Source organism: Conger conger, chromosome 8 (genome assembly GCF_963514075.1).
Source record: "Conger conger chromosome 8, fConCon1.1, whole genome shotgun sequence".
NCBI classification, from domain to species: Eukaryota; Metazoa; Chordata; class Actinopteri; order Anguilliformes; family Congridae; genus Conger; species Conger conger.
The window spans coordinates 62,494,815-62,566,903 of record NC_083767.1 but is presented as its reverse complement, the minus strand read 5'-3'; the positions used below and the strand labels follow the sequence as shown (position 1 = coordinate 62,566,903).

Genomic DNA, 72,089 nt, shown 5'->3' with positions numbered 1-72,089 from the left:
AGTGACCGATTGACCAACTCACTCGCAAAATGGGTTGCAATGGACTGCAGGCCAGTTTCGGTGGTCGAGGACAGGGGGTTAAGGGAGGCGTTGCAGATTGCGTCCTCCAACACAACTTACAAGCCGCCATCGAGAGGCACAAATATAGGCCGAATATATTGCCCTGACAGGGGATCATTGGACCTCGGTGAGCAATCAGAATTACCTCGGCGTGACTGCACACATTAGTGACAGTAAGTGGAAGCTTCAGTCATTTGCTTTAACCATGTGACCAAGACGGTCACCAGGCACACTGCGGATGCTTGCGCCGAACAGTTTCTGACTGTGGCAGACGATGGAAAGTTCAACATAAAGTAACCACAGTTGGAAGTGACAGCGCTCGGAACATGATCGCTGCGGCGAGACAGCTCCCATTCGAGCACATGCCCTATAATGCACATATGGTACAGAGAACAATCACTGTTTGCCTTGGCGACAGCGGGTTTGGTGACGCATTAGCCAAGTGTCGCAAGATAGTAGGGCATTTTAAACATAGCCCTGCCAATACGGAGGAGCTACACCAGCAGCAAGCAAAACTTGGAGAACAGCGAGAGCAATTAATACAGGATGTTTCTACAAGATGGAACTTGTCACTCGCCATGATCTCTCGTATCCTGAAGAACCAAGAGGCTGTGAAGGCTACTCTGGCCAGCCAGAAGCACAAGTTGGTCCTGTTGACAACATCCGAGTGGGACAAACTGCAGAGGCTGGGGACCATCCTTGAACCATGCAGGTAAAAGCACCCACACACCCGCACGTTTTATTATCATAACGAGGTCGTATCTTTTTTGCAAAGATATTTTAATTTGCTATCAAATTTAAATTAGACCTGAACAATTAATTGAAATACTATCAAAATCACAATAAGCCTAAGTGCAATATCCAACTTTCAGAAGCTTACATAGCATTATAAATAAAGAATTGCGGTGCATTTTATATAATCTTTTTGAGTTAAAATGAATTGCATAATTTATAATTTCCCCTAAAATCAAGCGCAATATCTGTCATAATGATTGCAAAGTTTATTTTCTGAATATGGTTTAGTCAAAAGTAATTTCAAAAGCTTTTCTTGATTTAAATGTACTGATTTACAGATATCACCTGAATATAGTAAACTTGTATGCACCTCTTATCATCCACTGCAGATATGTGACTGAGCTTCTGGGGGGTGAGACCTATGTCTCCTGCTCTGTGGTGTTGCCTGCTCTCTGCCACCTGTGCCACTCTATGGAGGATTCGGAGGAGGACCCAGCCTATGTGGAGCGGTTCAAGACTGTCTTTAAAAGGGACCTATCTGAACGGTAAGCTCACATCAACAATGGATGGTTCAAGATTGCTTCAGCACTTGACCCCCGTTTTAAAGACTTAAAGTATCTCCCAAGAGGAGAGAGAGAAGAGGTGTGGACCAGCCTCGAGTCCCTGCTGCAAGAGGAAACCAGCACAGCTACTCCAGAGACCTCAGAGGAACCAGCCAAGAAAAAGAGGAGCCTCCTGCTGTTGGCTTCAGACTCAGACTCAGATGATGACATGGGGCCTAACAGAGCACTGAGCCTCTATAAAGCAGAGCCCAGCATCGGCATGGAGGAGTGCCCACTGCAGTGGTGGTCCACTCATGCAGGGGCCCATCCACAGCTGTCTGCCCTGGCTCACAAATACCTGGCCACCCCTGCTACTTCTGTCCCCTGTGAGAGACTTTTCTCACTTGCAGGTAACATAATTCAAAAGAAGAGGGCAGCCCTGAGCTCCGAGAATGTGAACAAGCTAGTCTGTCTCAGTGACTGGCTGAAAGAAAAGTAAGAGGTATCATGAGGCCAATGTGTCTGTTACTGTTCAGTTGCACTACATGTTGATAAACTGTAAACAAGCCTATGTCGCAACAGAAAGTGTTCCTTAGTTTGATTTATATTGTCTATATTATCTAAGAAAATGGGAGATATTGAGTCCAATGGGGCTGTTATTTTGTTAAGGTCTATGTGTTCAATTAAATTAATGTTATGCCCTGGATATATATTGCTCTTTATGTTAAGTGAAATTAAAATGTTATGCTGTCGAAGGAATGATAGTTCCTTTAAGGACAGCAATTTAAGGACCTACCTCATTGTGTTCTGAAACAGGTCTGATTTCTTTGTTCCTCAATAGACTGTTCCCCTTATCGCAATGCATCCTGGGTCCTGTATGCAGGAAGCAACGGGACTTTTGACAACAAATTATGGAAAATCAAGTTACATCTTGCAAAAATCTTTATGTCTTTCAACTCAACCTGACTCATCCATGAGGTCCGGGTCTAGTTTTGAAGTGTTGCAGAGGCAAGAAATCGCTGCAGAAGTTGAATTTGGCGGGGCCGAGAGAGGATGCTCTTCCCCGGGCACTGGGTCTTGTAGCTACGAGAGGGTCTGCGGCAGAGGAGGAACGTGCGGGGTCCTCCTCTGCCGCCGACCCTCTTATAGCGAGCTCCGGTGGAGCCCCATAAGACCCGCTGCCTGGGTAAGGGCGTCCTCCCCCGGCCCCGCCTGCCGCCGGCGGGGATGCGTGCATTTATCTGCAACTTCTGCAGCGATTTCTTGCCTCTGCAACACTTCAAAACTAGACCCGGACCTCATGGATGAGTCTTGGGGTCAGGTTGAGTTGAAAGACGTAAAGATTTTTCACAAGATGTAATTTGATTTTCCATAATTTGTCGTCAAACTCCCATATAACCCAATGGGTTTTCTTGCTTCCTGGATACAGGACCCAGGATGCATTGCGATAAGGGGAACGGTCTATTGCATATGCATTAGGTCATATCTTAGATTCAATATTATGGCCGTTTGTGAAATAAAAGATGTGAAATAAAATATGTTGATCTTTTAAAGTAAATAATGTCTATTATGTTCATTTATTCACTCATCTACTAAAATCCATTTGCATTCAAACATTTTTACAACTTTTTTGCTGCTTCTCACCTCAAATATCATTATGTGCGATTAATTTGATTAATTAATTACAAAGCCTGTAATTAATTCGATTAATTTTTTTAATCGATTGACAGCACTAATTTTTATACTATGCTTACATATTAGCCATATATCAATCGCAGGTAGAATTATGTTTGTATTAGTAAAACACCATTGAGATAAGACAAATGGCAGCGACTGCCTCCATCTCTTCAGTTCATGCTTGTCCACCTTGTGTGTGTAGGTACTGGACTCTTTCTGCAGAAAAATAAACCCTCTTCCTTCTTGAATATACCTGGTTGTGGATGGTCATTATACATAAGGAGATCATTTCCTCTGTTCAACAATTCCAAGACAAAGTCCAGGATATGTATGCAATGTTTTAATCATTTACTTGTAAATGTATAATAGGACAAAATCTAAAGACAACACTCATTTTTACAAGTCAGTATTTTATATCACATATTACTTACGATCACAATTACTAATGTGAGGGCCACAGGCCCATTGTTATTAAGCTCCTTCAGGTTGGACTTTTCTGGAATCAGCCATATTTCAAACTGCTTTCACAATGAGGACACATAATATTCATGGAGGGAGCGCTGGCATATTAATAAGCGGTAACAGACTAAGGGGTCCTGAAAATATATTCTCATTAAGAATCGGGCAAGGTCGGTGGTTCTAATCCCGATGTAGCCACAATAAGATCCGGACAGCCATTGGGCCTTGAGCGAGGCCCTTAACCCTGCATTGCTCCAGGGGAGGATTGTCTCCTGCTTAGTCTAATCAACTGTATGTCGCTCTGGATAAGAGAATCCGCCAAATGCCAATAATGTAATGTAATGTAATGTAATCTCATGGGCACAAAAAGCACTGCTGCTACAGCACTAGACCCTGACCCCCACCAGGTAGGTCATCGGAGAACTCAGGGTTCTTCTACTATAACAACCTGGGCAATTATAGTCTTCAGAAAATGTCAGGTATTGTGTACTGATCATTATAGCAGTATGCAAAAGTTTGGGCTCTACTCACCTGTATATACGCTTACTGAGCTGGTCTTGCTGCAGCTGCCATTTGGAAGAACTGCAGTGATGTTGAAAATATATTCCACCCCAGGTCTCAGATCAGAAAGGACAGCTGTGCTGGTGTTGGGGGCACATTTCTGTAATCTGGGCTCTTCTCCCTCACAGCTGTACTTGATGTGGATCTCATAAGAAACTCCCTCCATGCGGACCGGTCGTCCCCAGCACAGGCTCACTGAGCTGCTCTTCACATCAGTGGCTTCCACCCTCCCAGGGGCACAGGGCTCTATTGGAGAGAACAGAGATGGAGGTTTCAATCTGAGCCGTCATTTCTCTTAATCTGCCAACGTTCTGATTCCAGTATTTTGTTTTTTATACTCATTGTAGGATCAGACTAATTCAAACTGACATAAACTAAATTCTCAAAGTGCCAAGTGATCCCATGCTTTCCAGGCCAGGAATTCAAGGCCCTCCCAATCTATCTCTCTTGCTCCGTCTCCCAATGCCAACAAGGAGTCAAAATATAGCCTGTGTGGGTGCCGGTTTCTGTGTGTGTGTTTGTCTTTCTCGTCCTCTCTCCCTCTTTCTCTCCCTCTGTCAAAAATACAGGCCTGTGGTCTTTAACCGACTTTCATCCCAGGCTTGAGGAGATACGGCTCATCTTATCACTAGAGTGTCTGAGAAGACACTTCATCTTGAATCCTGAAAAACATGAGGCTCTGGCAGGCCAAATAATGGTTTCTGATTCATTACGTTTCTGTGATGTTGACGGCTAGGGCTCACTGTGTGCTCATCCAGTATGCATGCTATATCATAAGGCATAACCAATAATCTACCCTGATATATTTTGCTTCTATGCTTACATATTAGCCATGCACCAATCACAGGTAGAATTATGTTTGTACAAGTAAAACACCATTTAGATCAAAAAATGGCAGAGACTGCCTCCATCTCTTCAGTTCATGCTTGTCCACCTTGTGTGTGTAGGTACTGGATTCTTTCTGCAGAAAAATAAACCCTCTTCCTTCTTGAATATACCTGGTTGTGGATGGTCATTTTACATAAGGAGATCATTTCCTCTGTTCAACAATTCCTTTTTGCAAGAAAAAGTCCTGGATATGTATGCAATGTTTTAATCATTTACTTGTAAATGTATAATAGGACAAAATCTAAAGACAACACTCATATGGACTCATTGTGTATATTTAACAAAGATCACACTTAGAATAAATGCTGCTGGTCTCTATTTTATTCACGTATACGGAGGCAAACCACCTCTGTCGCAAGATGATGGTAATACTCCCAGAACAGGAAGTCTCCCAGACAGACACAGGAGTAAAAGGGGGAGGAGTCTACAAGGGAAGTGGTATTGTGATCCAGCGACACCTGCAGGACAGGAGGCATACAGCATGACATGAAAAGTTCTTCTACATAATGCAGGGGAATAAAACAGCAGGATCACATAATATTCATGGAGGAAGCTCCGCATGCAACGCTAACAGTTTACAACCCGTCTTGAATCCTGAAAAACATATGACACTGGCAGGCCAAATAATGGTTTCTGATTCATTATGTTTCTGTAATGTTGAGGGCTAGGGGTCACTGTGTGCTCATTCAGTACGCATGCTATATAATAAGGCATAACCAATCATTTACCCTGATATATTTTTATTAGGGCTGTCAAAATAACGCGTTAATTTCGATTAATTAATTATAGCGCAGTGATGCCCTTGACCCCGTACGTCACTGGCCAGTAGCTTTGCAAACAAGATGGAGGCTGATGAGAACACGTTGCTTGGCGTATTGAATGGGAAAACGGCCGGATGGAACTGTTGACAGGAGTACGGTTCTTTGCAATTTGTGCAGCAAGGAATTCGCGTACCATCGGAGTAACTCAAGCCTAAAATATCACCTCAAAGCAAAACACATAGCAGTGAGCTTGGTGGTCCGCTCAGCGACTGATGCTAACGTTAGCAACCAGGCTCGTCAAGCCACACTGGAGGAGGTGTTCAGACGCCACCTGAGCAAGTCTAGTAGTGACCGATTGACCAACTCACTCGCAAAATGGATTGCAATGGACTGCAGGCCAGTTTCGGTGGTCGAGGACAGGGGGTTAAGGGAGGCGTTGCAGATTGCGTCCTCCAACACAACTTACAAGCCGCCATCGAGAGGCACAAATATAGGCCGAATATATTGCCCTGACAGGGGATCATTGGACCTCGGTGAGCAATCAGAATTACCTCAGCGTGACTGCACACATTAGTGACAGTAAGTGGAAGCTTCAGTCTTTTGCTTTAACCATGTGACCAAGACGGTCACCAGGCACACTGCGGATGCTTGCGCCGAACAGTTTCTGACTGTGGCAGACGATGGAAAGTTCAACATAAAGTAACCACAGTTGGAAGTGACAGCGCTCGGAACATGATCGCTGCGGCGAGACAGCTCCCATTCGAGCACATGCCCTATAATGCACATATGGTACAGAGAACAATCACTGTTTGCCTTGGCGACAGCGGGTTTGGTGACGCATTAGCCAAGTGTCGCAAGATAGTAGGGCATTTTAAACATAGCCCTGCCAATACGGAGGAGCTACACCAGCAGCAAGCAAAACTTGGAGAACAGCGAGAGCAATTAATACAGGATGTTTCTACAAGATGGAACTCGTCACTCGCCATGATCTCTCGTATCCTGAAGAACCAAGAGGCTGTGAAGGCTACTCTGGCCAGCCAGAAGCACAAGTTGGTCCTGTTGACAACATCCGAGTGGGACAAACTGCAGAGGCTGGGGATGCGTGCATTTATCTGCAACTTCTGCAGCAATTTCTTGCCTCTGCAACACTTCAAAACTAGACCCGGACCTCATGGATGAGTCTTGGGGTCAGGTTGAGTTGAAAGACGTAAAGATTTTTCACAAGATGTAATTTGATTTTCCATAATTTGTCGTCAAACTCCCATATAACCCAATGGGTTTTCTTGCTTCCTGGATACAGGACCCAGGATGCATTGCGATAAGGGGAACGGTCTATTGCATATGCATTAGGTCATATCTTAGATTCAATATTATGGCCGTTTGTGAAATAAAAGATGTGAAATATGTTGATCTTTTAAAGTAAATAATGTCTATTATGTTCATTTATTCACTCATCTACTAAAATCCATTTGCATTCAAACATTTTTACAACATTTTTTTGCTTCTCACCGCAAATATCATTATGTGCGATTAATTTGATTAATTAATTACAAAGCCTGTAATTAATTCGATTAATTTTTTTAATCGATTGACAGCACTCATTTTTATACTATGCTTACGTATTAGCCATGCATCAATCAGAGACAGAATTGGGTTTGTATTAGTAAAACACAATTTAGATTATAAAATGGCAGGGGCTTCCTCCATCTCTTCAGTTCATGCTTGTCCACCTTGTGTGTGTAGGTACTGGACTCTTTCTGCAGAAAAATAAACCCTCTTCCTTCTTGTATATACCTGGTTGTGCGTGGTCATTATACAAAAGGAGATAATTTCCTTTGTCCAACAATTCCATTTTGCAAGAAAAAGTCCAGGATATGCATGACCCCTCCAACTTATCCAGAATGCAGCAGCTCGTCTGGTCTTCAACCTTCCCAAATACTCACACGTCACCCCCCTGCTTACTTCCCTCCACTGGCTGCCTGTCATGGCTCACATCAAATTAAAAACATTGGTGCTAGCCTTCCAAGCAGTTAAGGGGTCTTGCCTAGCTTACCTACAAAAAATCATCAGACCCTACACCCCTGCCAGACCTCTTCGTTCAGCCTCCACAGGCCGCTTGGCACCGCCCCCTCTCCGAACCTCCACCTCACGCTCACGACTACTGTCTGTTCTGGCTCCACGGTGGTGGAACGAACTCCCTGTTGAGGTCAGAACTGTACAATCTCTCCCCACCTTCAAGCGCAAACTGAAGACGCACCTCTTCAAGCAGCACCTCTCCCCATCCCTCCCTACCTCCCTGTGAACCTAAATTGTTGTCTTTGTGATTTACTTTGTGTTTCGGTATTTTTAGTTGGCTAGGTAAGCAGTATTTGGATAGTTAAGTTTGGTCACGTTTGCTTTGTTGTTGTTTGTTTATTTGTTGGTCCTTATCTTTGTTGTACGGGTAGCAATTGAAATTGTACTTCCCTCTAGGGTCTTTCAGCGCACTTACCCCTGGTTGGGTATGCACTTAGTTGTACGTCGCTCTGGATAAGAGCGTCTGCCAAATGCCAATAATGTAATGTAATGTAATGTAATGTATGCAATGTTTTAATCATTTACCTGTAAATGTATAATAGGACAAAATCTAAAGACAACACTCGTTTTACAAGTCAGTATTTAAAGGATCACATATTACTTACATATCACAATTACTAATGTCAGGGCCACAGGCCCATTGTTATTAAGCTCCTTCGGGTTGAACTTTTCTGGAATCAGCCATATTTCAAACTGCTTCCACAATGAGGACACATAATATTCATGGAGGGAGCGCTGGCATTTTAATAAGCGGTAACAGACTAAGGCGTCCCTGAAAACATATTCTCATTAAGATTCTCATGGGCACAAAAAGCACTGCTGCTACAGCACTAGACCCTGACCCCCACCAGGTAGGTCATCAGAGAACTCAGGGTTCTTCTACTCTGACAACCTGGGCAATTATAGTGGTCAGAAAATGTCAGGTATTGTTTAGAGATCATTATAGCAGAATGCAAAAGTTTGGGCTCTACTCACCTGTATATACGCTGACTGAGCTGGTCTTGCTGCAGCTGCCATTTGGAAGGACGGCATTGATATTGAAAATATATTCCACCCCAGGTCTCAGATCAGAAAGGACAGCTGTGGTGGTGTTGGGGGCACATTTCTGTAATCTGGGCTCTTCTCCCTCACAGCTGTACTTGATGTGGATCTCATAAGAAACTCCTTCCATGCTGACCGGTCGTTCCCAGCACAGGCTCACTGAGCTGCTCTTCACATCAGTGGCTTCCACCCTCCCAGGGGCACTGGGCTCTATTGGAGAGAACAGAGACAGAGGTTTCAATCTGAGTCATTTCTCTCACCTGTAAACATTCTGAAGGGAAGAGTATTGTATACTCATTGTATAATCAGACTAATTCAAACTTACATAAACACTCTAAATTCTCAAAGTTCTCACATCCATAGTGATCCCAGGCTTTCAAGGCCCTCCCAATCTATCTCTCTTGCTCCGTCTCCCAATGCCAACACAGAGTTGAAATATAGCCTGTAAGTGTGGGTGCCCGTTTGTGTATGTGTTTGTCTTTCTCGTCCTCTCTCCCTCTTTCTCTCCCTCTGTCAAAAATACAGGCCTGTGGCCTTTGACTGACTTTCATCCCAGGCTTGAGGAAGTACGGCTCATCTTATCACTAGAGTTCTTACGCTGATGACACCCAACTCTTTGTTTCTTTCCCCCCCCGATACCCAGGTCACCACACAGATATCTGCCTGCTTGGCTGATATCTCTGCGTGGATTACCCACCACCTGAAGCTTAACCTTGCCAAAACTGAGCTTCTCTACATCCCTGCTAAGTCCTCTCCGACAATCGACCTCTCACTCACTGTTGAGAACTTTGTAGTTACCTCCTCCCGTACGGCAAAGAATCTTGGGATGACTCTTGATAACTGCCTCACCCTTGCTCCACAAGTATCCTCCACTGCCAGAACCTGCAGGTTCTTTCTCTACAATATACGCCGTATCCGTCATCTCCTATCAGAGAAAGCCACCTAGCTCCTAGTCCAGGCGCTCGTCATTTCCCACCTGGATTACTGCAACTCCCTCCTAGCCGGTCTCCCAGCTTGTGCCATCAAGCCCCTCCAGCTGGTCCAGAATGCTGCAGCCCGCCTGATCACCAATCAGCCCAGGTCGGCTCATGTCACCCCGCTTCTCCTTGGCCTCCACTGGCTTCTTATTGCCGCACGCATCCGATTCAAGGCCCTAGTGTTGGCATTTCAGGCTGCTAAGGGGACTGCCCCACCTTACATACAATCCTTAATCACTCCCTACTTCCTAGCTCGACCACTCTGGTCTGCCAGCTCTGGTCGCCTTATGGTTCCCTCTCTACGTGCACCTGGCGGTCGAGCTGCACGTTCTCGCCTGTTTTCCGTTCTGGTTTCTCAGTGGTGGAATGACCTGCCTACCACTGTCAGGACAGCAGAATCCCTATCCCTATCCCTAAACGTTCGGATTCCAGTATTTTGTTTTTTATACTCATTGTATCATCAGACTAATTCAAACTTACATAAACACTCTAAATTCTCTAAGCTCTCAAGTCCCTAGTGATCCCAGGCTTTCCGGGCCAGGAATTCAAGGCCCTCCCAATCTATCTCTCTTGCTCCGTCTCCCAATGCCAACAAGGAGTCGAAATATAGCCTGTAAGTGTGGGTGCCGGTTTGTGTGTGTGTGTGTGTCTTTCTCGTCCTCTCTCCCTCTTTCTCTCCCTCTGTCAAAAATACAGGCCTGTGGTCTTTGGCCCGACTTTCATCCCAGGCTTGAGGAGATACGGCTCATCTTATCACTAGAGTGTCTGAGAAGACACTTCATCTTGCATCCTGAAAAACATGAGGCTATAGCAGGCCAAATAATGGTTTCTGTAATGTTCCTGTATTTGTCCTGTGTGTATTTATGTTTATTCTTGTTATTTATTCATTTTTCATACATCCTTGGTTATTGTTTTCCATTACAGTTCTCATTTGTCATCCCCTGTTATGTCTGCGTCTGAATGTTTACCAGTCTAGTCACTCCCCTGTCTGCGTGTTCCACTATTCGCGTGTTTACGGTATTTTCGGGTTTTCAAGAAATTCCTTCCCAACTCGCGATTCTTACTTCCTGCTTTTTCTTGGTAGTTAAATGTTGTAAAGCACGATTCTTATTAACTACTACTAATCTAGGTTTTGTACAGTACTAATCCGATTAATACACTTACTGTCTGTCTCACTAACTAACTAACAATCACTTTTATTGGGTAGTTTAAAAATATTCAAGTAACTAACTCACTAACGCAATCTCTTAGTATTTCTGCACTGTTCTGTAACTCCTCCTCCCTATGCTATCCCTGATTACTCGTTTAGTTTCAGCGAAGTGTTCGCACCTGTCTCTAACTATCACTATGTCTTCAAGCTCTGCAAATGTCTACTCCCTAACCTGGAGCCGTATGTTTTACATGTTGGTTACGTGCATCCAGTCCGCGTTTTTCGTCTTCCCTCTATGATCATGTTACTACCCCATTATGTTTCCCCACCTGTTGTCTATTTGTTTAGCCCACCTTTTCCCCAGCCCCGCCTAGATTGTTACCTTCCCTTATGTATTTAAACCTCAGTCTCTGCATTGTTCCTTGTCAGAACGTTGATCAGTATTAGTGCCAAATTCCTCGTAAGCCTAATTCTTGAGATTCTTGATAGACACCCCTTCGCCTTTGATTTCCGAGCCTGCCTTGCCCTCTTGGTTTGTTTGCCATTCTGTCTTTCTGGTTTTGTTTGATATTCTGCTTTGTTTTCTGACTTCGATTTTTGCCTACGTCCTTCTGTACTTTCGCTTTTGATTTTCTGGATTTTTGACCTTCCTGCCTGTTTTTCGACCATTCTTTTGCCTTCTGTTTTTGTCATTGTATTGGATCTCCTGGCTACGATTACGGACGAATAAACTACGATTTTGGATCATCCTGTGGTCTGCGTCTGGGTCCTCAGCGCCGTACATAACAGTTTCTGATTCATTACGTTTCTGTGATGTTGACGGCTAGGTGTCACTGTGTGCTCATCCAGTATGCATACAATATGATAAGGCATAACCAATCATTTACCCTGATATATTTTGCTTCTATGCTTACGTATTAGCCATGCACCAATCACAGGTAGAATTATGTTTGTATTAGTAAAACACCATTGAGATAAGAAAATGGCAGCGACTGCCTCCATCTCTTCAGTTCATGCTTGTCCACCTGGTGTGTGTAGGTACTGGACTCTTTCTGCAGAAAAATAAACCCTTTTCCTTCTTGAATATACCTGGTTGCGGATGGTCATTATACATAAGGAGATCATTTCCTCTGTTCAACAATTCCATTTTGCAAGAAAAAGTCCAGGATATGTATGCAATGTTTTAATCATTTACTTGTAAATGTATAATAGGACAAAATCTAAAGACAACACTCATTTTTACAAGTCAGTATTTTATATCACATATTACTTACGATCACAATTACTAATGTGAGGGCCACAGGCCCATTGTTATTAAGCTCCTTCGGGTTGGACTTTTCTGGAATCAGCCATGTTTCAAACTGCTTCCACAATGAGGACACATAATATTCATGGAGGGAGCGCTAACATATTAATAAGCGGTAACAGACTAAGGGGTCCCTGAAAATATATTCTCATTAAGATTCTCATGGGCACAAAAAGCACTGCTGCTACAGCACTAGACCCTGACCCCCACCAGGTAGGTCATCAGAGAACTCAGGGTTCTTCTACTATAACAACCTGGGCAATTATAGTCTTCAGAAAATGTCAGGTATTGTTTAGAGATCATTATAGCAGTATGCCAAAGTTTGGGCTCAACTCACCTGTATATACGCTTACTGAGCTGGTCTTGCTGCAGCTGCCATTTGGAAGGACTGCAGTGATATTGAAAATATATTCCACCCCAGGTCTCAGATCAGAAAGGACAGCTGTGCTGGTGTTGGGGGCACATTTCTGTAATCTGGGCTCTTCTCCCTCACAGCTGTACTTGATGTGGATCTCATAAGAAACTCCCTCCATGCTGACGGGTCGTTCCCAGCACAGGCTCACTGAGCTGCTCTTCACATCAGTGGCTTCCACCCTCCTAGGGGCACAGGGCTCTATTGGAGAGAACAGAGACGGAGGTTTCAATCTGAGCCGTCATTTCTCTTAGTCAGCAAACATTCTGATTCCAGTATTTTGTTTTTTATACTCATTGTATCATCGGACTAATTCAAACGTGAGTAAACACACTACATTCTCAAAGTTCTCACATCCATAGTGATCCCAGGCTTTCCAGGCCAGGAATTCAAGGCCCTCCCAATCTATCTCTCTTGCTCCGTCTCCCAATGCCAACAAGGAGTCAAAATATAGCCAGTGTGGGTGCCGGTTTGTGTGTGTGCGTTTGTCTCTCGTCCTCTCTCCCTCTGTCAAAAATACAGGCCTGTGGTCTTCAACCGACTTTCATCCCAGGCTTGAGGAGATACGGCTCATCTTATCACTAGAGTGTCTGAGAAGACCCTTCATCTTGAATCCTGAAAAACATGAGGCTCTGGCAGGCCAAATAATGGTTTCAGTAATGTTCCTGCATTTGTCCTGTGTGTATTTATGTTTATTCTTGTTATTTATTCATTTTTCATACATCCTTGGTTATTGTTTTCCATTACAGTTCTCATGCGTCTTCCCCTGTTATGTCTGCCTCTGAATGTTTACCAGTCTAGTCACTCCCCTGTCTGCGTGTCCCACTATTCGGGTGTTTACGGTATTTTCGGGTTTTCAAGAAATTCCTTCCCAACTCGCGATTCTTACTTCCTGCTTTTTCTTGGTAGTTAAATGTTGTAAAGCACGATTCTTACTAACTACTACTAATCTAGGTTTTGCACAGTACTAATCCGATTAATACACTTACTGTCCGTCTAACTAACAATCACTTTTATTGGGTAGTTTAGAAATATTCATGTAATTAACTCACTAACGCAATCTCTTAGTATTTCTGCACTTTTCTGTAACACCGCCTTCCTATGCTATCCCTGATTACTTGTTTAGTTTCAGCGAAGTGTTCGCACCTGTCTCTAACTATCACTACGTCTTCAAGCTCTGCAAATGTCTACTCCCTAACCAGGAGCCGTATGTTTTAAAAGGTTGGTTACGTGCATCCAGTCCGCGTTTTCGTCTTCCCTCTATGATTATGTTACTACCCCATTATGTTCCCCCACCTGTTGTCTATTTCTTTAGCCCACCTTTTCCCCAGCCCCGCCTAGATTGTTACCTTCCCTCATGTATTTAAACCTCAGTCTCTGCATTGTTCCTTGTCAGAACGTTGATCAGTATTAGTGCCGAATTCCTCGTAAGCCTAATTCTTGATAGACACCCCTTCGCCTTTGATTTCTGAGCCTGCCTTGCCCTCTTGGTTTGTTTGCCATTCTGTCTTTCTGGTTTTGTTTGATATTCTGCTTTGTTTTCTGACTTCGATTTTTGCCTACGCCCTTCTGTACTTTCGCCTTTTGATTTTCTGGATTTTTGACCTTCCTGCCTGTTTTTCGACCATTCTTTTGCCTACTGTTTTTGTCATTGTATTGGATCTCCTGGCTACGATTACGGACGAATAAACTACGATTTTGAATCATCCTGTGGTCTGCGTCTGGGTCCTCAGCCCCGTACATAACAGTTTCTGATTCATTACGTTTCTGTGATGTTGACGGCTAGGGGTCACTGTGTGCTCATCCAGTATGCATTTCTTCAGTTCATGCTTGTCCACCTTGTGTGTGTAGGTACTGGACTCTTTCTGCAGAAAAATAAACCCTCTCCCTTCTTGAACATACCTGGTTGTGGATGGTCATTATACATAAGGAGATCATTTCCTCTGTTCAACGATTCCATTTTGCAAGAAAAAGTCCTGGATATGTATGCAATGTTTTAATCATTTACTTGTAAATGTATAATAGGACAAAAACTAAAGACAACACTCATTTTTACAAGTCAGTATTTTATATCACATATTACTTACGATCACAATTACTAATGTGAGGGCCACAGGCCCATTGTTATGAAGCTCCTTCAGGTTGGACTTTTCTGGAATCAGCCATATTTCAAACTGCTTCCACAATGAGAACACATAAAATTCATGGAGGGAGCGCTGGCATTTTAATAAGTGGTAACAGACTAAGGGGTCCCTGAAAATATACTCTCATTAAGATTCTCATGGGCACAAAAAGCACTGCTGCTACAGCACTAGACCCTGACCCCTACCAGGTAGGTCATCGGAGAACTCTACTCTACTTGGGCTCTACTCACCTGTATATACGCTTACTGAGCTGGTCTTGCTGCAGCTGCCATTTGGAAGAACTGCAGTGATATTGAAAATATATTCCACCCCAGGTCTCAGATCAGAAAGCACAGCTGTGGTGGTGTTGGGGGCACATTTCTGTAATCTGGGCTCTTCTCCCTCACAGCTGTACTTGATGTGGATCTCATAAGAAACTCCCTCCATGCTGACCGGTCGTTCCCAGCACAGGCTCACTGAGCTGCTCTTCACATCAGTGGCTTCCACCCTCCCAGGGGCACAGGGCTCTATTGGAGAAAAGTTACAGCCAATTCATTATTTCTCCTTGAATACAAGCTTCCATTTATGGAAAAACTTTCAAAAGTCCAGGATATTTATTCAACACCATCCACCCTGCCCCAACTTGGTTGAGTCATTGACTTCCTAAATTATTGTTGCGTTCATATTTTCAAGATAATAAAAACTCACATAATAAGAAAACTCTACACTAGCGAGAACAGCAGTTTAGATTCTTATCACTTCATTATTTGCAATTGTCGTGGAACTTTAATTAGTTCCCCTTTCTCTGCATTGTGTATATTTAACAAAGATCACACTTAGAATGAATGCTGTTGGTCTCTACTTTATTTATGTATACAGAAGCAAACCACCTCTGTAGTAAGATGATGGTAATACTCCCAGAACAGGAAGTCTCCCAGACAAACATAGCAGTAAAAAGAGGAGGAGTCTACAAGGGAAGTGGTATTGTGATCCAGCAACACCTGCAGGACAGGAGGCATACAGCAGGACATGAAAAGTTCTTCTACATAATGCAGGGCAATAAAACAGCAGGATCACATAATATTCATGGAGGAAGCTCCGCATGCTACGCTAACAGTTTACAACCCGTCTTGAATCCTGAAAAACATCAGGCTCTGGCAGGCCAAATAATGGGTTCTGATTCGTTATGTTTCTGTAACGTTGAGGGCTAGGGGTCAGTGTGCTCATTCAGTACGCATGCTATATAATAAGGCATAACCAATCATTTACCCTGATATATTTTGCTTCTATGCTTACGTATCAGCCATGCACCAATCACAGGTAGAATTATGTTTGTACTAGTAAAACACCATTTAGATTAAAAATGGCAGAGACTGCCTCCATCTCTTCAGTTCATGCTTGTCCACCTTGTGTGTGTAGGTACTGGACTCTTTCTGCAGAAAAATAAACCCTCTTCCTTCTTGAATATACCTGGTTGTGGATGGTCATTTTACATAAGGAGATCATTTCCTCTGTTCAACAATTCCATTTTGCAAGAAAAAGTCCTGGATATGTATGCAATGTTTTAATCATTTACTTGTAAATGTATAATAGGACAAAATCTAAAGACAACACTCATTTTTACAAGTCAGTATTTTATATCACATATTACTTACGATCACAATTACTAATGTGAGGGCCACAGGCCCATTGTTATGAAGCTCCTTCGGGTTGGACTTTTCTGGAATCAGCCATATTTCAAACTGCTTCCACAATGAGGACACATAATATTCATGGAGGGAGCACTGGTATTTTAATAAGCGTTAACAGACTAAGGGGTCCCTGAAAATATACTCTCATTAAGAATCTCCTGGGCACAAAAAGCACTGCTGCTACAGCACTAGACCCTGACCCCCACCAGGTAGGTCATCAGAGAACTCAGGGTTCTTCTACTATAACAACCTGGGCGATTATAGTGATCCAACAATATCAGGTATTGTGTACTGATCATTATAGCAGTATGCAAAAGTTTGGGCTCTACTCACCAGTAGATACGCTTACTGAGCTGGTCTTGCTGCAGCTGCCATTTGGAAGGACTGCAGTGATGTTGAAAATATATTCCACCCCAGGTCTCAGATCAGAAAGGACAGCTGTGGTGGTGTTGGGGGCACATTTCTGTAATCTGGGCTCTTCTCCCTCACAGCTGTACTTGATGTGGATCTCATAAGAAACTCCCTCCATGCTGACCGGTCTTTCCCAGCACAGGCTCACTGAGCTGCTCTTCACATCAGTGGCTTCCACCCTCCCAGGGGCACAGGGCTCTATTGGAGAGAACAGAGACGGAGGTTTCAATCTGAGCCGTCATTTCTCTTAGTCTGCAAACATTCTGATTCCAGTATTTTGTTTTTTATACTCATTGTATAATCAGACTTATTCAAACTTAAATAAACACACTAAATTCTCAAAGTTCTCATGTCCCAAGTGATCACAGGCTTTCCAGGCCAGGAATTCAAGGCCTTCCCAATCTATCTCTCTTGCTCCGTCTCCCAATGCCAACAAGGAGTCGAAATAGAGCCTGTAAGTATGGGTGGCAGTTTGTGTGTGTGTGTTTGTCTTTCTCTTCCTCTCTCCCTCTTTCTCTCCCTCAGTCAAAAATACAGGCCTGTGGTCTTCAACCGACTTTCATCCCAGGCTTGAGGAGATACGGCTCATCTTATCACTAGAGTGTCTGAGAAGACACTTCATCTTGAATCCTGAAAAACATGAGGCTCTGGCAGGCCAAATAATGGTTTCTGTAATGTTCCTGCATTTGTCCTGTGTGTATTTATGTTTATTCTTGTTATTTATTCATTTTTCATACATCCTTGGTTATTGTTTTCCAGTACAGTTCTCATTTGTCAGCCCGTTATGTCTGCCTCTGAATGTTTACCAGTCTAGTCACTCCCCTGTCTGCGTGTTCCACTTTTCGGGTGTTTAAGGTATTTTCGGGTTTTCAAGAAATTCCTTCCCAACTCGCGATTCTTACTTCCTGCTTTTTCTTGGTAGTTAAATGTTGTAAAGCACGATTCTTACTAACTACTTCTAATCAAGGTTTTGTACAGTACTAATCCAATTAATACACTTACTGTCTGTCTAACTAACTAACTCACAATCACTTTTATTGGGTAGTTTAGAAATATTCACGTAACTAACTCACTAACCCAATCTCTTAGTATTTCTGCACTTTTCTGTAACTCCGCCTCCCTATGCTATCCCTGATTACTCGTTTAATTTCAGCGAAGTGTTCGCACCTGTCTCTAACTATCACTACGTCTTCAAGCTCTGCAAATGTCTACTCCCTAACCCGGAGCCGTATGTTTTACAGGTTGGTTACGTGCATCCAGTCCGCGTTTTCGTCTTCCCTCTATGATTATGTTACTACCCCATTATGTTCCCCCACCTGTTGTCTATTTCTTTAGCCCACCTTTTCCCCAGCCCCGCCTAGATTGTTACCTTCCCTCATGTATTTAAACCTCAGTCTCTGCATTGTTCCTTGTCAGAACGTTGATCAGTATTAGTGCCGAATTCCTCGTAAGCCTAATTCTTGATAGACACCCCTTCGCCTTTGATTTCTGAGCCTGCCTTGCCCTCTTGGTTTGTTTTCCATTCTGTCTTTCTGGTTTTGTTTGATATTCTGCTTTGTTTTCTGACTTCGATTTTTGCCTACGCCCTTCTGTACTTTCGCCTTTTGATTTTCTGGATTTTTGACCTTCCTGCCTATTTTTCGACCATTCTTTTGCCTACTGTTTTTGTCATTGTATTGGATCACCTGGCTACGATTACGGACGAATAAACTACGATTTTGAATCATCCTGTGGTCTGCGTCTGGGTCCTCAGCCCCGTACATAACAGTTTCTGATTCATTACGTTTCTGTGATGTTGACGGCTAGGGGTCACTGTGTGCTCATCCAGTATGCATCTCTTCAGTTCATGCTTGTCCACCTTGTGTGTGTAGGTACTGGACTCTTTCTGCAGAAAAATAAACCCTCTTCCTTCTTGAACATACCTGGTTGTGGATGGTCATTATACATAAGGAGATCATTTCCTCTGTTCAACGATTCCATTTTGCAAGAAAAAGTCCTGGATATGTATGCAATGTTTTAATCATTTACTTGTAAATGTATAATAGGACAAAAACTAAAGACAACACTCATTTTTACAAGTCAGTATTTTATATCACATATTACTTACATATCACAATTACTAATGTGAGGGCCACAGGCCCATTGTTATTAAGCTCCTTCAGGTTGGACTTTTCTGGAATCAGCCATATTTCAAACTGCTTCCACAATGAGGACACATAATATTCATGGAGGGAGCGCTGGCATTTTAATAAGTGGTAACAGACTAAGGGGTCCCTGAAAATATATTCTCATTAAGAATCTCATGGGCACAAAAAGCACTGCTGCTACAGCACTAGACCCTGACCCCCACCAGGTAGGTCATCGGAGAACTCAGGGTTCTTCTACTATGACAACCTGGGCAATTATAGTGGTCAGAAAATGTCAGGTATTGTGTACTGATCATTATAGCAGTATGCAAAAGTTTGGGCTCTACTCACCAGTATATACGCTTACTGAGCTGGTCTTGCTGCAGCTGCCATTTGGAAGAACTGCAGTGATGTTGAAAATATATTCCACCCCAGGTCTCAGATCAGAAAGGACAGCTGTGGTGGTGTTGGGGGCACATTTCTGTAATCTGGGCTCTTCTCCCTCACAGCTGTACTTGATGTGGATCTCATAAGAAACTCCCTCCATGCTGACGGGTCGTTCCCAGCACAGGCTCACTGAGCTGCTCTTCACATCAGTGGCTTCCACCCTCCCAGGGGCACTGGGCTCTATTGGAGAGAACAGAGACGGAGGTTTCAATCTGAGCCATCATTTATCTTAGTCTGCAAACGTTCTGATTCCAGTATTTTGTTTTTTATACTCATTGTATCATCAGACTCATTCAAACTTAAATCAACACACTACATTCTCGAAGCTCTCAAGTCCCTAATGATCCCAGGCTTTCCAGGCCAGGAATTCAAGGCCCTCCCAATCTATCTCTCTTGCTCCGTCTCCCAATGCCAACAAGGAGTCGAAATATAGCCTGTAAGTGTGGGTGCCGGTTTGTGTGTGTGTGTTTGTCTTTCTCGTCCTCTCTCCCTCTTTCTCTCCCTCAGTCAAAAATACAGGCCTGTGGTCTTTGACCGACTTTCATCCCAGGCTTGAGGAGATACAGCTCATCTTATCACTAGAGTGTCTGAGAGGACACTGCATCTTGAATCCTGAAAAACATGAGGCTCTGGCAGGCCAAATAATGGTTTCTGATGCATTACATTTCTGTGATGTTGATGGCTAGGGGTTACTGTGTGCTCATCCAGTATGCATGCTATATGATAAGCCATAACCAATCATTTACCCTGACATATTTTGCTTCTATGCTTACATATTGGCCATGCACGAATCACAGGTAGAATTATGTTTCTACTTGTAAAACACCATTTTGATTAAAAATGGCAGAGACTGCCTCCATCTCTTCATTTCATGCTTGTCCACCTTGTGTGTGTGTAGGTACTGGACTCTTTCTGCAGAAAAATAAACCCTCTTCCTTCTTGAATATACCTGGTTGTGCCTGGTCATTATACATAAGGAGATCATTTAATCTGTTCAACAATTCCATTTTGCAAGTAAAAGTCCAGGATATGTATGCAATGTTTTAAACAAGTCAGTATTTTATATCACATATTACTTACATATCACAATTACTAAAGTGAGGGCCACAGGCCCATTGTTATTAAACTCCTTTGGGTTGGACTTTTCTGGAATCAGCCATATTTCAAACTGCTTCCACAATGAGGACACATAATATTCATGGAGGGAGCACTGGCATTTTAATAAGCGGTAACAGACTAAGGGGTCCCTGAAAATATATTCTCATTAAGAATCGGGCAAGGTCGGTGGTTCTAATCCCAGTGTAGCCACAATAAGATCCGCACAGCCGTTGGGCCTTGAGCGAGGCCCTTAACCCTGCATTGCTCCAGGGGAGGATTGTCTCCCGCTTAGTCTAATCAACTGTATGTCGCTCTGGATAAGAGCGTCCGCCAAATGCCAATAATGTAATGTAATGTAATGTAATCTCATGGGCACAAAAAGCACTGCTGCTACAGCACTAGACCCTGACCCCCACCAGGTAGGTCATCAGAGAACTCAGGGTTCTTCTACTATAACAACCTGGGCAATTATAGTCTTCAGAAAATGTCAGGTATTGTGTACTGATCATTATAGCAGTATGCAAAAGTTTGGGCTCTACTCACCTGTATATACGCTTACTGAGCTGGTCTTGCTGCAGCTGCCATTTGGAAGAACTGCAGTGATGTTGAAAATATATTCCACCCCAGGTCTCAGATCAGAAAGGACAGCTGTGGTGGTGTTGGGGGCACATTTCTGTAATCTGGGCTCTTCTCCCTCACAGCTGTACTTGATGTGGATCTCATAAGAAACTCCTTCCATGCTGACCGGTCGTTCCCAGCACAGGCTCACTGAGCTGCTCTTCACATCAGTGGCTTCCACCCTCCCAGGGGCACAGGGCTCTATTGGAGAGAACAGAGACGGAGGTTACAATCTGAGCCGTCATTTCTCTTAGTCTACAAACGTTCTGATTCCAGTATTTTGTTTTTTATACTCATTGTATCATCAGACTAATTCAAACTTACAAAAACACACTAAATTCTCAAAGTGCCAAGTGATCCCATGCTTTCCGGGCCAGGAATTCAAGGCCCTCCCAATCTATCTCTCTTGCTCCATCTCCCAATGCCAACAAGGAGTCGAAATATAGCCTGTAAGTGTGGGTGCCGGTTTGTGTGTGTGTGTTTGTCTTTCTCGTCCTCTCTCCCTCTTTCTCTCCCTCAGTCAAAAATACAGGCCTGTGGTCTTTGACCGACTTTCATCCCAGGCTTGAGGAGATACAGCTCATCTTATCACTAGAGTGTTTGAGAAGACACTTCATCTTGAATCCTGAAAAACATGAGGCTCTGGCAGGCCAAATAATGGTTTCTGATGCATTACATTTCTGTGATGTTGACGGCTAGGGGTCACTGTGTGCTCATCCAGTATGCATGCTATATGATAAGGCATAACCAATCATTAACCCAAATATATTTTGCTTCTATGCTTACATATTGGCCATGCACCAATCACAGGTAAAATTATGTTAGTATTTGTAAAACACCATTTAGATAAAAAATGGCAGAGACTGCCAACATCTCTTCATTTCATGCTTGTCCACCTTGTGTGTGTAGCTACTGGACTCTTTCTGCAGAAAAATAAACCCTCTTCCTTCTTGAATATACCTGGTTGTGCCTGGTCATTATACATAAGGAGATCATTTCCTCTCTTCAACAATTCCATTTTGCAAGAAAAAGTCCAGGATATGTATGCAATGTTTTAAACAAGTCAGTATTTTATATCACATATTACTTACGTATCACAATTACTAATGTGAGGGCCACAGGCCCATTCTTTTTAAGCTCCTTCAGGTTGGACTTTTCTGGAATCAGCCATATTTCAAACTGCTTCCACAATGAGGACACATAATATTCATGGAGGGAGCACTGACATTTTAATAAGCGGTAACAGACTAAGGGGTCCTGAAAATGTATTCTCATTAAGAATCGGGCAAGGTCGGTGGTTCTAATCCCGATGTAGCCACAATAAGATCCGCACAGCCGTCGGGCCCTTGAGCAAGGCCCTTAACCCTGCATTGCTCCAGGGGAGGATTGTCTCCTGCTTAGTCTAATCAACTGTATGTCTCTCTGGATAAGAGCATCCGCCAAATGCCAATAATGTAATGTAATGTAATGTAATCTCATGGGCACAAAAAGCACTGCTGCTACAGCACTAGACCCTGACCCCCACCAGGTAGGTCATCAGAGAACTCAGGGTTCTTATACTATAACAACCTGGGCAATTATAGTCTTCAGAAAATGTCAGGTATTGTATACTGATCATTATAGCAGTATGCAAAAGTTTGGGCTCTACTCACCAGTATATACGCTTACTGAGCTGGTCTTGCTGCAGCTGCCATTTGGAAGGACTGCAGTGATGTTGAAAATATATTCCACCCCAGGTCTCAGATCAGAAAGGACAGCTGTGCTGGTGTTGGGGACACATGTCTGTAATCTGGGCTCTTCTCCCTCACAGCTGTACTTGATGTGGATCTCATAAGAAACTCCCTCCATGCTGACCGGTCGTTCCCAGCACAGGCTCACTGAGCTGCTCTTCACATCAGTGGCTTCCACCCTCCCAGGGGCACTGGGCCCTATTGGAGAGAACAGAGACGGAGGTTTCAATCTGAGCCGTCATTTCTCTTAGTCTGCAAACATTCTGATTCCAGTATTTTGTTTTTTATACTCACTGTATCATCAGACTCATTCAAACTTACATAAACACTCTAAATTCTCTAAGCTCTCAAGTCCCTAGTGATCCCATGCTTTCCGGGCCAGGAATTCAAGGCCCTCCCAATCTATCTCTCTTGCTCCGTCTCCCAATGCCAACAAGGAGTCGAAATATAGCCTGTAAGTGTGGGTGCCGGTTTCTGTGTGTGTGTTGGTCTTTCTCGTCCTCTCTCCCTCTTTCTCTCCCTCTGTCAAAAATACAGGCCTGTGGTCTTTGACCGACTTTGATCCCAGGCTTGAGGAGATACGGCTCATCTTATCACTAGAGTGTCTGAGAAGACACTTCATCTAAAACTTCTGATCATTCATGTGGCAGGAAAAAAAGATATTACATTACATTTATGGCATTTGGCAGACGCTCTTATCCAGAGCGAAGTACAACAAAGTGTAGGGAAGAATATATTTCCGGCTTCATTGTTCTTGGATGGTCACCTCACACCTCAATCGTACTGAATGATCAAGGGGGGTTAAGAAGCCCATATTGAATGATCAAGGGGGGTTCATGGTCTGCTTTGCTGACAATGACCATTTGGTTTCCTTGGTCACATCATATGCATACAAAATAATGTGTATTCATCTGCCTGTCACCCAATCAGGGACAAGTACTGTTATTTTACATCAGGAGGTTTTGGGGCATAAAAGCTCATTCCTTGAATCCATGATGGAATTTGAATGCCTGTAGATATCTTTACCTAATCTTGTACACACATTGAGATCAAGTTTGTACACAAATGTAGAGTAGTTCTGGGTTGGTCCTTGACTTAGAAATTGAGATATTCAGCTAATATGTTATGTTCACTGTATGTACATGCTCTGACATACATTTGTTCCGTCTCAGATGTATGAATTGTACAAGCCTCTACTTTAAGTTAAGACTTCAACCATGTGTGTGGAGTAAATAGTTTTTGGGATATTGACACTTTGAAAGGACTTGTACAAAATAGGCTGACATTGCCTTCTAGGGGGCCAGAGAGGAAAGGATTAAGGCTTTATTATTTTTTAACTCTACAATATAAAATAATATAATATATATAATATCTAATATCTAATATCTTTTTTAAAATATCTAGCACCATATCAAGCCTGGTCTTCAAAGAAAAACTATTCACCCCTTCCTGATTTCCTATGTTACACACTGCCACACTGGGGGGTGGATGTTGGTATGTGACCTTGGAGCTTTCTTGTTGCAAATCTGAAGAGCACCACCAGGATATGGAGAATCCACTGGACCCATCGGACGATAGCAGATGTCTCCACTGGGGACTCCACTGCCAACTTCCCAGGTACAGAAGGCTCTACATAAAAACATATTACCATTAATAAATAAATGATGAGGTGACAAAAGTGTCATTGTTTGTATTACTGTGGTGTTACAACAGCACATCCGTGGAGTCCTCTGTCACCTTCCCAGGTACAGAAGGAGAAAGCTCTATGTGAGAAAATACTCATAATACCATTTATAGCAGATATATTGGGAGTGAGCGATTTTTGTGGTGCCATCAATTCCAACACTTTTCACATCCTGTCACAGCCCCATTCTCCCAAATAGAAGCACACTTAGACTGTACCATGAGTCTTACTGCCCATAAATAACTCGACATAAAACAGCCCTAATGGCCCTGAAAATGAATCCTGTCCCAGTTTCAATCCAAACAGAAACCAGGGAGAAACAGCTTTTTAACAAAATGTGCACATGAAGCATTATGATATTCACCACAATCTTGCAACAAGCAAAGAAACTGAAATGTACTAATTGTCTCCAGGGGTCCCTTGTTTTTCTTCAGATTACAGGATCTGTCTACAGAAGATAAAACACTGGCACTAAATATTTTTCCAAAGACCTGCACAGAGGTTGCAGTAAGCATTTGAGAGTTGTTGTGTATGGCCCTATTACACACACACACATTCAACCTTAACTGTAATAATGGACACCGCGATATTGCTTGTTAACTTGAGCTTGCAGCTCTCTTTACTGAACTCATCAAGGCATGTCACTGTTATTACATATCAATGCGCATGTCTTACATTAACCAATAATATGGATGTGGCGCAACCATACAGTGGTGCTATGACTGAACACAAAAACTAGTGCATGAAATCACATACATAACAAGAGTAATTTTGTCGTCAAGGCAGTAAGAGTATTGCAAGGATTTCCGCAGTAGTTGCGCCTCATCATAAATCAAGGGGCCAGCTTTTCAGCTACTAGTTTCGTCGCTCCGTAATGATACCTATATATTTGCTCAAAAACTCCATTCATGTTTGACAGCAACTTGAAAAATATTACACTAATATACTGATGCATCTATATGAACATTGTATTATTTTTTTTCCAAGGTCCGATTCCCCCCCCCCCCCTTTCACTCATTTAACCTGGGTGACACCAATGCATAGTGTTACGATGACGTCACTTGAATAGCAGGGCACCCTTGTATGGATAGACTAACCTGGTCACGTTTCATGTTTGTCATGTCATGTTTCAAGTTAAGTTATTGTCATTGTTATTTTATTGTCATGTCACGTATTATGTTAGTCTAGTCTCGCCACGTTTTTATGTTTTATTTCTTGTTACATTTCATGTCATGTTACGTTTCATGTTTAGTTGTTACGATTTTATTGTTAGTCTTGTCATGTCACGTTATGTATTAAATTCATGTCACAGTTGCGAACTTGATCTCACAATTTATGTTTGTTTCATGTTTTGTGGTTCTGTTCATTGTTTAGCATACACTTTTTTGTGTCTTTCTGCAAACCTTGCATTCATGCTTTCTCTCTCCCCCCTTTCTGTCACTTGCACTTCCCTAATTATTTCAATTTCCCTTGTCTTTTTACTAATCTACTAACTTTAGATCAGGATTGGGTAATCCTATCTAATCCTAACCATGTGTTCAAATTACCTTACGTTTCTTGTGCATGTCATTTACTAATTTACTAACGCTAGGGCAGGATAGGTTTATTACTAACAATTACTAATTATCTTGTTAACTTGTCAATCATCCACACCTGATTTCCATTCGCATGCTGCTCTCAAGCTAATTGTCTGCACCTGTCTACACCTGCATATAAGATCAGTTCCATGTCATGCCTTTGCAAAATTGTTGCCCCCTGTTTGTCAGTGCACTTTTGAGCGTTTTTATCAAGCCATTGTTAACCTGTTTATTGGCCATTGTTATTGACTTCTGTTTTGTTGACCATTGCCTGCCTGTACCACAAACTTCGCCTGCTGTCTTTGTGCTTTTGCCCCGCGGAGCAGATTTCAGTCTTGACTCTTGCGCCGTCATCGACCCCGAGCCTGCCTACCGTCCGCCTGTACTTCTGCCCCGCTGACAGCTTTCCTGGCTACTGGACTTTTTGCATGGTGTACCGATTACGAGACTGCCTTCTCCCTCGGTACTGTACTTTGGTTTTGGCTGGATTTCACGTGTATGAACTTTGCTTGTTTTTTTTACTACGCCCACTGGACATTCCCAGAATAAAGCCCTGATGGGACTTTATTACTTCCATTTTGTCTGAGTCGTGCATTTTGGGTCCAACCCCCCACGCACCCGTCTCAAATCCATCACTAACACGAAACTGCCCACCACTGTGTTTATCCTTTTTTTTCCTGAATGGTCACAATGGTCACAATATAATTTCCGATGGTGAGAACAGTAGGCTTTTGCATTTGTATAGAATCCCAGCGATGAGAGCGAGTGAGGGTGAGGATACGAGGAGTCAAGCCAGGAGGAATTTACTGCTAGTTGAATTTATGGCTAAATTAACCGCAAATATGTCCTGCCTTCACAAAGCAACAGTGTGTTCTGACCACTTCATTCAAGGTAGAATCTTACCAGATCAAATTGATTAATGCCAGTGTCGACAACTAACTGTTAACGTTAACGCTAGCAAAGCAGGGTAGCATTAACCGTCTACTTAACGTTAGCTGGCTGGTTAATGTTAGCTAATGTTAGCTAGCATTCGCTAATTTACGTAAACATAAGCAGAGAGAGCCTTCGTAAATGAGCACACTGGCCTTTCATCTAGTAATCTTGAATTGTCTTTCATTAGGCTAAACAGCTCTGTGGCTGTAATAAATGTGTTTTATTGCTACATTTAGGATATCTTTGCTATATTTCCAGGCAAACCGGAGTGGCAATTATCAAGTTTTGTTTTGTCCATGTCGAATGGATCTAATCCATTGATAAGATTTCATATTGTCTCTGTGATAGTTTATCTAGTGTCTTTATATTTCATGTTGCTATTGGTTGGTTATAGTTGTCATTTGTGATCTTTTGTCTGCATGCCTTGACAGAGGTTCATATTTTGGCCTGATGGTGCACTGCACAGAGTGTGAAGTTCAGTTCACTGTGCATCTGTACATAATATGGCCGCGTTTTTGAGTGACGTTACTTCAAAGACCAGACCGGCAACGCGTCACAGCCATAACCACGCCCCTTCTCGGGGTAAGTAGGCTATAATATTGCTGGAATGGGATATTTTACCTTAATTAGCTATATCTCCTGAAAATCCCATGATTTTTTTTCATTCTATGTCCGACAAGATGAAGGTATTACCAGCATTTCCATACCAAGTTGACATTTTTGCGATAAGTAGTTTTGGAGAATGAGAGCTTTGTTTGACACCTGCACCTGCTCTATCGCCAAGCCCGGCGGTACACTGGCGTTACGTTAAATCACCAACACATTCTCACCGGATCGATCAATGTTTGTATCAGTTAAACACCATTTATGTATGAACAGTACAGCATGGTTGGGATTTGGAGGGGTCTGCATACACTAGAGACATCTAAATTTCAAAAAGCTAGAGCTTAAAAGTTATAAGAGATAGAGACTTACTGTAAATGAGAGAAATATTAAGGATGACCAAAAGTTTATGTAGGGAGTAAATTTACATATTCATAAAATTTGCATATGATGATGTCATATGATGGCAGCCATTTTGGATTCTAGAATTTTCATGAAATTTCATGTTTTAATGATTAAATGCAGTACTTTTTACTTTTTTTTTTTCAAAATAAAATTGCCCCTCACCATTTATGTGGTATATTGTACAATAATAAATGGTCAGGGAAACAGTAAATAGTAAAACAACAGTGTCAATCATTACTAATAATTGGCAGAAAAACGAAAGCATGCAAGTAGTCGGCTGGTCTTTTGCCTGTAGAGGTCTAATGTATGCCTATCCATCCAGGTGACACTGTTTGTAGTTTTTCATGGTGTGGTACCTCTCATTGCAAGGTACAGCGCAAAGACCCACCTCACACTGCCTACACCTGCAATTTGTCTGACGGCAGCCTTTAGGGCGGGTCCGATCAGAACAAACTGCACAATCTGGGAAATTATCAACCAGAGAAAGTGACGTTCAGTGAGTCCCTGTGGCATTTCTCCCAATGAGCGCTTTCTCCCTTTTTTGCTCTCTTTCCTGGAGTACCCTTCCAGTAAAGCAGTGATGACTTCCTGCACAAAGACCTTCAAGGGCTTGCGAGGAGCAGCAGTGCAGCTGCAGTAAATTATATGAGCATTCACCATGCTTAGACTTAGAATGGCATTGAAAATTCTATTATACCATTTCCTTGACCGGTGGGGAAAGAGGTAGGTTTTCATTCTCTGATTTGCTGTGTCAACACCCCCCATGGATGAATTGTAGTCATCAACAGACACAGGCCTATTTATCTCTCTATACCCACCATCAGTGTGTTTGGTCCTGATGCGTTTCCGGACACATGTGTTTCCATGGAGGGTAGAGAGCATTGTGACACGCTTTGTATCATGCCACGCACAAGCCAACTTTTTTCCATTCCTCAGGAAGACTGGATCATCTCCCTTGCTCAAAGATAACTCATCTCGGGTAAGGCCCTTTGGCATCCCTTTCCTTTTACTGCTGACAGTCCCACACAAACCAGTATCATTGTTTGCCAGCTCATCTGCTATGGCGGGTGAGGTGTAATAACTGTCCATGTACACCTCGTGCCCTTTCCCTGCGTACTGGGCCATCAGCTCACGGACAATAAGGTGTGTGGCACCAAATTCAGTATTCTCACTACTTTGTCCGGTGTACATGGACCACTGTAGCACATAGCCTGACTTGGCTTCACTCAGAACAAATACTTTGTAGCCATATTTGTCTGGTTTGTTGGGATTGTACTGTTTTAGGGTTGACCTTCCTTTGAATGCAATGGTCATTTCATCCAGTGACAGCTGCTTACATGGACCATACACTGCTGAAAACTGTGGGACGATCAAATCAATAATTGGGCATATTTTGAACAGCCTATCATAGCCTGGCTGGCCCCTCCCAACATACGTCTCATTGTTGGCAAAATGAAGGAAAGACAATATCATTTCAAATCTATTCCTGGACATCACCCTGCCAAATCCAGGTGTTGCTGTTGGCCAATATTGTGCCCAATAGTCTTCCAACTCTGATCTTTCAACCAAACCCATGCTCAAATGCAGAGATAGAAAGGCTTTCATTTCACTAACTGTTACATCATACCACTGGTGAAATCTGGAGTGTGGCGCGAGTTGATTGGAGGCTAAAAACTGATGGGCATAACGATTTGTTTCAGTTGCTAACAAATTCCAGAAATCATCAGAGAGAAAGAGTGACAGAAAATCTAGGGGCGAATTGGCATTGGAGAGTTCTCTGTCCCCTCGATATCCCATTGGGTCATCAAAGTTCTTTATGCAATTTTGATAGTCCTCCTCATTGGTCAAGTACGTAAAGCCTGCATTTGCATCGCTATTTAGAAAACGCATGTTAGCTCTGCCACGTCCCACACCCCGTCTGCCGCCCCTACGTCCAAAACCACGTTTACCGGTACCACCCACTCGTTTCGAGGAGTGAGAATTAGCATGGCTCTGGCTACTGCTATCGTGACCCACGCCTCCCCCTTGCCTCCCCCCAGCTCTCCTATGAACACTTCGACCTCGTCTGACATGCCCAGCGGTGTTAGACAAAGGGCCCAAGTTACTGGCTGCACGTTCGCGGACACTTTGGGAAGGCACACGGTCAGAACGCACAGACGCTACCTGGCTAGCACGGTAAAAAGACCGGACCCCCACACTATTTTCAGCTTCGTTTCTCACACCAATACCACGTCTGCTAACTCCCCGATGAGCAGTACGACCCCGTGAATCATTGTCCCCACCACCTACGTTGGGCAAAGGATCAAACCTTTGTGCTTGGTGTACACTTTCGCTTTGTCCAGCTGCGTCATTGCAAGGCAGGGATGCAGAAAAACTAAACGACCGACCGTAATTTTCTAAAGGCAGATCTTCCCCTTCAGAATAAGGATCAGAGAATAAAAGACCCAACACATCGTCGCAGGTAAACTTTTTCGATGTCATTATGCAACTATCTAATGAAAATACTCGCTAACGCTGCTTAATCGCTCTGCTGAAATAGCTCACTAGCACACTGGCTCCACTTCAGCTTCGCTTATTTCTCAAACTGATTCAATGCGGTCTTGCGCGAACATTTTATATAGAAGAAAAGAAATTCTGAGCTAGGGATAAAGTACGATATGTCTGCCACCTAATGGATGGGAGTATAAACAAAATTTGACAGGCTATTTGACACAATCGGCTGTTTTATTCAGGATGGCATGTTGTCGAGTATACTCGACAATAGCGCTAAGAAGACAAACAGAAAATGTATCATGGGATGAAAGATTTTGGGACCATGGTTTTACAGGAGAGGGGAGCACTTACTTATGCAGGAGGTTTTGGAGATGCTGTCACTCAGTGCCTTAGAGGTGACAGAGGCAGGACAGGGTTCTGTTCCAACGCCGCTGTCTGCTGCCCGGAAATTGGGAGGAGTCCAGTGTTTGCTGTTCCACCCTCTCCTGGGGTCTGCAGTCACTTTCCCAGCTACAGAAAGCGTGAAAACATGTTTGGATTAAGAAACAGCAAATGTCAGATCATTTGCATTACACTTGAATTGTGTACAGAGCTATCGAAGCCATTGATAGCTTCGATAGCATTATTCACATCCTATCACAGGCCCAGTCTCCAAACTAATAAGAATGCATGCAATTGTACACTGTACAATGACTCTTACTGATCATAAATAACTAAACATAAAAATAGCCCAATTGGTCCTGAATGCCATCTCAGTTTCACCAGTGCCTCCTTGTTATTCGTATTCAATAGATGTGATTAAAAACTGGCTCTGGTAGCAATACAGATTTGAGAGTCATGTTTGAATTGATGCTGTTAGAGAGTATTACAGGATCCCCACAGCCGTATACAGTGTCATGAAAAAGTATTTGCTGCCTTCCGGATTTCCTGTATAATTCAGCAGACTGTGGCCAGTAGCTCCATGGGGTAATTTGGCGAATACAGTGGCCAGGGTACCAGAGGGTTCAGTTGACTAGGGTCCGCATTTCATCACTCCATAGCAACCCTCACTGGTTGTTTGGCAATCAAGGGCCGTATTACAGAAACATCTCATCTGTATTGTAACCATGGTCATTTCATCTGGTCCTGACGTCCAAAAGTGGACATTTATTTGGCTGTTATAATACACTTTAATCAATGTAATAATAAATATAATCAGCAGTTATCAGTTGGATAAGAAGATATATAGCGTGTCTGCACCCGAAATGCTCCATGACCAGTAAATAGACCTGTAGCCCTGAGTGTGGATATAAACAGAATCTTGAAGTGATTCAGTTTTCTAAATATACAGGTGCATCTCAAATGTGAATATTGTGGAAAAGTTTTTTTTTCCCCGTAATTTACAGGTCATGAAAATAAACTGGAAGGGAAAAGTGTGGTAGGAAAAGGTGTACAAGCAACAGAGATGACTGCAGTCTTGAGAGGATTGTCAAGCAAAGCCGATTCAAGAAATTGGGGGAGCTTCACAAGAAGTGGACTGAAGCTGGAGTCAGTGCATCAAGAGCCTCCACGCACAGACGTGTCCAGAAAATGGGCTACAAGAGTCACATTCCTAGTGTCAAGCCACTCCTGAACCAGAAACAACATCAGAAGCGTCTTGCCTGGGCTAAGGAGAAAAAGAACTGGACCGTTGCTCAGTGGTGTCCTCTTTTCAGATGAAAGTACATTTTGCATTTCATTTGGAAATCAAGGTCCCAGAGTCTGGAGGAAGAGTGGAGAGGCACAGAATCCAAGTTGCTTGAAGCTTGGTCCACTGTGTTTTATCAAGTCCAGAGTCAACTCAGCCATCTACCAGGAGATGAGCACTTGATGCTTCCATCTGCTGACAAGCTTTATGGAGATGCTGATTTCCTTTTCCAGCAGGACCTGGCACCTGCCCACAATGCCAAAACTACTAGTAACGGGTTTGCTGACCATGGTATTACTGTGCTTGACTGACCAGCCAACTGGCCTGACCTGAACCATAATCCATGGGGTATTGTCAAGAGGAAGATGAGAGACCAGGCCCAACAATACAGATGAGCTGAAGGCCACTATCAAAGCAACCTGGGCTTCCACAGCAGTTCATGAGCTGTAAACTGTAACCATCAAGATTAAAATAAAAAGGCTTGAAATATTTAACTTTATATGTCATGAATCTAGAGTGTATGCAAGTTTCACTTTTTTAATTAAATTATGGGGGAAAAAAAGGAACTTTTCCCACAATATTCAATTTTTTTTAGATGCACCTGTACATAACAGACAAAATTAGACAATAACAAATACAGTAAACAAACAGAAGACATACATCTAATTCTACAATTACATCACATACAGCACAATTCGTAATCTTTTGTTAATATTTTTGATGTCATTGTTTCTCACTCAGTTTGTGGCGAGTGGCAGCATATTGTGCTGCAAACACACACATTCCCTCCTCTCTCCAGGAGAGGCCAAACACACACATTCCCTCCTCTCTCCAGGAGAGGCCAAACACACACATTCCCTCCTCTCTCCAGGAGAGGCCAAACACACACATTCCCTCCTCTCTCCAGGAGAGGCCAAACACACACATTCCCTCCTCTCTCCAGGAGAGGCCAAACACACACATTCCCTCCTCTCTCCAGGAGAGGCCAAACACACACATTCCCTCCTCTCTCCAGGAGAGGCCAAACACACACATTCCCTCCTCTCTCCAGGAGAGGCCAAACACACACATTCCCTCCTCTCTCCAGGAGAGGCCAAACACACACATTCCCTCCTCTCTCCAGGAGAGGCCAAACACACACATTCCCTCCTCTCTCCAGGAGAGGCCAAACACACACATTCCCTCCTCTCTCCAGGAGAGGCCAAACACACACATTCCCTCCTCTCTCCAGTAGAGGCCAAACACACACATTCCCTCCTCTCTCCAGGAGAGGCCAAACACACACATTCCCTCCTCTCTCCAGGAGAGGCCAAACACACACATTCCCTCCTCTCTCCAGGAGAGGCCAAACACACACATTCCCTCCTCTCTCCAGGAGAGGCCAAACACACACATTCCCTCCTCTCTCCAGGAGAGGCCAAACACACACATTCCCTCCTCTCTCCAGGAGAGGCCAAACACACACATTCCCTCCTCTCTCCAGGAGAGGCCAAACACACACATTCCCTCCTCTCTCCAGGAGAGGCCAAACACACACATTCCCTCCTCTCTCCAGGAGAGGCCAAACACACACATTCCCTCCTCTCTCCAGGAGAGGCCAAACACACACATTCCCTCCTCTCTCCAGGAGAGGCCAAACACACACATTCCCTCCTCTCTCCAGTAGAGGCCAAACACACACATTCCCTCCTCTCTCCAGGAGAGGCCAAACACACACATTCCCTCCTCTCTCCAGGAGAGGCCAAACACACACATTCCCTCCTCTCTCCAGGAGAGGCCAAACACACACATTCCCTCCTCTCTCCAGGAGAGGCCAAACACACACATTCCCTCCTCTCTCCAGGAGAGGCCAAACACACACATTCCCTCCTCTCTCCAGGAGAGGCCAAACACACACATTCCCTCCTCTCTCCAGGAGAGGCCAAACACACACATTCCCTCCTCTCTCCAGGAGAGGCAGCCTCTGTGTCAGAGCGAGTCAAACTGTGGGCACACTTCTTTTATTTTGGGTTCTTTTTTGCTTTTTTGATTGGTTTATTGATTATCTGAGTGGTGAAATAGCATGAATTAAATGGTAGTTTGTTCTTTGGGAATGAAATGGCAGTGTGTTTGTTGGGGATGAGATGGCAGTGTGTTTGTTGGGAATGAAATGGCAGTGTGTTCATCAGCAGGACAGTGTGTGTGAAGCTGTACCCTTGGGTATTGGAGATATCTCTCGCTTTTCATCCTACAGGGAGAGAGACAGAGGGAGAGACAGAGGGAGAAAGAGAGGAAGAGAGAAAGAGTTAAAATAGCCTTTTCATTGGAAATCCATGTTTCTGTGAGGACCTGAGAAAGAGGGCCATAACATAAAGCAATGGCAGCGATGGTGTAATAACAGTGTAATAACAACTTAACAATTTAACAACAGTTTAATAGGCATGCAATTGCAGAGTTATGATAGTATAACAGTGTAATGGCAGAGTAATAATAAAAAATAGAGTGTAATTAGGGAATAATAACTGTGTAATGATACTGTAATAACTGTGTAATGATACTGTAATAACAAGAGAGTTTAATGGCAGTACCAGTGCTTTGGACACCTGATGGATGGCATCATGAATTCCATGGCTGTGCAGCTTAAACACCTTCTCTGTCACTGGGAGGCAGTCTGAATACACAGCACAACACAATACACACCACACACAATACATACACACACACACACAACACACACACACACACACACAATGCAACACAATACACACAACACCAACAACATGCAAAAAATACAGCACTGTGACCATCATTAACATTCAATATTGCATCTCTGCCTCATTCAGACAGAGATATGAACCTTGCTTGTCTTTCCTGATAACTGTGACACCACTGACACTGGCTGTCAGACACTAACTCACTGACGGACACACTGACAGACTGACTAACTGACTCATTGACTGAGATTGACTGGCTGGCACATGCCTCTCCTGTTCTCACCATGGAAAGAGGGGCGTTTTTGGGGGCTGGGGTCCCAGCATCTCTCCATGAGGTCAATGTTCTCCCCCAAGCCCTCAACTGCTGCCCTGTTCACCCCCTCCAGACTGGGCCTGTCCCCGTCCTGGACCCAAAGCCGGATCCTGCCTAACGCAGCATCTGAGAGAGGGATGGACAGAGAGAGAGTTTCTGTCATGATGAAGAACATGCAGGAGATAGACCAGCAGCACAAGTCACCTATGAGCTGTGGTCTCAGGATGGACAGAGTCACTCACCACCATAGGGCTCCCTGCCAGTGATTATAGACCAGAGCAGGATGGCATAACTGGGAGAGAGAGAGAGAGAGAGAGAGAGAGAAATTTAAATCAGAAGGAATGGCAGATGCTGTGGGTATCATGAAGAGCTGGAGGTCGGGTGGGGAATACCTGTAGGAGTCAGAGGCGGGCGTGGCTTTGTAGGGTGTTCGGAAGGCTTCAGGGGGCATGTAGCTCAGCGTGCCTCCGTCCTCCCCCCGCTGGGCGGAAATACTGCGCATCAGTCGGGCCAGACCAAAATCTGTGATCTACAGAGAGAGAGAGCTTTTCATTCTAGAGACACTTCACTGCTAAGAGCTGAGCCCAGAGAAGAGCCCCCTCACTGGTCCTGAGGCTCAGACACTAACCCAGAGAAGAGAAGAGCCCCCAACTGAACCAAATTCTCTGACACCAGGCGGAGTGAGAGGAACCTTGGGACTCGCCTTGGCCCAGAGGCCTGGGGAGATAGAGGAAGCCTGGGACTCGCCTTGGCCCAGAGGCTTGGAGAGATAGAGGAAGCCTGGGACTTGCCTTGGCCCAGAGGCATGGAGAGATAGAGGAAGCCTGGGACTCGCCTTGGCCCAGAGGCCTGGAGAAATAGAGGAAGCCTGGGACTCGCCTTGGCCCAGAGGCCTGGAGAGATAGAGGAAGCCTGGGACTCGCCTTGGCCCAGAGGCCTGGAGAGATAGAGGAAGCCTGGGACTCGCCTTTGCTCCGAAGCCGTGGTCCAGCAGCACGTTGCTGGGCTTGAGGTCGAGGTGCAGCAGTGGGGGGGAAAGCTTGTGCAGGAAGTTCATGCCAAGAGCCACCTGATGAGCCAGGCGGAAGGCCAGGGGCCAGGGAGGAGGGCCCCTCAGCCTCTTCAGGAGGGACTCCACAGACCCCCTCTCCATCAGCTCCATCACCAGGCCCATCTGGCTCGAGCGCTCCCTGCCGGGGGGAACCCCCCGGTACACCCCAAAAACACGCACCACATATGGGCCCCCACCCTGCTGCATGAACTCAGCCTCCTTCTGCAGAGATGCACTGGAACTGAGAGAGGGAGGGGGAGGAGAGAGAAGGAGGGAGGGGAGGAGAGAGGGAGGGAGAGGGGGAGGAGAGGGAGAGAGAAGAGAGAGGGAGGGGGGGAGAGAGATGAGAGAGGGAGGGGTAGGAGAGAGAAGGAGAGAGGGGGAGAGGGGGAGCAGAGAAAGCAAAGGAGAGAGGGAGGGGAGGAGAGAGAGAGATGAGAGAGGGAGGGGTAGGAGAGAGAGAAGGGAAGAAGGGGAGAGGGGGAGCAGAGAAAGCAAAGGAGAGAGGGAGGGGGAGGAGAGAAAGAGAGGGAGGGACAGGAAAGAAAGAGAAGGAGGGAGGAGGATACCAAGAGGGAAGAGAGATTTTTTCACTTTAAAATGTTTCCTGCATGTGTAGGCGTGTGTACATGTGTGCGATTGTGTGTGTACGTGTTGTGGTGCCTCGGGGTGGATCCTGAGGTGCCGAGGGTGTGCACAGCTAGAAACCAACACAGGAGATCGCAGATGTCAGAAAAAATATTTCTTTTTATTTTTTTCTGTGTTTTTTTTTTTCGGGGTATCGGGGATAGCGCCCCCCCTCAGGGCAAGGGTAGGGGAAAACGGGACAAATCAAAGGGGCCGTTTAGGCAAAAAATAAACGAAGGTTCTTCCCAGACCGGGGTATTTTCCAGGGCTTCCTCCCTCCTCCCCTCTTCGGCCGCGTCAGGGCTGGCGGGAAACACAAAGACGGGGTAAATAGGAAGGGATTCTCTCTGGCTCACGTGACCGGCGTCCGTTCCAGGTCTTTGGTGTTGCCGTCCGTAAAGGTGGGGTCTCCTTCAGGGTCAGTATGGCAGGGCGTTGCAGGTCCTTCCTCTCTCTGCTTTCCACGCTCTCACACGCTCAGGAATGGCACCGACTGACTCTGGCTGCAGCCTCGACCGCGCCTTAAATCCCCTTCCCTGCTCATTAGGAAAAGAGGCTGCAGCTGAATCAGTGATTTTCCACTCTGCTCACCCACGTGTGCTGTCCGGGGTCCTGGACTGCAGGTAGAGGGATCTCTCTCCAAGGTGCTGATCTCCCGACCACCTCTTTAGGCAGATATACTCCTTCGCACACCTCTCCCAATGCGTGACGTCTGCGCGGTTGACCTGCACGGGCCCCTCCAGGGTTCTCCACCGACGTGGCGCAACATGCAGTAGCAGGGGTGCCACATACCCCCCCCCCCTCAGCTCCAAGCCCCGGGCGGGAGCGTCTGCCCCTAGGCCATCCTCCTTCCTGGATAGCGCATCAGCATTCTGGTTCAGCTTCCCAGCGCGATGCTCCACCTTGAACCGGTAGGGCTGCAACTCTAAAAACCAGCGGGTCACTCGGGCGTTGCTGTCCCGGTTAAGGTACATCCATTTGAGGGGAGCATGATCGGTCACCAACAGAAACTCACGGTCGAGTAGGTAATATCTTAATTTACCTACCGCCCATTTGATGGCAAGGCATTCCTTCTCGACCGTGGCATAATTCCTTTCATGGCTGAGGAGTTTTCTGCTGATGTATGTCACTGGATGCTCCACTCCATCCTGGATCTGTGACAGGACCGCTCCCAGGCCCGCTTCCGATGCGTCGGTCTGCAGCACGAAGGGTTTCTGGAAGTTGGGAGTTATTAGTACTGGTTCCTCACCTAGAGCGGCCGTAAGTCCTGGAAGGCTGCAGCGGCGAGAGGGTTCCATTGGACCCGGTTGGGCTGCTCCTTTTTGGTGAGGTCGTGGAGGGGGGCTGCTCGTGCTGCAAACTCTGGAATGAACTGCCGATAGTAACCCACCAGACCCAGGAACATTCTCACCTGTTTCTTCATGGCCGGTTGGGGCCAGGTGGCAATGCTGTCGACCTTGTTCGACTGAGGCTTCACCCGCCCCCTCCCGACTGTGTGGCCAAGATAGGCGGCTTCCTTCAATCCGAGCCGGCACTTTGCAGGGTTAGCCGTCAGCCCGGCCTCCCTCAGGGACATCAGCATCGCTTCGATTTTGTCGACATGGCTGTCCCAGTCGGTGCTGTGGATGACGATGTCATCCAGGTAGGCTGCCGCATACCTCTGGTGGGGCCGCAACACCTGGTCCATCAACCTCTGGAACGTGGCTGGGGCGCTTGGTTGGCGTTCCGTCTCTGGTGGCAGAGCCTCTCCTTCACTGTCCCCAGACGTCGCGGCCCAGACTGGTAGGGGGGTCTGGCGGGCAGCCCGTTGGGGCCGTCGTGGCCTCGTCTCCCTCAGAGGCCGGGGCCCCTCCTCCCAATAAGTCTGGAACAACGGGCAGTCTCTTCCCATTAGTACAGGTACGGGTAAATTGGGTACAACCCCCGCTCTTACCGTGTGCGTCCCCCGTGGGGTGATTAGGTCCACCCACACCGTGGGGTATTTCCGGGTGTCTCCATGGATACACTCCACGGCCACCTCTTCACCCCTCTGTTCTCCAGCAAAGTCTGGTCGCAGCAGGGTGATGGCGCTGCCCGAGTCGAGCACTGCTTCAGTGTCCTGGCCCCCCACTCGTACCGGGAATCTTGGGGCCTCCGTACTCTGGTGCGCCCAGCAGGTGGTCAGGTACAGGCAGGGGTGCGGTGGGCTGCTCCCACCACTGGCGGTGGGCATGGACACCTCCTTCCCAGGGCAGCACCTGGCCAGATGACCCGCCTCTCCGCAGTTGTAACATCTCCACTCGGGCCGTGGTCTCCCCGCGTCGGGTCTGCCCCGGCGATTTGGGTCAGGGCGGGCTGGTGGGTGCTTCACAGGCTGTGGGCCCCTGGTTGGGCGGCTCTGGGGTTCAGTACGTTCGGATTGGAGCATCTTCTGGGTTACCTGGTGGTTTTCGAGGAGGCCTACTAGTAGTTCTACAGAGGCGGGGCCCATCTGTGCCACGTACCGTTTGGCGTCCTTCGGTAGGGCGCGGGTGCATCGGTCCAACACCACCCTCTCCAACAGGGGTGGCCCATCTTCCTCGGCCAGCCAGCTCCTGGTCAGGCGGGTCAGGGCGGCGACTTGGGACCAGGCAGGCTGGGAGGCGTCATATGACCAGTCGTGGTATCTTTGGGCTCGTGCGGGTAGGCTGAACCCATATCGGGCTAGGATGGCTCTCCTCAACTTGAGGTAGTCGGTGGCATCAGCCACAGCCATATCTTGATAGGCCTGTTGGGCCTCCCCCATCAGGAAGGGGGCTAGTATGGCCGCCCAGTCTGCCTGTGGCCATTCTTCACGGTGAGCCGCACGCTCAAACACCTGGAGGTACGCCTCAACATCATCATCAGCTGTCATCTTTGTCAACGCATCTCGGGGGGTTCGTCTCGATCCGTCACGTGGAGCTAGGCGACAGAGTTCGACCACCGCTTCCTGCAGGGCCCGCTGGGACCTCGCCAGCTCGGTGATGACCGCTTCCAGCCTCCCTCGGGCGCCCTCCTCTGCTTCCGCGTCTTGCATCTCAGCGAGGGTAGGGGCAGTCAGTCGTCTCCTTCTTCGCTCTTCGCCAGGGGGTGTGGCTTCCATTCCCTCTCAGTTCTCACCCGTGTTGGTTCTGCGGCCCAGGTCAGCTTCCACAGCGTGGCATCAGTTTGCCCGCATTCTCCACCATATGTGGTGCCTCGGGGTGGATCCTGAGGTGCCGAGGGTGGGCACAGCTAGAAACCAACACAGGAGATCGCAGATGTCAGAAAAAATATTTCTTTTTATTTTTTTCTGTGTTTTTTTTTTTCCGGGGTATCGAGGATAGGGCCCCCCCTCAGGGCAAGGGTAGGGGAAAACGGGAGAAATCAAAGGGGCCGTTTAGGCAAAAAATAAACGAAGGTTCTTCCCAGACCGGGGTATTTTCCAGGGCTTCCTCCCTCCTCCCCTCTTCGGCCGCGTCAGGGCTGGCGGGAAACACAAAGACAGGGGGTAAATAGGAAGGGATTCTCTCTGGCTCACGTGACCGGCGTCCGTTCCAGGTCTTTGGTGTTGCCGTCCGTAAAGGTGGGGTCTCCTTCAGGGTCAGTATGGCAGGGCGTTGCAGGTCCTTCCTCTCTCTGCTTTCCACGCTCTCACACGCTCAGGAATGGCACCGACTGACTCTGGCTGCAGCCTCGACCGCGCCTTAAATCCCCTTCCCTGCTCATTAGGAAAAGAGGCTGCAGCTGAATCAGTGATTTTCCACTCTGCTCACCCACGTGTGCTGTCCGGGGTCCTGGACTGCAGGTAGAGGGATCTCTCTCCAAGGTGCTGATCTCCCGACCACCTCTTTAGGCAGATATACCCCTTCGCACACCTCTCCCAATGCGTGACGTCTGCGCGGTTGACCTGCACGGGCCCCTCCAGGGTTCTCCACCCACGTGGCGCAACATGCAGTAGCAGGGGTGCCACAGTGTGTGTGTACGTGTGTGTGATTGTGTATGTGTGTACATGTGTACATGTGTGTGTGTGAGATTGTGTGTGTACATATGTGTGTGTTTGTGTGCACATGTGTCTGTGTGTGTACATGTGTGTGCCTGTGTGTGTACACGTGTGTGTACATATGTGTGTGTTTGTGTGCACATGTGTCTGTGTGTGTACATGTGTGTGCCTGTGTGTGCACACGTGTGTGTACATGTGTGTGTTCGTGTGTGTCTGTGTGAGATTGTGTGTGTGTGTGTGTGTGTGTGTGTACATATGTGCGTGTTTGTGTCTGTGTGTGTGCGTGTGTGTGTGTGTGTGTGTGTGTGTGTGTATATGTGTGTGTGACTCTGTGCGTGATATTACCCATCATCATAATGCAGTAGTTTGATTGCCACCTCCATCCCCAAATCTTTGTGTTTGGCCTTATAGATCTGTCCGAAACCCCCAGCTCCAATGACAGACCAGTCCTGCAGTTTGCAGTCTTCAACCAAACCAAAATGCTGCATTTCTAGAACAGAAAGACATTAAAGGGGAAGTTCACCCACAAATGAAATTTCCACCAGAGTACTATCTAGCCAACCAGATTGTTTCACTGACACAAATGTTCTAGACAATTAACACTTTGCCCCAGAATACTGGTGTACTAAATTTCTGCTTGCGAGGACACAGCTGAGTCCTGGCAATCAAATAAATAAATGTGCATTTTTGAGCCGTGTTGATGTTTGCGAGTAACTGTCTTTTTGGGCACATTGATAACCAGAAAACAAGCGATTTCTAGAGGACCGTTATTTCTGCACCTAAAGAAGCTGTGAAATCTAATTCCAGCAAAACTATCTGAGGGATGGATAGGACACTGGATGAGTGGAAACTTGCTTTCATTTAATTTTTGGGTGAACTATTTTCATGATTAAATGTTTTAAATTGTATAAACTTGTCTATAAACACTTCATATTTCATTATATGATTTGTGTACTTACACAAGTAGATAATGATGAGTGAACTGCATTTAAAATTCACTCATGAACTCAGTTCACTTTTTAAATGTAAATGTAAATCTTCAGCTTAAATCCTAAACTCATTAGGAGGGGGCGGGGGGTGCATTGTTTTGATTGTTGGTGACAGACAGGGTGGTTTGAATATCTCAGAAACTGCTGACCTCCTGGGATTTTCACGCACACTAGTCTCTAGAGTTTGCAGAGAATGGTGCAAAAAACAAAAAACATCCAGTGAGCAGCACTTCTGGTCAGAGCAGAAGGGCCAGACTGGTCAAAGCTGACAGGAAGGTGACAGTAACGCAGATAACCACACATTACAGCAGTGGTATGCAGAAGAGCATCTCTGAACACACAACACAACAAGGCCCAATCGGTTTCAGGATTTTGTGCCAACTTCTGGTCTTAATTATGAAATTGACTCAATCAAATCTGATCTGACGTGTGTGTGAGTACCAGCTCCAGCTGCAGACTAAGTGTATCCTAATGATTGAACTGGCTTGAACCAGGGTCATTTATAGGGCTGTCAGCAAATTAAAAACAAGGTAAAAAAACCAGTACACAGACTGGGTTCTGAGAACATTGACTACTCCATCTTCATTAGCCCTGCCACCCTGTCCAGTTGAGCACCTGTGCTCTGGAGAGGCTACAGCAGCAGAAGTCTGAAAAACCCATCCATCCATTATCTGAACCCGCTTATCCTGATCAGGATCGCAGGGGGCTGGAGCCTATCCCAGCATACACTGGGCGAAAGGCAGGAATACACCCTGGACAGGTCGCCAGTCCATCGCAGGGCACACACACACACACACACATACACACCATTCACTCACACACTCATACCCACAGGCAATTTAGACTCTCAAATCAGCCTAGCCTGCATGTCTTTGGACTGTGGGAGGAAACCCACGCAAACACGGGGAGAACACGCAAACTCCACACAGAGAGGCCCCGGCTGATGGGGATTTAAACCCAAGACCTCCTCGCTGTGAGGTGGCAGTGCTACCCACAGCACCATCCATGCCGCCCGCAGCCTAAAGAATAAGTCAAATAAATACCTAATAAAGTGCTCACTGAGTGTATATACACACCACAGTACATTATCAATGCGCTGAGAGAGGGTTAATACAGTGCGGTAGGAACCACAAAACGACATTTCTCTAATCCCACAGGACACTTCCGCGACGTCCACCCCAGCATGACGCCCTCATGCTCAGGGAAGGAGCTGAGAAGGGTGTCTAGCTCATCAAGGAAGCTTCCCAGGGGCCCTGGAGGACGATAGATAACTGCAATGAAAAGGTTAGTAGGGTAGGATACTGCAACAGAATGGAATTCAAAAGTGGATATGGACAGGTCAGAGGGGGAGAACAGAGAATTTCCATGAGGGGGAAATTAAAAGACCAGTACCACCGCCACGGCCGGAAGGCCGGGGAGTGTGCGAGAAGGAGAAGGAGGATGAGAGGGCAGCGGGAGTGGCGGTGTTGTCAGGTGTGATCCAGGTCTCTGTGAGGGCAAGGAATTGTAGGGACTGGAGGGAGGCATATGCAGGGATGAAGTCAGCCTTCCAAGTGGAAGACTGGCAGTTCCATAGTCCCCCTGTGACCGTAAAGTCCTCACAGGGGGTCAGTGGGGGGTAGCTGAGGTTGGAGGGGTTCCGACACCGTGGAGGCCCACGTCGCAGGGGGTGTCTTCGAGGGAGAGAGCAGACTGGGATGGGGTGAAATAACATAACAAACTGGAACGGAGCTCTGAGCACGCCTATTTAAATCGCCTACAATCGCTCACAAGCAATATCAAATCAAAGCTAATCTACTGACAAATTCCAGTGCTATTTAAGACAAACATTCAATCACTTGACAGGTATGCAACCAGTATCAGTGATTAACACAGCGATAAAAACAAACTAGCTCCAGCCCTAACCTCTGCTGTTCAAACTAACAATTACAAATTTACCTTACCACGTCAAGTGGACGGCCTGCAGCGATACCAGCACACCTGGTTAAAATTATGCAATTACTGACAGGCGGTGAAGGGAGCATTTCTTTTTTTCTTTTAAGACGGCCCATTGTGAACAATTGTGTTAGCAACTGTCTGAGGTTGTGGATATTTTGGATCATCATGCAATAATTTTTATGTCAATTCTATTCATATGCTTTGATATTAAAGACCATTATTTATTCATTACATTACATTACATTATTGGCAATCCTCTCCTGGAGCAATGCAGGGTTAAGGGCCTTGCTCAAGGGCCCAACAGCTGTGCGGATCTTATTGTGGCTACACCGGGATTAGAACCACCGACCTTACGTGTCCCAGTCATTTACCCTAACCACTAGGTGTAATATCCATGGCATTTTTTTGGGCCCCCCATCCAGCAGGGCCCTTAGAATCTTCCTAACTTTTCACCCCTGTACAGACACCTTGAAACTCATCTCCCACTGCCAAATCTATCCTCTTGACCCCATTCCCGCTCCCATTCTGCACTGGTACGTGCAAGTCACATCCGTCTGTTAAGGGAGATGTAACGTGCAGGTCACATCCGTCTGTTAAGGGAGATGTAACGTGAAGGTCACATCCGTCTGTTAAGGGAGATGTAACGTGCAGGTCACATCCGTCTGTTAAGGGAGATGTAATGTGCAGGTCACATCCGTCTGTTAAGGGAGATGTAATATGCAGGTCACATCCGTCTGTTAAGGGAGATGTAACGTGTAGGTCACATCCATCTGTTAAGGGAGATGTAACGTGCAGATCACATCTGTCTGTTAAAGGAGATCGCATGTGCAGGTCGCACGCTAGACAGTCGGTGGAAGATGACTACACAGACAAACTTGATGACATGGCGCTACAGTGCCCCTTAGTTGAAAAAGGAGGACAGATACAGTATGCACCATGGTCATTCATGGACAAGGTGGAGCGAGTGGGACAACTGCCAGACCTCATAGAAGGAACCGGAAAATGGATTACAGCCCTGGAGGAAAGCACGTAAGGAACCAGATCGGATCTAGGAAACATTAAAGCCCTCTTGATGTGGTCAGAACGCTTGTGACCGACGAGCTCTTCACAGCACCACGCAGTAATGGGCCATTCAGCAGATCATGTGTGATTCTATGGACACACAACTGTGGTGTGGGCAGAGCTCTGGCGGCTGTATCCAGATGAAATGGACCCGTCAAAATTGGAAGAAGAGCTAAAGGAAGGAGAAAGTGTACAGAAGTTCCTACACACATTCCAACATAGATGGAGAGAAGAGACGGGAAGACCCTGGAATGCAAACGCCACCGCACAAAAAAGGGTCAGAAAGAGCCTGCCGCAACCAGTTCAAAAACGACTGGACAGGGTGGCAGGGCTAATGAAGATGGAACAGTCAATGTTCTCAGAACACATAATCCACCATGTGGAGCAACATTGAAAGGAGAAGAAAGATGCAGATGAATAAAGCAAGCTGCTGGCCAGCAGGTTTACACAGCTACAGCTGGGGAAACTCACTAAAGATAAGAAAGACAAAGGAAAGACGGAAAATAAAGACACAAGGCCCAGTGGTGCGAGCTGAACAGGCTAGGACAAGTTCTACCATTGTGGCTCCAGTGATTGCAGCAAAACACCCAAATGCAGATGCCGATTCCAGCTGAATTACCAAACATCACACCGTTACAGCACAAACTATCAAACATCACAGTTACAGCACACACTACCAAACATCACAGTTACAGCACAAACTACCACACATCACAGTTACAGCACACACTACCAAACATCACAGTTACAGCACAAACTACCAAACATCACACCGTTACAGCACAAACTACCAAACATCACACCGTTACAGCACAAACTATCAAACATCACAGTTACAGCACAAACTACCAAACATCACACAGTTACAGCACACACAACCAACACATCACAAAGTGTGTTGGGGATGCAACCATACCAGACATCGCAAGAGAGACTGTCCAACCAACCCATGGACAGGACCAGCAGCAAACCGGCAAAGTTAGGGATGCCCAGAGGGGGAAATAATGTCACCAAACGTTTCTACACACCCACAAGAGGAACCCACCCCACCAGTAATTATTAATCAACAAGAACACCGGTTCATGGTGGACACAGGTGCCACTTACTCATGCATTGGGAAAACCGGCTCTGATCTCCCCCTTTCCAATTGGTCTATTAAAACCATTGGCAACCATTGCATTACTACTGTTTATTTTATTGTATTTATTTTATTTCACCAGGAAATAGTCCTATTGAGATTTACATCTCTTTTACAAGGGAGTCCTGGCCAAAATGGCTTAAAATAGAACAAACACCACAGATGTTACATTACACACAGAAGAGACAGAAAAACATAGACACTAAACAAATAATTTAGGCTAAAACAAGTAAAACCATTTTGGTAAAACAAGTGCCTAGTGTCCATTGTATTGCTGATAAGCAGTTTAACATTTTCTGAAGGTATCAGTGAATTAAGATGGATTTTCTCTTGTAGCTTCTTCCATGCTGAGGGATCAGCATAGCTGAACGCACTTTTGGAACATAAAACAAAATGATGTCAATGATCTCAATGCATATGGATTTGTATTTGTCCACTCCAGCACTGAACTTAAATACAGTGGGAGCTGACCAAGGACAGCTTTATTAATCAAAATTAACCAATGGTATTGCCTACGGGCTGAGAGTGAGGGCAGACCAGCTTTCAGATACAGGGTACAGTGATGTGTGCAATAAGTGGAGTCAGTCATGAGCCTTAATGCTGCATGATAGACACTGTCCAATGAGCTCAAACAGGATTTACTTGCACGCATGTAAACAACATTTCCATAATCCATCACTGACAAGAATGTTGTCATTACAAGTTGTTTTCTTGCCTGAAATGAGAAACATGCTTTGTTTCTATAAAGAAACCCAATTTGATTTTCAGTTTCTGAATGAGTTTTCTACATGACTTGTGAAAGAAAGTGGACAGTCCAAATGAAATCCTTAGTACTTGTATGTATTTACCTGCTCTATTTATTTATTTATTTTATTTATTTTGTCATGTTACAATGTGTTGTTTCAATGCCTGAGTCCTGGTTTTAGAAAAGATAATTAACTTAGCATTATCTGCATTCAAAACCAGTTCCAAATTGCACAAGTCATCCTGAATGCTACTAAAAGCAGTTTGAAGGTCTTTCAAGGCCTCATCAACAGAAGCCGCAAAACTATACAGTATACCTTCTCTGGTAATCAGTGTGCCGAAAATGTACATTTGAAAGATGAAACGGCAATGTCTCTTTCTAAACACAATGGCACAGTATTGGGCGCTTTGTGGGAACTTCTGCCTGCATGGACACAATTCAAGCAGTCCGAGAAATTGTTCTGGATGAAAATTTGCATTTTCCTTGTTGATGTTCCTGTGGCATTATATTTAGAAAGAGACGTTTGAGTTGAATTTTTCTCATGTTAATTATCGGCACAGCCAGGCTTACCTGGGACAGGTGTCCTTACAGAGTGCAGACTGCAGGCACATTCACTGCAGAACCTGTCATTCTGCCCACATTCCCTCCTGCACTGGGGGCACTCCATCCTCGTCCCTTGGGGGAGACATCACAGTTACAGCACAAACTACCAAACATCACACAGTTACAGCACAAACTACCAAACATCACACAGTTACACCGCTCCTACAGGGACAGCACGTCTCATTACCATCGCCGCTCCTACAGGGACAGCACGTCTCATTACCATCACCGCTCCTACAAGGACAGCACGTCTCATTACCATCGCCGCTCCTACAAGGACAGCACGTCACATTACCATCGCCGCTCCTACAAGGACAGCACGTCTCATTACCATCGCCGCTCCTACAAGGACAGCACGTCTCATTACCATCGCCGCTCCTACAAGGACATCATTCACATTACCATCGCCGCTCCTACAGGGACAGCACGTCTCATTACCATCGCCGCTCCTACAGGGACAGCACGTCTGATTACCATCGCCGCTCCTACAAGGACAGCATGTCTCATTACCATCGCCGCTCCTACAGGGACAGCACGTCTCATTACCATCGCCGCTCCTACAAGGACAGCACGTCTCATTACCATCGCCGCTCCTACAGGGACAGCACGTCTCATTACCATCGCCGCTCCTACAGGGACAGCACGTCTCATTACCATCACCGCTCCTACAGGGACAGCACGTCTCATTACCATCGCCGCTCCTACAGGGACAGCACGTCTCATTACCATCGCCGCTCCTACAGGGACAGCACGTCTCATTACCATCGCCGCTCCTACAGGGACAACAGTTCACATTACCATCGCCGCTCCTACAAGGACAGCACGTCTCATTACCATAACCGCTCCTACAGGGACAGCACGTCTCATTACCATCGCCGCTCCTACAGGGACAGCATGTCTCATTACCATCGCCGCTCCTACAAGGACAGCACGTCTCATTACCATCACCGCTCCTACAGGGACAGCACATCTTTTGGATCCAGCAATGCGTTTGGACTCAGTAAGACAACAAACATTCAGGCATAGCCAGTGTTTAGTTTAGTCTTAACTGATATTGTGAATCTGTGATTCTATATTTGCTGTCTTATCATTTGAATGATACGCAAGTAGTCTCTCTTTGCACAGCTAAAACTTTAACACTCCCACTTTTACCTTTCCTTTGTTCAAGGGACACGTGCACTTGTGCGCACACACGTACACACATCCCAACATACCTTACCCCACTAACCTCCCATTAGTCCAACCCTATATCTACAGTGCATCCGGAAAGTATTCGCAGCGCTTCACTTTTCCCACATTTTGTTATGTTACAGCCTTATTCCAAAATGGAATAAATTCATTTTTTTCCTCAAAATTCAGCCAAAAACAGCCCATAATGACAACATGAAGTTTTTTTTTTTTTTCTTTTTTTTTTTTAAATCTTTGCAAATTTATTAAAAATAAAAAACAAAGAAATCACATGTACATAACTGTTTGCCATGAAGCTCAAAATTGAGCTCAGATGCATCCTGTTTCCACTGATCAACCTTGAGATGTTTCTGCTGCTGCTTTGAAGGTACCAATGAGCACAGTGGCCTCCATCATCCGTAAATGGAAGTTCGGAACCACCAGGACTCTTCCTAGAGCTGGCCGCCCGTCTAAACTGAGCAATCAGGGGAGAATGGCCTTAGTCAGGGAGGTGACCAAGAAGCCCGATGGTCACTCTGTCAGAGCTCCAGCGTTCCTCTGTGGAGAGAGGAGAACCTTCCAGAAGGACAACCATCTCTGCAGCAATCCACCAATCAGGCCTGTATGGTAGAGTGTCCAGACGGAAGCCACTCCTTTGTAAAGGAGTTTGCCAAAAGGCACCTGAAGGACTCTCATACCAAGAGAAACAAAATTGCCTGGTCTGATGAGACAAAGATTGAACTCTTTGGCGTGAATGCCAGGCGTCATGTTTGGAGGAAACCAGGCACCGCTCATCACCTGGCCAATACCATCCCTACAGTGAAGCATGGTAGTGGCAGCATCATGCTGTGGGGATGTTTTTCAGCGGCAGGAACTGGGAGACTAGTCAGGATTGATTGAAAGATGAATGCAGCAATGTACAGAGACATCTGGATGAAAACCTCCTCCAGAGCGCTCTTGACCTCAGACTGGGGCGATGGTTCATCTTTCACCAAGACAACGACCCTAAGCACACAGTCAAGATATCAAAGGAGTGGCTTCAGGACAACTCTGTGAATGTCCTTGATTGGCCCAGTCAGAGCCCAGACTTGAATCCGACTGAACATCTCTGGAGAGATCTGAAAATGTCTGTGCACCGACGCTCCCCATCCAACCTGATGGAGCTTGAGAGATGCTCCAAAGAGGAATGGGCGAAACTGCCCAAAGATAGGTGTGCCAAGCTTGTGGCATCATATTCAAAAAGACTTGAGGCTGTAAATTGCTGCCAAAGGTGCATCAACAAAGTATTGAGCAAAGGCTGTGAATACTTATGTACAGCCAGGTCCATAAATATTGGGACATCGACACAATTCTCATCTTTTTGGCTCTATACACCACCACAATGGATTTGAAATGAAATAAGATGTCCTTTAACTGCAGACTTTCAGCTTTAATTTGAGGGGATTTACATCCAAATCAGGTTAACGGTGTAGGAGTTACAACAGTTTCTATATGCCTCCCACTTTTTTTTTTTTTTTTTTGATATTTTTTAGGCCTTTTTCAGCTTTATTGGACAGTATAGTATAGAGAGACAGGAAAAATGGGAGCGAGAGAGAGGGGAAGACATGCAACAAATGTCAGACGGTCGGATTCGAACCGCCGACGTCGCGGCTCGCAATGAGCATGCGGTCAGTGCTCTACAGGCTGCGCCACCGAGACACCCTGCCTCCCACTTTTTAAGGGACCAAAAGTAATGGGACAAACTCCATCCATCCATCCATCCATCATCACCCGCTTATCCGGAGTCGGGTCGCGGGGGCAGTAGGCAAAGCCGGGTATTCCAGGCGTCCCTCTCCCCAGCAACGCATTCTAGCTCCTCCTGGAGGATCCCGAGGCGTTCCCTGGCCAGGAGAGATATATAATCTCTCCAGCGGGCTCTGGGTCTCCGCCCAGTTGGACGAGCCCAGAAAACCTCCAAAGGGAGGCGCCCAGGAGGCATCCTGATCAGTTGCCCGAACCACCTCAATTGGCTCCTTTCGACGCGAAGGAGCAGCGGCTCTACTCCGAGCTCCCTCCGGATGTCCGAGCTCCTCACCCTATCTCTAAGGCTGAGCCCGGCCACCCTACGGAGGAAGCTAATTTCGGCCGCTTGTATACGCAATCTCGTTCTTTCGGTCACTACCCAAAGCTCGTGACCATAGGTGAGGGTTGGGACGTAGATCGACCAGTAAATCGAGAGCTTCGCCTTCCGGCTCAGCTCGTTCTTCACCACAAAGGTCCGGTGCAACGCCCGCATTACTGCTGACGCTGCACCGATCCGCCTGTCGATCTCACGCTCCCTTCTACCCTCACTCGTGAACAAGACCCCGAGATACTTGAACTCCTTCACTTGGGCCAAAGACTCGTTCCCAACCCGGAGGGAGCAATCCACCGTCCACCGTGAGATCCTGTCCATGAATACCACAAACAGGACCGGTGACAAGGGGCAACCTTGGCGGAGTCCAACACCCACCGGAAGCATGCTTGACTTTGTGCCGAGAATGCGGACACAGCTCTCACTTTGGTTATACAGGGACCTGATGGCTCGTAACAACGGCCCCGGTACCCCATACTCCCGCAGTACACCCCACAGGGTTCCCCGGGGGACACGGTCGAAAGCCTTCTCCAAGTCCACAAAGCACATGTGGACTGGATGGGCAAACTCCCATGACCCCGCCAGCAACCCTGCCAAGGTAAAGAGCTGGTCCACTGTTCCACGGCCAGGACGGAAGCCACATTGCTCCTCCTGAATCCGAGGTTCGACCATCGGTCGGAGCCTCCTTTCCAGTACCCTAGAGTAAGCTTTCCCAGGGAGGCTGAGGAGTGTGATACCCCGGTAATTGGAGCACACCCTCCGGTCCCCCTTCTTGAAAATGGGGACCACCACCCCGGTCTGCCACTCTACAGGTACTCTCCCCGATCTCCACGCGACACTGAAGAGGCGTGTCAGCCAAGACAGCCCAACAATGTCCAGAGCCTTCAGCATCTCAGGGTGAATCTCATCTACACCCGGCGACTTGCCACTGAGGAGCTTTTTGACTACCTCAGCAACTTCCGCCAGGGATATAGGTGCAGATTCCCCTGAGTCTTCAGGCTCTGCCTCTTCCACAGAGGACGTGTTGTTCGGGTTCAGGAGCTCCTCGAAGTGCTCTTTCCACCTCCCGACAATATCCCCAGTCCGGGTCAGCAGTTCTCCCCTGCTGAAAACAGCTTTGGCCTAAGGTGCTCTGGTACCAAGTACACTTATGAGCTACCCTACGCTCGAACATGGTGTTTGTTATCGACAATCCATGACCAGCACAGAAGTCCAATAACAAAACACCGCTTGGGTTCAGATCAGGCAGGCCGTTCCTCCCAATCACCCCCCTCCAGGTTTCTCCGTCATTGCCCACGTGAGCGTTGAAGTCGCCCAGCAGAACTATGGAGTCTCCGGGTGGCACCCTTTCCAGGATGCCGCCCAGTGACTCCAAGAAGGCCGGATACTCTGAACTGCCATTTGGTGCATAAGCACAAATGACAGTCAGAGCCTTCCCCCCAGCGACACGTAGTCGCAGAGAGGCGACCCTTTCGTTCCCCGGGTGGAACTCCAACACAGTGGCGCTCAGCCGGTGGCTTGTGAGTATCCCCACACCCGCCCGGCGCCTCTCACCTTGAGCAACTCCAGAAAAGAACAGAGTCCAGCCCCTCTCCAGGAGTTTGGTTCCGGAACCAGTACTGTGCGTGGAGGTGAGCCCAACTATATCTAGTTGGTACCGCTCCGCCTCCCGCACTAGCTCCGGTTCCTTCCCCACCAGAGAGGTGACGTTCCACATCCCCAGAACCAGTCTGCGACGCCGAGGATCAGCACGCCCGGATCCCCGCCTTTGCCTACTGCCCGTTGGGCAAAGCACCCGACTCCGATGCCGACCCCTGCAGGTGGTAAGCCCACAGGGCGGGGACCCCACGTGACCAGTTCGGGCTGTGCCCGGCCGGGCCCCATGGGATAAGGCCCGGCCACCAGACGCTCGCCGACGAGCTCCCCTCCCGGGTCTGGCTCCAGCAGGGGGCCCCGGTTTCCCTTTTCCGGGCGAGGTAACTGGGTCTTTGTGTGGCCGTGTCATGGGAGTCTTTGAATCGCTCTTAGTCCGGCCCCTCCCCCGGGACCAATTTGCCTTGGGAGACCCTACTGGGGGCTAACAGTGCCCCCGACAACCTAGCTCCCAGGATCACCGGGACACACAAACCCCTCCACCACGTTAAGGTGGCGATTCCTTTCACTTTTTAATACTTGGTTGCAAATCCTTTGCAGTCAATTACAGCCTGAAGTCTGGAACGCATAGACATCACCAGACACTGGGTTTCATCCCTGGTGATGCTCTGCCAGGCCTCTACTGCAACTGTCTTCAGTTCCTGCTTGTTCTAGGGGCATTTTCCCTTCAGTTTTGTCTTCAGCAAGTGAAATGCATGTTCAATCGGATTCAGGTCAGGTGATTGACTTGGCCATTGCATAAGCATTGCATTCCACTTCTTTGGTTGCTTTCGCAGTATGCTTCGGGTCATTGTCCATCTGCACTGTGAAGCGCCGTCCAATGAGTTCTGAAGCATTTGGCTGAATATGAGCAGAAAATATTGCCCGAAACACTTCAGAATTCATCCTGCTGCTTTTGTCAGCAGTCACATCATCAATAAATACAAGGGAACCAGTTCCATTGGCAGCCATACATGCCCACGCCATGACACTACCACCACCATGCTTCACTGATGAGGTGGTATGTTTTGGATCATGAGCAGTTCCTTTCCTTCTCCATACTCTTCTCTTCGCATCATTCTGGTACAAGTTGATCTTTGTCTCATCTGTCCATAGGATGTTGTTCCAGAACTGTAAAGGCTTTTTTAGATGTTGTTTGGCAAACTCTAATCTGGTCTTCCTGTTTTTGAGGCTCACCAATGGTTTACATTTTGTGGTGAACCCTTTGAATTCACTCTGGTGAAGTCTTCTCTTGATTGTTGACTTTGACACACATACACCTACCTCCTGGAGTGTGTTCTTGATCTGGCCAACTGTTGTGAAGGGGTTTTACTTCACCAGGGAAAGAATTCTTCTGTCATCCACCACAGTTGTTTTCCGTAGTCCTCCGGGTCTTTTGGTGTTGCTGAGCTCACTGGTGCATTCTTTCTTTTTAAGAATATTCCAAACAGTTGATTTGGCCACACCTAATGCATCTCTCTGATGGGTTTGTTTTGATTTTTCAGCCGAATGATGGCTTGCTTCACTGATAGTGACAGCTCTTTGGATCTCATTTCGAGAGTTGACAGAAACAGATTCCAAATGCAAATAGCACACTTGAAATTAACTCTAGACCTTTTATCTGCTCCTTGTAAATGAGATGAGGGAATAACACACACCTGGCCATGGAACATCTGAGCAGCCAATTGTCCCATTACTTTTGGTCCCTTAAAAAGTGGGAGGCACATATATAAACTGTTGTAATTCCTACAACGTTCACCTGATTTGGATGTGAATACCCTCAAATTAAAGCTGAAAGTCTGCAGTTAAAGCATATCTTGTTCATTTCATTTCAAATCCATTGTGGTGGTGTATAGAGCCAAAAAGAGGAGAATTGTGTCGATGTCCCAATATTTATGGACCTGACTGTACATGTTATTTCATGTTGTCATTATTGGGTGTTGTGCGTAGAATTTTGAGGGAAAAAAATCATTTGGGAATAAGGCTGTAACATAACGTGGGAAAAGTGAAGCGCTGTGAATACTTTCAGGACGCATTGTATCTATCTATCTATATACAGTGGGATCAATAATTATTTGATCCTTTGCTGATTTTGTAGGTTTGCCCACTTACAAAGAATGGAACTGTGTAGAATTTTAATCATAGGTACGTTTTAACATTGAGAGACAGAAAATCACAAAATAATCCACAATAACATCATCATATAAATTTTATATCATATTTTCACATGAAATAAGTATTTGATCCATAGAACAATAGGACTTCGTGGAGAAACCTTTGTTAGCAAGCACAGAGGTCAGACATTTGTTGTAGTTCTTGACCAGGTTTGCACAGATCTTGGGAGTGGATTTTGCAGATCCTCTCCAAATCTTTAAGGTTCCATGGCTGTCGCTTGGCAACTCGAAGCTTCAGCTCCCTCCACAGATTTGATGGGATTTAGGTCTGGAGACTGGCTAGGCCACTCCAGAACCTTAATATGCTTCTTTTTGAGCCACTCCTTTGTTGCCTTGGCCATATGTTTTGGGTCATTGTCATGTTGGAAGACCCATCCACGACCCATTTTCAGTGCTCTCACTGAGGGAAGGAGGTTGTCGGCCAAAATTTCCTGGTACATGGCCCCATTCATCCTCCCCTCGATACAGTGAAGTCGTCCTGTCCCCTTAGCTGAGAAACACCCCCAAAGCATAAGGTTTCCACCTCCATGCTTCACAGTGGGGATGGTGTTCTTGGGGTTGTACTCAGCATTTCTCTTCCTCCAAACACGGCGAGTCGAGTTGATGCCAAATAGCTCTATTTTGGTCTCATCTGACCAGATCACCTTCTCCCAAGCCTCCTCTGGATCATCCAGGTGTTCTTTGGCAAACTTCAGACGGGCCTGTACATTTGCCTTCTTCAGCAGAGGAACCTTCCATGCACAGCAGGATTTTAATCCTTCACGGTGTTGTGTGTTACTGATGGTTCTCTTCGTGACTGTGGTCCCAACTGCCTTCAGGTCATTAACAAGCTCCTCCTGTGTAGTACTGGGCAGATCCCTGACCTTTCTCATGATCACTGATATCCCACGAGGCGAGATCTTGCGTGGAGCCCCAGACCGAGGGAGATTGGCGGTGACTTTGTGTTTCTTCCATTTTCTAATAATTGCTCCAACAGTTAACTTCTCACCAAGCTGCTTGCTTATTTTCTTGTAGCCCATCCCAGCCTTGTGCAGGTCTACAATTTTGTCCCTGATGTCCTTTATCTTGGCCATGGTGGAAACGTTGGAATCTGATTGATTGTGTGGACAGGTGTCTTTTATACAGCTACATAACGATGTAAGAAGTTGACACAGGTGTTTTGGGTAATGAGTTGAGATTAGGAGTGCTTCTTAATGGAAAAATAACTGGTCTGTGGGGGCCAGAATTATTGCTGATTAGTAGGGGATCAAATACTTCTTTCATGCAAGAATATGATAATAAATGTATAAAATGTATATGATGTTGTTATTGTGGATTATTTTGTGATATTCTGTCTCTCAATGTTAAAATGTACCTATGATTAAAATTCTACACAGTTCCATTCTTTGTAAGTGGGCAAACTACAAAATCAGCAAGGGATCAAAGAATTATTGCTGCCACTGTATGCATGCATGTGTGTATATATATATATATTTATGAAAATAATAATATTATGGATTTCCAAGGGGGAGAACAAATTGGTTGTTCTCAAACATAATAAAAATATAACAAATTGGTGCAAGAGGAAAACATTAAGTTCCATTAATATTTGTATTTTTTATTCAATTCCAAACAAAATGCCACAGTTACCCCAGAGTACTTGGGTGCTTCAGTGGAAACGGCTGCCTGCATAGACACAGTTCCAGCAGTCCGAGAAATTGTTCTGGAAGAATATGTGCATTTTGACCTCTGGTCATGTCTGTGAGTAACTGTGGCATTATTTGGAAAGAGACGTTTGAGTTGAGTTTTTAGAATGTTAATTATCAGCGCATTAATCTGATACAGCATCAGCATGTTTGGCATTGAGACAACAAAACCAGGAATCTGGTTGCTAACTGGCTTGCTATGCTTACCTGGCTTCTTTGCAGAGCGCAGATTGTAGGCACATTCACTGCAGAACCTGTCATTCTGCCCACATTCCCTCCTGCACTGGGGGCACTCCATCCTTCTCCCTTGGGGGAGACATCAGTTACAGCAGACACTACCAAAAATCACAGTTACAGCACAAACTACCAAACATTACACAGTTACAGCACAAACTACCAAACATTACACAGTTATAGCACAAACTACCAAACATTACAGTTACAGCACAAACTACCAAACATTACAGTTACAGCACAAACTACCAAACATTACACAGTTACAGCACAAACTACCAAACATTACACAGTTACAGCACAAAATACCAAACATTACACAGTTACAGCACAAACTACCAAACATTACACAGTTACAGCACAAACTACCAAACATTACACAGTTACAGCACAAACTACCAAACATTACACAGTTACAGCACAAACTACCAAACATTACACAGTTACAGCACAAACTACCAAACATTACACAGTTACAGCACACACTACCAAACATTACACAGTTACAGCACACACTACCAAACATTACAGTTACAGCACAAATTACCAAACATCACAGTTACAGCACAAACTACCAAACATCACAGTTACAGCACAAACTACCAAACATCACACAGTTACAGCACAAACTACCAAACATCACACACATACAGCACAAACTACCAAACATCACACAGTTACAGCACAAAGAACTAACAGACTTTGTACTAAAGGTTAATGTGTTAGGGAACCAAGGATTACCATCTTCTAAATCAGTGGGGTGCAGAGGGATCTGACTGGAATCAAATCGACTATTTGTCATTTAGTTTAGTAATCTTGTATTTTAGTGAATATATGCTGGCTATTTTAGTCTAACTCATTGAAGAGTAAGGGGCTCACTCTACTAACTCTGTTTAGGTCAGTTCTACTAATTGTCAACCTGACTTTTGCTATTCAAGGCAAAGGCCTTATCTTGTCAAAATCTCTATCTCTCTCAGGTAGCCTAGCAGTGGAAGAAGCCATAAACCCCGTCCAAGAAAAGTATGCCAAAAGTATTTTTACACCAGAGGGCAAGCTTGAGATGGTTGAATAATATATTGATTTATAAATCAAGTGTGCAGTCCAGTGCAAAATCATGAAACTATTTGTCACTGTATATGTTCTACGTGTTGTATAGCAAAGCATTCAGAAAGCACAAAGCGTCTACAGTATTTAACACACAAAGATTAATGTGATCAACCGTTTCTACACAACCACAAGAGGAACCCACCACACCAGTGATTAGTCATCAACAAGAACACCGGTTCATGGTGGTGGACACAGGTGCCACTTGCTCAGTTATAATTACAGCTCGATAGTTTAGCAGCGCTAAGCACAATTTCTGTAATTCTGTTTTGTTGGCTGGCAGCTAACGTTGTCATAAAATGTATTCTTGTCGTGAGAAGTCCCGACCTGTTTACATTCCGGAAAATGCGCACGCAGGCTAATTGCTATCTTCTTTGGTCGCAGCACATTCGACAGGCGAAGTCCTGAGATTATTTTTTTTACCGTGAAGAATGCCTCACCCGCAAGTGTAGTCTACACATGTGTTTATACAGCGGAAGTTGTGTCGAGTAATAGCGTTTAAAAAAAAAGAAGACTATAGGCACCCCTTTATATAAAATACACACTTTGAGGCTCAGGTACTTCTTGCTCGCGCTGTCCTAAAATTCATTCTTACCGTGCATTTTTGATACGGTTTGTGGCTACGCCACCTAGGAATACGCCTTCTTTGGCATGTTATGTTTTATTTACATAATTTTAATATCTTTGTCATAGTGCCTTTAATGAATTTGCAATCAGGGTTGATTTGGCAGAAGCACCATCACATTACTGGTGTAATTCACTATTTTCTCTGATTAGCTGACGTTTTCAATAAAAGCGCACCAACAAAAAAACTTTTTTTTTTTAATACATAAAGTATGGCGGAAAAAAAACCCCAAAGAAATAAGCGGCCCCACAGCTTCACAGCAAACGAAATGGAGAAATTGTTAGACGTAGCGCTGAATAAAGAAACATTATTTTCCAGTTTTAGGACGGTGTCCGACAAAACCAAGAAGAACTATGATTAAACATCGCTCCAGCACGTTTTTGGAAACACTGAAACGTTAAGGTAGAGCTTAAGGAACAACTTACGAATGACGAAGCTTTAAGAAGGCTTCGGGAAACGCACCCCAGTTCGCTTCGCCGACTCGCTCCTGGGGTCATGCTACATTACTTCAGATCAGTCTTACGAATACAGAACTGGGGAAAGCTGCTTAATTACGCTGCTCATAAGTGGAACCGTGTACAGGGCACCTCAAAACTGGATCACGGAAATAACGTGGAGGGTTCCAGAATCATTTCAAATGAGGTCTTGCTGGATACACGCTCTTGAGCTTCGATTCCGGTTTGTGTTTCACATGAAGTTTGAAGGCGTGGTTTCTGTGAATGCAGTTTCAGAGAAACCATGTGATCTGTAGAAACTGATCTCTCCATGTTCCAGTGGCTGCGGGAGCCACAAGTGCTCCATCTTTGTCTGTTTAAAGAGCCGGATGCCTGCACTGAGACTCAGTGAGCACTTTATTAGGTTTTTACTTACTTTTTTTTACTTATTTAGTCTTCCCTGGTCTAAATCACTTTGATCACATTTTCCCCCATTCTGATGGTTGATGTGAACATTAACTGAAGCTCCTGACCTGTTTCTGCATGATTGTCTGCACTGCTGCCACACAATTGGCTGATTAGGTAATCACATGAATACCTGTGTACAGGTGTTCCTAATAAAGTGAGTGTATAATGCTGCATTTTTTTTATCGTACTACCGCAACACGCAAATGTATGAACAAACCACTTACCTAGCCAAACTAAAGTAAACATACTGATACACAAGTAAATCACAGAAACAATTACAGTTAGGGAGGGACAGGGAGAGGTGCTGCTTGAAGAGGTGCATCTTCAGGTTGCACTTGAAGGTGGGAAGAGATTCTGCAGTTCTGGGGCCTCATTTATAAAACTGTGCTTAGGATTCACGTCAAAAGGTTGCGTAAGCATGAAACCTAGGACGTGCGTACGCCAAAAAATATTCTGATTTATAAAACAGTGCATACACACGTCCCACGCCAGTTTTCCTTTATAAATCACAATCAACTCTAAATGTGGCGCAACTTTGCCAGCTTCATGTCCCGCCCACAGTTGCCTATAAATAGGCAGTGAAACACCCCTAACGAATATGCATTTCACAAAGACGACAATGGCAAACGCTGAAAAGAAGGCCAAGAAAAGGGATTGCAGCCATTTGATTGCCTCTGAAAAGCTACAGGTGTGGGAATTATCCTGATTGATTGTAAATGACGAACAGTTCTGCACAACGAATGTGATGATGACGATGATAATACACGTTATCTGTCTAGCACCATTGAAAACACAGTTACAAAATTAAGAGATAAAACGAACAAAAATGTAAAACAATAAACACATTATAAAACATAATATATGAATATGATAACAATATATGAAACTATGCTCGTATCTGCCCGACTGACGCATTGTAAACGGCATCAGTGCAGCGCAATTTGTCCGACTGTTCACCATATTATTAATGAGAATACATTTAATAACATGAAGTATTGTTTAACAATTCGTCTACATATTTGTGGGATTATTTTACAACAACATCTCCGTTTATATTTATCATCCTAAATCATATTTTTTGGGCACTCCAGGGAGCATCAATCAAACAGCTGTTTGTTTATTCGTTGTAAGAGAGGCTTTTATCCGTTTTTGCAAATTAACTCTTCGTATATGATACGTGAGAGGTAATATTTCATTCCATTACATTACATTACATTGCTTGGCATTTAGCAGACGCTCTTATCCAGAGCGACGTACAACAAAGTGCAAATTAAACGCAAGAACATCTTGTTTCACTTCCCGTTTTCCTAGTCTTACTTCACGAGCATTAAAGGCACAGTTTCTCATTTCTCCAGTTAATGTGCGTACGCATGGGTCAGAGTTTCCGTGGAGGACCGCACATTTTCCCGTCAAGTTCGTTTTTTATAAATGCCAAAGTTTGCTTAGAAAGTGGCAGACGCATTATTTTGTGCCTACGCAGCGTTTATAAATGAGGCCCCTGACCTCAATGGGGAGTTTGTTCCACCACCGTGGAGCCAGAACAGACAGTAGTCATGAGCGTGAGGTGGAGGTTCGGAGAGGAGGCACACAGTTACAGCGCAAACCAAACACTATGCAATTACAGCATTACATTACATTAATGGCATTTGGCAGACACTCTTATCCAGAGCGACATGCAAAGTGCAAAGTGCATACCCATAACCAGGGATAAGTGCAATAAAAGACCCTAGAGGGAAGTACAATTTCAACTTTAATATTCAATATTTTTTATTTTTTATTATTATTATTTTTTAAATCATAATAACGCAACACTCCAATGTATTAACAAACCAATTACCTAGTCAAACTAAACTAAACATCCTGATACACAAACACAGCACAAACTACCAAAACCATCTTTTTCAAGAAAGTCTATAGTTGCATTTCTGGAGAATTACAAAGATTTAACCACCACTCACGGCAGATTGGCACCTTTCCATCAACCTAGAAGACCCCAATAATTAATCCCCTTCTCAAGAACAGCCTTGGTCCCTCCTTTCTCAATAATCTCAGCCCTGAAGTCTAATGTTTAGATCCTTAAATAGGTGGTCTTCCTGCAGCTGTCTGATTATTTAAACACAATCTCTGTTTTTTTCAGCTTGGCGTTGGAAGGTATATGAACACAGGCCCTTTGAGCTCATACCCCTCCTACAAGCAATGGAGGAAGCATGTGCTGATATAGCTGCTGAAGCATATCAGGGCTGGATTCGTACAGCTGCTGAAGCATATCAGGGCTGGATTCGTACAGCTGCTGAAGCATATCAGAGCTGGATTCGTACAGCTGCTGAAGCATATCAGGGCTGGATTCATACAGCTGCTGAAGCATATCAGGGCTGGATTCATACAGCTGCTGAAGCATATCAGGGCTGGATTCATACAGCTGCTGAAGCATATCAGGGCTGGATTCGTACAGCTGCTGAAGCATATCAGGGCTGGATTCGTCATGCCAGGCCATACTTTCCCTGCTGCTTGGTCTGGGAGAACATTGTCTGTGATGTTGATGAGGTCCTGCGGCCAGACAGAAACCAAAGGCACCATGCAGCCTAATTTTCTTTACAGTATATGCTGAAGGCTCATTTTATTTTTTTCTATGGTTTGTTCTCTCTGAAGAACACTTTACAAATCCAACTGTGTTTGCTGAGATGTATACAGGATTTCAGAATAAAAAACATTCTATTCTTGTATTTCTGTGTTTTATATTTGAGTATCAAAATATAACAGTTTACTACAGGCTACTGTACATACAGTATGTAGTGTAACACTGAAAATGCAAAAGGCCTTGATTAGATAGTGTTTTCTGCTCATCATAGTGTTTTCCATTGAGCATATCAGTGTTCAACTGGTTCTTAGAAACGTCTATTCATTTGACGGTTTGTGTGTGTCATTTGAAGATTTTGCAAAGACATAAGGTTGTTTTGAATGCAGCGTTTGCTTTTGCAAGAGATTTGTGGAGTTTTTGGATTTGTGTTTACCTTTTTAAGAAAATGAACACATGCATTGCGTGCATGCTTTCAGAAAATGTCAGCATTTGTCGCCATCTAGTGGCAGCTCAGTTCAAGGCAGTGACCAAAATACAGGACTGTACATTTCATTTCAAATGAAATTAGACATTTATTTTATTTATATTTTGTAAATGTTCAAATGTGTCACAATTCCCAAAAAAAACATATTTCAATTAAAAGGCACCAAACCAAGTTCATTTATAACAGCCAAGCAAAGAGTGATGAAGAGATAATAATGTGGCTAATGGCAGATGAAGGTCATGTGATTTATGAATAGAAAAGACATAGGAAGGATAGAAAAAAGTAAATAATGAATTTCTTTTTGTAAATTTTGTAAGTTCTCTTTGATACAGCCCATATGGTGAAGGTCTCACCATAAAACAAACTTGAAATTTAACCATCCCTGATTATTCACCACAGCAATGGAATAATGTACAAAGATCAGCCGTGCTAATTCAGAGACAGTGTGTATAGATACATGGTAATCGGTCATGATAGAGGTAAAAGCACATTAAAGTATGGATATGATTTTATAAGTATAATAACTGGCTGATGGTATTATGATGAAGAAACACAGGAGTGTCAGTATCAGTGATCGGGAATTCTTGATCTTTCCAAACTTCAGGGATGGTTTCATTCAATTGTCCCCTTTTACTTAATTTCACTGTATAAAACCCACGGTTCTTACATTCCATTGAACTAGGCTGTGGCTGTATGCTTCACCATTATGAGTTGCACCTGTGAGGAGACTATTTAATATTAATTCCACTCAGAAGATTATCATCAGCCCTATTGAAACAGGCTGTATGATCAATTTATTTTAATCTCCTGTTTTCATCTGGAAGGATTCCTCCAGGCTTTCCATGGCTTGGTCCTGGGTAATGTCTCTCCATTGGGGGGGATGTCAGCAGGCTCAGCTTTATATTCCTGGGCAAACTGCTTGTTAAACCTGGTGAAGATGTACTTCCAGTAGTCTGAGGCCTGGATGCTGGTGTCAGACTGGATGCGCCAGTCAGGGTAAATGCTCTGATACTCCTTGTATGGATGAAGTTTCCACTCTGTTTCAGGCAACCTGAAGTTTCTCTCACTTTTCTCTCAACATCGGTGGAGCAGATGTCACACACTAATTTCCTGGAATCTTCATTTCTGCATCCCCCGATCCCCTGAGGACGGTGAATGGAGGCAAAGTGCTCTGTGAGGCTCTTGCCACCAGCTTCACAGGGGGTCTCACAGAAGGGACACTGCTTCCCACAGCCAAACACCCTGTTAAACAGGGCTGAAAGGGCAATGAGGTCAGCCTGGCCCTCACATCCCCACCTTTCAGAAACTCGGTGAAGGCCTGTTCCATTTCATCCATGAGCACCGCCAGACACCGGGAAAAGTCTTCTGGCTTGGCAGTGTTTAAGGCCAGGACTGCTCTGAGGGGGTCTTTAGGGATGACAAGCTCCTTCTGTAGGTAAGTACAGATGTCCTGAATGAACTGCTGAATGTGCTGGGCCTCTTCCCCCTTTCTTTCCACTTGTTTACTGGTCTTTATCTCTGCAGTCTTTATGGCTTCCTTTATTTTTTTAACCTTTGCCTTCAGGTGTTTAATCTCAATGGTCCTGAGGCCATCTTCCTCAGTGAACTGCTTAACCATCTGCTCCAATATCCAGTCCTTTACAAAGGTCTCATAATTTTTCATGTATCTCACAAAGTCCTGAAAGTTATCTTCGGATAGCAGCTGCTTGAGGATTGAGAACTGGAAGAAAGTTTGAGTGCTGAAGTCAATGGCTTTCTGCCCTGTCAACATATCATCCACAAGGTCAGGGCCCAGAGATTTAGTGATGTATTCCGTCACCGCAGGAGCAAGACAGTTGGAGGTGAACTCAAGAGCTTTCTTCTGACACAGGTCTTTTGTAAGGGACAGGTCCTTAAAGTCAGCACAGTACTTTTCCTTGAACTGACAGTACTTTTCCAGACGGTGATGGGGGTCATTTGCACGGATAAAATCCTGATGCATTTGAAGAAACTCCCGTGCTGCATGTCCACAGATGTGGATCTTCAACTCGGCCTGAAACTCAGCACTTGTTTCCAGATCACTGCACCTATCCAGGTTTTCATCTACCCTGCAAAGCTGTTATGTATGTGTTATGGTAATCAGACTTTGTTCTCACTTTCTCATTCACAAACTGCCTGCTGTCCTCAATGATGTGATCAACCTTCTCTTTTGGCTTTTCCTTTGGCTGCCCTATCAAGAATTGGACTGACTTCCAAAGTTTCTGCTTCACTTGGAATGCCTCTATTCTGCATTCATGCAAGTTTCCCACTTCTGGCAGTATTTCATGGACTGCGCTGCCTTTTCTCTGTAAGTTAACGCACAGCTGGTTGTGGATGTCTTGCACAATGTCTCATTCTTCCATGCCAGGGAACTGCAGTTCTTCCACAGTCTCATTCCACATCTTTTAAAACTCATCCTCCAGCTGTTGTTCTGACAGCTCTTCACTTTTCCTGCATTTCTCAATCAGGACCAGAACCTTCTGCTCCATTGTGGCTGTGTGGTTTGTGTGGATGTCCTCGAACTTGAACATACCCTTTCTAATCTCCACTGCTGCCTCAAGCTTGTTTTTCACAGAGTTCTCTGTCTCCCTCCTGATGGTTTTGGCTGTGCTGATGAAGTCCTGCTTGTACTTCTCTACCAACTGAACATGTCTATATGGTCTCTTGTAGAATTCTGTGAGGTTGTCCAAAATGTGCTGTTCCTCTCCTGTCAGTTTCACAGAGGCCTCACTTTTCAGGTGGATCAGCAAGTTGTCAATATTGGAAGATGGCTGAGTCTGTGCCGCTTCTGTTACAAAGTTTGATACTTTCCTCTCAGCGTCCATTAACCAGGAGTACATTTTCTTCCTGAAGTCCCACTCCCAATTGTTAAACTCAGTACAACGCTGAGCATAAGCTTCAGCCACAAGGCTGTTGCGGAAGCTGAAGATGAAGTTCTCATACTTCACTGCTTTCCATAAGCTCCTGGTCCACACAAGGAACTCATTGATTGTGTGTGCTGAGCACTTTCCAGGTTTTTGTTTCAGAAACTTCTCAATCACACTCATCTTGAAACGATTCACACACTCACTGTAGCCAGCACTGACCGATGCCATGGGAGGGTTGCCATGCCAGAGCCCAGGGATGTACCAGTTGTTTTTCTCTGGATTGCACTCCATGACATCAGTAAATGTTTTGTTGGTTCCCTTCTTTTCCATCTTAGCTGCTGCTTGGGTCATCTCATTCAGCTGCTCCAGCAGAAGCTTCCTGTCCCTCATGTTCTTGTCATGAGCAGAGATGTCTGGCACATTCTGGTGCACAAACAGACAGGAGGCAGCTCCTTTAATGCGCTGGAAGGCATGCACCACAATCTGCAGGATGTCCTTCATCTCTGTGCAGTTCTCCATGGTGATGTTGATGACTGTGATGTCACTCAGCCCCACCACCAGAGTGGCCAGTTCATTGTCATGCTCATAACTGTCATCCAACTGGGCCAACTCTGGTGACTTCAGACCTTCAGTGTCAATAATCATGATGTAATCACACTCAAGTTGCCTCTTAAAATCCTCTTTCACTCTGATGAGGAGCATGAAGGCCCCTCTGGTGCACCTGCCACTGCTGACAGCAAACTGGACCCCGAACATGGTGTTCAGGAGCGTGGACTTCCCAGTGCTCTGTACCCCTAGTACAGTGATCACCCGGATCTTACATTTATCCTGTGTGAGATGATGGAGTTCCTTCAGAACCTGTGTAACACTGCAAAGGAATGTTGGAGGAATATCCATCCACCAGCTCCAGAGGAAAGCCTTCCTGCAGGAGCTCAGCAGCCAGACGTGGCAGGCGCTGGATCTGAGAGGTGGGGCCTTCAGGGAGTGAGCAGGCCGACTCATACAGCTGACCCATTTCCCTCAGGAAGTGCTCCGTCCCCAAGGAAGAACTGGAGATCTTCCTGTCCAACTCTGCAATGACCTCCTTGTTTTCTGATGAATTCTGACACTGTTCCTTGTACTTTGCCTGGAGCAGTGGAAGGGTTTTGCGTGAGAGGTTGTCCAGGTTGATCCTCATCCACTTGAGGAAATACTTGCGCTCCTCTGTAGAACTGGACATCGCAGAGATGAATCGGGACATGGACTTTGAGATGTTGTGAGCTCCCTGCTGTGCTCTGAGCTTCTTTTTCTTATCTGCGAGCTCATTCCTGTAAATTTCTATGTTTTTATCCCCAGCATTTTTCATCCTGCACTCTTCCTTCTCCAGGTTGGCCAGCTGTTTCCATGCAGTCCCTTGCAAGGGCAGCTCTTTCTCCTTGAAGCTTGGAATATCAGATATTCCTCTTGTGATTTCATCAGCCTTCTGCTTGCCCCTCTGACAGCAGGCATAATCTTCATCAACATGGATCCAAAACTCATCGCAGACATCCCTTCAACACTTATTTTGACAATGTTTCCCTTTAAAATGTCACTGATAGTAGAAAGTAGTTTATTGATAAATTCTGCATCATTCATCTGCAGACTCTTTATGATGATGTCACTGGGTCGTAACTCAGAAACACATCTCCTGAACTCATTCTTATTGAAGCTTTTGCTCTGTGAATTTCTGATCAAGAACCAATGAGCCTGAGTGTTTTTGGAGTCCAGAATTTTGCATTCTGACCAAAAATCATCACAAAACACAAATATGGCAGCAGAGGTGCTACAGAGGAAAGCATACTGAGTTTCAAAGTCTCTGAGGTCCCCACGGAGGTTAGCTATAGCCAGCGGCTCAGAGAAGATGTCAATATCTCTCTTACCACTGGGCAGATACCAGCTGATTTCCACCAGCCCATTGGAAATCCTCCTTGGGATGTCATCACACTCCATGTTTTTGTGAACAAAGGTGTCGTGGTACTGCTGAGGGTTGCTGAGGACCTGGTTCAGAATGTGAGACTTGGACATGCTGCTGTTTCCCAGCCTCACAAAAGAGACCATGGGGAGGTCAGAGAGAACAATGCTCTCCTCCACAAACCCTCTTGGGTCCTCCAAAGAGTGTGGCTTGTACTTTTTCACAATATCCCTCATGGCCCACAGCATTAAAGTGCACTCTTGTTCATCACATTTAGGAAGCAGCAGAGGCACAGAGAACTGGCACATGGACATTTTCAAAACCATCTCCTGCTAGAGAAAGTCATCGGAACAAAGTAAAACAGCAGTTATGAGGTCCAGGGGGTTGACTCCGTTGCTGTTGAGCTGTGGATTGTACTGGGTATCCAGTGACCTTTCTCAGTTCTTCAAAGCTCTGTCCTGTTTAGAGGTGCACCTCACACTCCTAGCAGTCACACTCCCCATCATCAGCTTCCTCAGGAAACACCATGGCAGAGCTTTCAGAGACTGGATGCTTTGATCAGATAAAGTCTCTCCATCAATCTGCAGCACCTGGCTCAGAGTCAGCTTGTTCTTCAGGTGGTGTTCCAGTCCCAGGTCACTCAGCAGCTCCTCCAGACTGGTTCCTGTCATTGGGGGTGAAAGCTGCATTCGTAATTATCCTGTATGTACAGTACTATACTGGTTTTTGGAATAAGAGCAGCATTACTACATGTAAATATGTAAAGTGACAAAGATTATATTTAAAATCAGAATCCACAAAAAAGACATGATAGTGGAAATGAATGGTCTAATCATTCGAGATCACAAGAAAAACGGTTCTCTCTTCAAACTATAAGTAAATGTTTCAAATAGCTAGTCAAAATACATTTTCATCACTTACTTGTGTGTACACATACTGAGCTGGTCTTGCTGCAGCTGCCATTTGGAAGAACTGCAGTGATGTTGAAAATATATTCCACCCCAGGTCTCAGCTCAGAAAGGACAGCTGTGGTGGTGTTGGGGGCACATTTCTGTAATCTGGGCTCTTCTCCCTCACAGCTGTACTTGATGGGGATCTCATAAAAAACTCCCATCCATGCTGCCCCCTTTTGGTTGAGTTGTTGACTTCCCAAATGATTTTTGCCTTTATATTTTAAGATAATAAAAACTGTGACGTAATAAAACTGCATGATGGTGATGCCCGATTGTTAAAAAGACTCAAAGCTAGAGAGAAAGCAGTTTAGATTCTTATCAGTTTCTTATTTGTAATGCAGGGCAATAAAACCTCAGGCTCACATAATATTTACCACAAGTGAAGCCGGATGACATAAATTGGCGTCATAAAGGACTCCCTTTCAGCTCTGTCAAATAACTTTTATTTCTAACTGTAGGATCCTTCTTTGTTCTGTTATGAGACTTGCGACTACAATATATTAAAATGACCAACCATAAAACCAGAGTTGCATTTGAAAACCACACCTATACAGTGCCTTCAGAAAGTATTCACTCCGCTTCACTTTTTCCACATTTTGTTATGATACAGCCTTATTCCAAAATTGATTGAATTCTTCTTTTTCTCAGCAATCTACACACAATACCCAATAATGACAAAGTGAAAAAAGTGAAAAATAATTTTTTGCACATTTATTAAAAATAAAAAACTTAAATACCACACATATTCACTCCGTATACTGTTTCTACAACTTCATTAGAGTCCACCTGTGGTAAATCAAAGTGATTGGACATGATTTGGAAAGGCACACACCTACCTCTATGAGAGCCCACAGTTGAGAGTGGATGTCGGAGCAAAAACCAAGCCATGAAGTCGAATGAATTGTCTGTAGACCTCCGAGACCAGATTGTGTCGAGGCACAGATCTGGAGAAGGGTACAGCAAAACTTTTCCAGAATTGATGGTCCCGAGGAGCACAGTGGCCTCCATCATTCGTAAATGGAAGACTCTTCCTAGAGCTGGCCGCCCAGCCAAACTGAGCAATCAGGGGAGAAGGGCCTTGGTCAGGGAGGTGACCAAGAACCCACTGGTCACTCTGACAGAGCTCCAGGGGAGATGGGAGAACCTTCCAGAAGGTCAATCATCTCTGCAGCACTCCACCAATCAGGCCGTTAGGGTAGAGTGCCCAGGCGGAAGCCACTCCTCAGTAAAACACATGACAGCCCTCTTGGAGTTAAAAAGGCACCTAAAGGACTCTCATACCATGAGAAACAAGATTTCCTGGTCTGATGAAACCAAGATTGAACACTTTGCCGGAATGCCAAGCGTCACGTCTGGAGGAAAGCAGACACCGCTCATCACCTGGCCAAAACCATCCCTATGGTGATGCATGGTGGTGGCAGCATCATGCTGTGGGGATGTTTTTCAGCAGCAGGAACTGGGAAACTAATCTGGATCGAGGGAAGGAAGAATGGAGCAAAATACAGAGAGATCCTTGATGAAAACCTGCTCCAGAGCACTCACAACCTTAGACTGGGGCGAAGGTTTACTTTCCAACAGGACAATCACCCTAAGCACACAGCCAAGACAACGCAGGAGTGGCTTTGGGACAAGTCTGTGAATGTCCTTGAGTGGCCCAGCCAGAGCCCGGACTTGAACCCGATCGAACATCTCTGGAAAGACCTGAAAATAGCTGTGCAGCGATGCTCCCCATCTCACCTGACAGAGCTTGAGAGGATCTGCAGAGAAGAATGGGTGAAATACCCCAAATACAGGTGTGCCAAGCTTTGTGGCTATAATCGCTGCCAAAGGTGGCTCAACAAAGTACTGAGTAAACGGAGTCAATACTTATGTACGTGTGGTTTTCAGTTTTTTATTTCATAAATTTGTAAAAATTTCATAAAATCCTTTTTCACTTTGTCACAGCTAAAAGGACAATGGTGTCTCTTCAGTGACAAAGCCTGCAGGAGGGAATTCATAGATGCCTAGATTATGATATCAGCATGACTGTGATGTTTGTGGAAGGGAAGCACACTGCATTCTTAGAAGCAATAACATTTTGTGGGTATTGAAAGTTTCTATCACCTGGAAACTAATTTCTGTTTTACTGAGACAACCTGGGGAACTAAAGTGGTTGAGAAATGCAAGGTATTGAGCAGCCAAGGAGACTTAGGGAATGATGAAATTTGGCGAGGAGCAGCACCCCATCTCCCACACTGGGACCCATCAATGTGCTGGAACACTGGATTTCAGTTTGATCCAGAGGGAGAGCGCCCCCTACTGGCCCAGCAGAGCCTCTTCTAGCCGCAACTCAGTTTTCCCTGGAGGACTCCCTCCCATCCCAGTAAAACACACAGTTAGTCAGGGGTCTCTGCATGGGGTCCTCACCTTTACTGATGGCCTCATCTTTAGACACGCTGACTCTCTCCTCTGAGTCTTCAGTTTCCTTTAGTGAAAAACATCACAGGCAGTGTACTCAGGCAGCTTTCACACAATCGGCCTCCTTATTATCAATATTTTCTTAAATCCATGTGCAAACTTGTGTGTGAAAGGAACCAAAATAATGAATTGCATCAGATTCATCAAAAGCGTAGACACAGCTTTTTTCCATATCCATGTGCGTATGTAGATAAGACCCTCCGACTGCCAGACGACTGCTCTTACTGCCTGAGCCATGTCGCCCCCAATTTGGGGTTGAGACAAAAAGATCACAAGACCAACTTTGTCTCCCAGCAGCCAGCTTCAGTAAAACACAGCGAGTGGCATAACAGTCAGCTGCAGATGTTATGGACATCCTGTAAATGTCCATTAATGATAACCTTGTCTTCATTTGAGGCATAAAAGATGAGCAAAAGGTACGCCTCTTTTTCAAAAACAGCATAACAGTTACATAACAGTTGTAGTCGATGATGACACTCCAACCCACCCTCCAAAAAATACATTTTACATATTGCTAGAAAAATTGAGCACTACAGCAAAATAAACCTAAATTAGAAGTGGACTCTCATTTTCTTTTAAGTAACAGGCTATTTAGTTGAATTTCAATTAATTACCTGTGCTTTGATTAATTTAGCAAGCTGGGATAATGGCAGCTAGCTAAGTAATGAGCTGTAAATTAATCTAGGGTGCATCGTTGCAAACTGGCTTGCTATGATTACCTGGGACAGGTGTCCTGCCAGGCGGCACGGATGGTGCAGTGGGTAGCACTGCCGCCTCACAGCAAGGAGGTCCTGGGTTCGAATCCCCGTCGGCCGGAGCCTCTCTGTGCGGACTTTGCATGTTCTCCCCGTGTCTGCGTGGGTTTCCTCCGGGTACTCCGGTTTCCTCCCACAGTCCAAAGACATGCAGGTTAGGCCGATTGGAGAGTCTAAATTGCCCGTAGGCATGAGTGTGTGAGTGAATGGTGCGTGTGCCCTGCGGTGGACTGGCGACCTGTCCAGGGTGTATTCCTGCCTTTCGCCCAATGTATGCTGGGATAGGCTCCAGCCCCCCTGCGACCCTGATCAGGATAAGCGGGTTCAGATATTGGATGGATGGATGGAGGTGTCCTGCCAGATTGTAGCCACAGTCACTGCAGAACCTGTCATCCTGTCCACATTCCCTCCTGCACTGGGGGCACTCCATCCTCCTCCCTTGGGGGAAACATCACAGTTACAGCACAAACTACCAAACATCACACAGTTACAGCACACACTACCAAACATCACACAGTTACAGCACAAACTACCAAACATTACACAGTTACAGCACAAAGTACCAAACATCACACAGTTACAGCACAAAGTACCAAACATCACACAGTTACAGCACACACTACCACACATCACAGTTACAGCACAAACTACCAAACCATCACAGTTACAGCACAAACTACCAAACATCACAGTTACAGCACACACTACCAAACATCACACAGTTACAGCACACACTACCAAACACCACACAATTACAGCACAAACTACCAAACATCACACAGTGGCCACTCTTGAAGCCGGACTGGTTGGGATCATGGAGATTGTTCTGGAGAAGATAAGCGGACAGTTGGGACCAGACCGCCCGTTCCAGAGTTTTAGCTAGAAAGGGAAGAAGAGAGACAGGCCATACAAGAAACCAGAAATGTGGCAACCCTAGGCGCACCAGAAACTGAGAAGGAGAACATGCAAGCTGAGGTGATCAATATATGCCAAAAGATACTGCCTTCTGAGAGGGAAAAGATT

The 72,089-nt window shown here is 45.3% G+C and overlaps 2 protein-coding genes across 3 annotated transcripts; both read right to left on the bottom strand.

Moving 5' to 3' along the window:
* Positions 1-34,133: 34,133 nt before the first annotated feature.
* On the bottom strand, positions 34,134-58,800 carry LOC133134427 (receptor-interacting serine/threonine-protein kinase 4-like). Of its 2 annotated transcripts, none has more exons than XM_061250608.1 (10): positions 58,548-58,800; positions 56,367-56,494; positions 47,356-47,460; positions 41,259-41,403; positions 36,224-36,548; positions 35,649-35,785; positions 35,499-35,548; positions 35,227-35,382; positions 34,818-34,900; positions 34,134-34,477 (listed from the first exon to the last, which is right to left on the bottom strand). In XM_061250608.1, the coding sequence occupies exons 2-10, from the start codon at positions 56,455-56,457 to the stop codon at positions 34,415-34,417; spliced, it is 1,155 nt and encodes a 384-aa protein (XP_061106592.1). In that variant the 5' UTR covers positions 56,458-56,494; positions 58,548-58,800; the 3' UTR covers positions 34,134-34,414. The 2 variants fall into 2 exon arrangements, with proteins under 2 accessions (XP_061106592.1, XP_061106591.1); XM_061250607.1 differs by having other exon boundaries at positions 34,135-34,477; positions 56,367-56,465.
* On the bottom strand, positions 37,035-41,393 carry LOC133134426 (uncharacterized). Its single transcript, XM_061250606.1, has 2 exons — positions 37,981-41,393; positions 37,035-37,859 (listed from the first exon to the last, which is right to left on the bottom strand). Exon 1 carries the CDS (start codon positions 40,032-40,034, stop codon positions 38,184-38,186), a length of 1,851 nt encoding a protein of 616 aa, XP_061106590.1. The 5' UTR covers positions 40,035-41,393; the 3' UTR covers positions 37,035-37,859; positions 37,981-38,183.
* Positions 58,801-72,089: the final 13,289 nt, after the last annotated feature.

Excerpts from the sequence above, each read along its gene's own strand:
- LOC133134426 (XM_061250606.1), bottom strand. The coding sequence starts at position 40,034 with ATGGAAGCCACACCCCCTGGCGAAGAGCGAAGAAGGAGACGACTGACT.
- LOC133134427 (XM_061250608.1), bottom strand. The coding sequence starts at position 56,457 with ATGGAGTGCCCCCAGTGCAGGAGGGAATGTGGGCAGAATGACAGGTTC. Across the intron at positions 47,461-56,366 it reads GCGCTCTGCAAAGAAGCCAG|GGACGAGGATGGAGTGCCCC; the intron begins GTAAGCATAGCA and ends GTCTCCCCCAAG. Across the intron at positions 36,549-41,258 it reads CTACTGCATTATGATGATGG|TTCCAGTGCATCTCTGCAGA; the intron begins GTAATATCACGC and ends TCCCTCTCTCAG.